At 37.2% G+C, this 72,089-nt stretch overlaps 1 protein-coding gene and 3 long non-coding RNA genes across 6 annotated transcripts; 3 read left to right on the top strand and 1 right to left on the bottom strand.

Moving 5' to 3' along the window:
* Positions 1-10,661: 10,661 nt before the first annotated feature.
* Positions 10,662-20,191, top strand: LOC136843564 (uncharacterized). Its single transcript, XR_010854583.1, has 3 exons — positions 10,662-10,777; positions 17,815-18,657; positions 19,854-20,191. It is a non-coding gene; the product is annotated as an uncharacterized lncRNA (long non-coding RNA).
* Positions 20,192-20,876: 685 nt separating this feature from the next.
* LOC136843184 (uncharacterized) lies at positions 20,877-28,372 on the top strand. Its single transcript, XR_010854474.1, has 4 exons — positions 20,877-21,884; positions 22,788-22,904; positions 23,976-24,063; positions 25,067-28,372. It is a non-coding gene; the product is annotated as an uncharacterized lncRNA (long non-coding RNA).
* A 10,635-nt stretch (positions 28,373-39,007) lies between these two features.
* LOC136843183 (uncharacterized) lies at positions 39,008-64,587 on the bottom strand. 3 transcript variants are annotated; one of them, XR_010854473.1, is made up of 5 exons: positions 64,521-64,567; positions 60,840-61,101; positions 60,056-60,110; positions 54,910-55,222; positions 39,008-43,345 (listed from the first exon to the last, which is right to left on the bottom strand). It is a non-coding gene; the product is annotated as an uncharacterized lncRNA (long non-coding RNA). The 3 variants fall into 3 exon arrangements; XR_010854472.1 differs by lacking the exon at positions 60,056-60,110 and having other exon boundaries at positions 64,529-64,587; XR_010854471.1 differs by lacking the exon at positions 60,056-60,110.
* On the top strand, positions 61,686-70,564 carry LOC136843182 (glycosylphosphatidylinositol-anchored high density lipoprotein-binding protein 1-like). Its single transcript, XM_067111257.1, has 4 exons — positions 61,686-61,842; positions 65,818-65,961; positions 69,417-69,560; positions 70,044-70,564. Exons 1-4 carry the CDS (start codon positions 61,788-61,790, stop codon positions 70,160-70,162), a joined length of 462 nt encoding a protein of 153 aa, XP_066967358.1. The 5' UTR covers positions 61,686-61,787; the 3' UTR covers positions 70,163-70,564.
* Positions 70,565-72,089: the final 1,525 nt, after the last annotated feature.

Raw genomic sequence — 72,089 nt, 5'->3', positions numbered from 1 at the left:
GTGTGTGTACATGTATATATATATATATATATGTGTACATATATATATATATATATATATATATATATATATATATATATATATATATATATATATATATATATATATATATATATATATAAATAATGCCTTTTTATTTAGAGGATATGTTTGCAGAAAGTGTTACTCTTCCCGTTTTCAATAATATTTGTCTGTCAAACTTCCTGGCAATTTGCACTTTGCCTTACTTCATCATTGGGAGCGACCTACTTCAATCAGTTTTCTGTTGAGTTCCTAACTCACAGGATATGCCAACTAAAGTGCGCTAAGATTTAGTAAGACCATAATGTTGTCCCCTACACCAAGATTTCACAGCAAACCTTCTGCTGTTGAATGTTATTGACCACATGAAAAGACCTTCATATACATAATTTATATACATATATATATACATATATAAATATATACATATATATGTATATACTTAACTTTACATAAATAAACACCAAGAAAAAACGACGGATTTCCCTTACACGAAAGAAGTCTCATTCCGCCAATTACTCCGAAGAGTCATTCCAGAATAAATTCAATTTCACAAGCGAGGAAAACATCAGAGACACGAAGACTCAAAAATTGGGAAGAAACTCGAGACGAGGAAAAGGCGACATCTGGAGGATACCCGTCATGCAAATTGCCCTCGTGGAAAAGATTGAAAGATACCCCCGCCCTCAGGAACTGGGTCGTCTGTCTCAAACACAACGCGACTGAGGGTAAATGAGTCATGCGTCGGCGAACAAGGTCACGGCTGTGCAGTAGGACACGCGGGATGGGATCTTTTATGACAGAGAGAGAATTATCTTCTAAAGTAATAAAATAACGGAGCAAGAGGGGGAATTTATTACTCAAATAAAAATACAGACTTATTCTCACTCGTATAATATACACCATAAGCATAAACTACGTGCACAGGTTAGGTATGCTGTGGAAAATTTTTTTGCTCAGTAACCATATGTTACATATATAAGTAATTATTTCAAGTTTTTTCCGACACACGTTCAAATCTGGAAACACTGAAACTACAAAGGATTTATAAATGATGAATATTTTTGGTTTTGGCCTTATGACTGAAACCAAGTTCTGAGTAAAGACAATTGACACATATGAACTGACACAGACACACGAACACACGCACACATTATATATATACTGTGTATATATATATATATATATATATATATATATATATATATATATATATATATATATATATATATATATATATATATATATATATATATATATATATATATAAATGTATAAATATACATATATTTATATATATACATATATATAAATATATGTATATATATGTGTGCGTGTGTGTGAGTATTTGTGTGTGTATATATATTTGAATAAAGTTATAATTATACGAGGTAACCACAGTCCTGTCATGCAACTCTGGAAGCAGCATATCATTTTAAGCTAAAAGAATTTCTCTCTTGTTTTTTGTAAAGACCTTCAAAATAGACAGCATTGGCAAATGGACCCGGAATTCGCCAGAGATACGAAGAAGGGTCATACAAAGTTCCCAAATGAGATGGATTTTTCTCCCGTCCATTTTGATTAGCTCCGTCACAACGAACCTCCCGAAACATTTGCTCTCTTCGCTCTCGTCTCGCTTTCCCCTTTTCGTTATCACCATTCTGCATCACGGCGTCTTTTGCAATAAGTTTTCCTTATTATACCTTGGACTCTCATCTCTCCGTATCCGGTTCATTCAGTGTTCCCACACATCTGCTTTCTCTCGGTCAGTCAACATTGTAAGGACATTTTCGCGTAATTAGCTCTCTCTCTCTCTCTCTCTCTCTCTCTCTCTCTCTCTCTCTCTCTCTCTCTCTCTCTCTGTCTCGCTAATTATTTGCTGACGTGTGTGACTGGGACATGGAAGGGTTCGCGAGATGCATTGTGCATCGGATTGCCACAGGTATTCTTCATTAAGATCAATTTTCTTCTTTTTTCTTTTCTCTTGAGATCCTTGACCGTGTCTGCAGGTACTCTCGGGTAATAATGTTTCCATCTGTATCTCTCGGTCAGTAACTGGAATACTTCATGTTCTTTTCGATGGAATTCCGAAAAACTGAGGTGTTATGTTGTCAAGCTTCCATGAAGAAATTGTCGAATTTCGGAAATTAACCTGTGAAGCAGGACATCTAGGTTAATTGCAGTTACAGCACAGGCTTCATTTTCCTGAGATTACATTTCTTTCCAATTTAGCTTTGAACCATTTGACCATAAGGTTCATCCAAAATTCTCTTGATTAACTGCAACTGACTTACCTGTCTCAGACCAATGCTAGTAATAACCCTTTTGTAATTTAATGCTGAATTTCTTGTAAAATAGATTTACATTTGAGTTCCTCTCTTTTACACTCGAGTAAAGTTATATAATGTGCCCTGCACCTGTGGATTATTGAGTGCAACAAAAATTTTGAGACCTACATCCAGTGGGTCGACATCTTATCACAATCCCTGTAGCAGTGTAATACAGTCAGTGCAGCTGACACGGGGGAACTGTAGGCAATATTAAAGGTTGTTTGCAGCGTCCCTTCGATCCCTGACTGCACCCATTTTGTAGCCTTTTTACTTTACCTCCGGTCTGCTTCTTTTCTTCAATATTGCTGTTCAACCTCCCTGACTCCCTCTTTTTACTGTTTAAAGCACTGAATAGCTAAAAGTACCCAAATGCTTGGCTTTGTAGCTGAATTTTCTTAAATCAGTCAGTTCATAACCTTAGCGGAGACACGTATTCTGACACGACTTGAGGAATCTTTTTTTTTTTTTTTTGCGGAAAGAGAAAGACAGGGAGATAGAGAGAGACTTATCTTTTAGGAAAACATTGTATTGTAACGTATTCATAACCAGGTCACATCGTTTCTAACTTCCCTGATCATACAAACAAGTAAATGGTAAATAATATATAAGAGCATTATGTGATTTTGATATTGTTTTCCCTATTTTTGTTTTCGTACGTCTTATTATGCATATGTTAGTCTTCTTTTGTAAACTTGTATTTTGTGAATTGTTTTTTCATAGAATTTTCTTTAAAGTTTACATAAGAGAAAATAAGAATTGGTACTTTCGGTTAATGTCAGATCTAATTTTTCATTAAATTAAAGTCGTTGGGTGTGGATACACTGCCTGAATTCGAATCCTCTTAGGGATAGATTTATACAGTATATCTTATACAATTCCTCTTGCGTGCAAGTTGTTCCCACGGTAAAGTGATCTCGATATTATTGTGTTATTTGTGGCTTTATGTCTGAATGTATAGAATAGCCACGCGTAAATCTGACAATTTTTTTTTTTTACATACATAAGCATGTGTTACAAACTTAGCACTTATTTACCTTGGCGAGGAATGGTTAATTTCGATTATGTGTACAGAACCTGAATTCGACAGGAATATGAACAAGAGAGTCGAAATCAATTCATATCTGTCTCTTGATGGCTAAATGGAGAATACCACTGTCGCCTATGAATCGAGCCCCCTAGGAGTATAGGTTCGAATCCCCGCAAGGCAGATATATCTATCACATATGCTTCCCTTTGGAATAGGTTAATCCCGAAGATAATTAGTTTGCGGCGAAGAGATTTATTTTCGCCTAATTATTTTTTTGTGGGATTTTAAATAAATATTACTAATTAGACTGCTTTACAGTAGGTAAGTTACCCAGATCACCACTGGTTGCTCGTCTCCTCAAAAAGACTTTGGAAGTCCCTGTTTCTTGCTTAAACATTAAGCCACAAACATCGTTTGGGATAAACTGACGCCCATGGGAAATAATAACAGATAAGTCCATCTGACTCAGCCGACACTCGAATCTGTGCCTAATGGTTTACAGAAGGAGATAGGCAATTCACTTACTCGTTCGTCCGTTGTCTTTCGATTTAGAGACAGTGATAGACAGTCAACTTATCCTTTCGGATCTCTCTCTCTCTCTCTCTCTCTCTCTCTCTCTCTCTCTCTCTCTCTCTCTCTCTCTCTCTCTCTCTCTCTCTGAATATTCGACTCTTCCCAGAAACGAGGTCACAGTTTTCTTAGGGTAAACAAGCCATTGAGCCGTAATAATTCGGGTTAAACAGCCTCATCTGTTCGGGAAAATGTTGCTCTTAATATTCTTATATTTGCCTCTTTTGGACTTGTTTTACATGAATGTAATTGTGCCAGAATTCAGAACGCCATAAATGTGAGTACCAAATATCCCTTCCTGGTGTATTCAAGTCGAATAATGCCTCCAAGAATTATGCAAGCACTGTGAGACTTGAAATTTACACAGGCACAGAAGTGAAATGGCATATTTTTACCAGCAATAACTTTCGCTCGAGAGAAAATATCAGCAGACGAAGAAAGAAATCGCGTTAGAAAATCTCCGGTAATTAGAAGTGAGGAAAGACCTCTGGCAAAGATCTTCGCCTGCATCGCGAGTCTTCGCCCCAAATTTCATTTCCTTCGTATCCTATGAGTTAATTAGTCCCGGGGTCGCCGTCTCTCTTGACAACTCGAGTGATGTTATCGCGAGTTTCGAGATGCTAAGAAAAGTATTTTATTTTTTTTTTTATTTTTAGTCTTCTTTGTTTTTATTTCACATGCGACAGTGAAACTCATGGAACAATGATCCTCGGTCCTGGGGAAAGTTCGCAAAAAAATATACACTTCCAGAATGAGAAATGGTGTCACTCGGCGCAGTATCATATTATCATTTTGTCTTAAATAAAACTTATGAAATACAGTTTGTATACCATCAGACAAGCCATTCAGTTTCAAATCGTAAGAAATATCTCAAGGCGCTTGGTGGACATGGAGTACCTCATGCATTAGAAAATAGAGGCAAACACGCACACTTACACTCAGCTACACACAAACGCATTATATATATATATATATATATATATATATATATATATATATATATATATATATATATATATATATATATATATATATGTGTGTGTGTGTGTGTGTGTGTGTGTGTATGCATGTATGTATGTGTGTGTCTGTTCAGAATTAAGCCGTACCCCTAATACAGTGTAGTTCCAGTGAAGAAAAAACAATACAGTTGACACGGCCACATTCATAATTTAACTGTCTACCCTATGCAGGAAACTTCCGCAGCGTCAACTGCCTCCTGTGTTACACACAGGAAGATCGTCATAATTCTCCATTCACCCTAATGGTTGCTGGATATTAAGGCACTTCCTTTCCAAAACCCTGGATATTTTTAAACCATTTTCTCCTGATATATCCTTCTTACTTTCTTTTTGCCAGAGTTCCTTAAACATTTGCGGCCTCATTTTCTTTCTTTCTCTCTAACTTGTACTTCTATCTATCATGTCCTTTGCTTGAATCAAATAATAAAATCACATACCTCAAGCCTTTTTATCCATCAGTTTGTTCATACACTGTACTCTGTAATATAATAAAAAAAAAACATTGTAAGGGGATTATAGTCCTAACAATCAGGTCCTTTCACAAAACCACTTCCAGAAGAATATCTTCAAAAATGAGCACTAACCACTCCATCGCCTTCTACTTTATCAATCTTTGCTTTGAAATCACATAGCACAAGCACCCTTTCATATTCCCCAAGGTACAGATTCAAACTCTCCTAAAAAGAGCAGCTTTCACACTTTATCATTCCTATTCCTGAACTTACCACGCTCGCTGTCACAAGTTTGTCTAGGGCCGCGCTGTTCCAAGAGTCATCCTGACAATTCTCTAGCTTTACACCTTTCACCTACCCTACACACAACCACTCGTTGCAGTTCCTATTCCTACACACTTCCTTCCCATCTCTGTCAAACGTATTTCCAACACATCCACCTTTCTCTCCTTAAACAGATATCTTCACTTCTCTGCCATTTTTATCATTCAGTACCCCAATGTCTTTTGTATTTTTGCCAAATTTTACACTATCATATATATACATACATATATATATATATATATATATATATATATATATATATATATATATATATATATATATATATACACACACACACACACACACACACACACACACACTAGAGGATCCAAGGGGCGGGCGACCTGGGCACGTTTACTCCCCATGAAAAATAATGACAGAATAATAATATTGAGGATTTAGATAATAATAACAACCAATTTACTAATGTGTCAAGGATTAACAGCAGAATCATGTCTACAAAAATACAGTTTATTCAAGAGTCTAACATAGTAAATGTTTTAGAATGGAATAAAAAAAAGTAGCGGGAAAAAGACAAGCCTATATCTCAGAAATGGCAACCCAAAAATAGGTCCAACTAATATACAACGTAGTGCTGTCAACTTTAACTAATGAAGTCTCTACATCGTAAGAGTCAAAAATGCTTAACATGACCGAAGGCACGGTATGTCAAGTTCCCTTCCATTTATTTGACCTCTAATCAACGCATCTGAGGAAATAAAGGGAAAAACAGAACTTTAAAAAAAAAAAGGCATAGAGAAAAATAAACGTAGGATCTCCCCAACGCTACTGACCCAGAACCAAGTATAAAACAAATGGCTAAAAAAATTCAAGATATGCAATAAAGTTACAAGTGGCATAGAAATAAAAAATGGGGATTAAAAATCAAAAGATATTCAAAGCATGGTTATATATTATGAAAAGAACAGTACAGGTTAAACATAAAAATGATAAAACCCATTCGGGCTTTGTAAATCAAAGTCTCAGCGTACATCACTAGCAGTTTGCAAGCACTTCCACCGGAGTGGGTCTTTTCTTAAAAAATCACCAGACCCGAATGTCTAACCTGTACTCAAAATGGGAAATTTACACTTCCTGTGACCCGCACATCAGAGCGAACTCACGAACGAACCCCCAACCGGAGCTCGACGACTTCCGGTCGTCGGAACATTCCGACATAGCTAGGGCATCATCCAAGGAGCTATGCACTTTTGCCTCCATGGGAAGCGATGCTGACCACGGGCTATTTCAATACTGACTCGCGAACACGTAGGTACTGATTCGAGTTTTCCCCTGCCCAAAATATCTCCGGCTAACCAGAAATGCTGAACTAACCAAAAAAAAAAAACATCAAATATATATATATATCATTATTCCTAATGCTTTTCATATATGTGCGTGTGTGTGTGGGCGATATGAAACTTCGCTAGTGTTGGGGATTTGGTGTTTCTACTCTCTTTTATACGATTCATATTTTTCGAGGCACGGTCACATTAATTTCGCCACAAAAATGTCTTAAATATTTAATTAACTTCAGTAGAACTATTTCTGTATAAAAACGTTCCCGTTAATAAATTCTTTCCGCCGCTCGACTCCACTGCGGGTAAAAAAGGCCAGACTCAAACCAAACTTAATCTTTATTGTTAACGTTTAAAAATGCTGAAAAAGAGATCTGCAGAAAAGCAATATCGTATTCAGTCCATATTAAAAAAAAAAAAAAAAAAAAAAACGTAAAAACAGGATTTTGTCTAATTAACGTTTATTATACCATTCCACCCTGGAAATGATAACCTGTCAAACATAACGTCGAACTAAGACTTATTGAAATCAAAATAAAAATGTTCACTAAGAAATTCAAGACGTCAGTTCCGGCAATCCATATAACGACAGGAGCAGAAGGTGAACGGGAAGCATTTTCCCGAGACATAACCGAGTACCGAAACCTTTCCTTGAATATCTTAAAAATTAACCATAGAATTTTCTTGAAAATAATCTCATCATGTTTCTCACACCCAAAGCACTTTTCAGTTACGAATTTAACCTCACCTAACATAATCTAACCCAGGGGCGTGGCAAAAAAAAAAAAAAAAAAAAACTGGGGCTGGTGCAGTAATAGCATACATCTCAAGAATTTGCGAACGGGAAAATATAATTACCAACATATTTCCATGTCGCCTTATCCTATTTTGGATGTATACACGACTCTTACGATGTTACATCATAAAGAGACATATTTCTCTATTATCTTAGTTTTTATCTTGATAACAAAATAAGACAACTTTATTCCCCCAGTTAACCGATTTTCAAAGTTTGTAAAGGTTTGTATTCCTGACTGCAAGGACTACTGAGTGTAAGCACTGGGATTCTTTTAAGTTTTCTTATGTTTAAACAATTGCAGAGAACAAACTCTGTATGCATGTCTTCAGTCCCTTTTGATAGCGCGTTTAATTAAAGGACAGACTTTCATACATAAGCATATTTCAGCGTTGGTGATAGTGCTCAGGACATACAAATATTTACAAAGGTAAAAACCTAAAAGAATGGTAGACAACTGGTAACGAGACGCTAGAGCAAATGTTCTCATAACCTTCCTAAAGGAAATAAAGATCAACTTTCTTACAAAACAACATTGCAATTAGAGTATAGTCTTATGTCATTGTCTTATGGAATGGGAGAATAATAAATATATGAGGTAGTAAATAAAATGACGCGCAGTGCGGCGAAGTAGGGGGCAGAACGACCAATGACCACTTTACATAAAGATTTATGTTTTACAGAAAAACTGGATATCACTTACTTGCGTGAATTTTATATACGCGAATAATATTGCATTTTGATAAAAAAAAACTTTGTTGCTATTTTACGTTATAATATCACCTCTGAGAGTTTAAAGTTTGTAAATCTGACTGCCAGTGACCCTACGCCACCCCCAGCTAAAAATTAAACTCCTTTATGCTATTTAATTTCTTTTAATTGGAGTTAACTCAATCAAAATTAGTAACACAAATAATTTTACTGAATCTATCGTCATGTGAAGCTAATTTTTTCTTAACGGTATCTACAAATCGGAGTTGAATTTAAAAAAAAATTGCAGTAGTTACACTCGATGGTCGTTGAAAAGCCAGGAAAACCAATATGCCGCATAATGTGCAGTTTACCGAACCGCAAATTCTACTGAAATAATATATAATTGTTACTCTTTGATTCGTTGTAAGAATATTTTATTATTATTCTGATATGACATGCTACAGCTTCTATTTATATTGCCAATCCTGTACCCTTCACGGACAAGAAACGATTCGGGGGATAATTCCAAAATGCTGTACGGAACTGAAGTTACTGAACTGACTATTGAACTCATCTCGGTTGGTCAGACCTAATCCAGGGGTTCATGCTAAGTTTCCTAATCATTTTAACACCTCATCGCCCTTACGACATTGTTAAAGGGTCGTGGTGAGTTGGAAGTCACTGTAAACAGTATTTCGAGTGTTCCAAGTGACAGTGACTCGGGAAAATTTTCCCTCATTCATAAAAATGATTGATTCCCTCTCCCGCTACTACCAAGCTTCGGAGTTTTATACTTACTTCTGCGTCTCATGACTATTATAGCAGCCTTCCTGTGCCCTTTCTGTGTTAGTAGTTATAGTTTCAATATCCAAAAAAATTGCTGCAATATAACTCGAATGATAGGGAAATTTGGTACAGTATATTCATTGTGCGAGTCTACTTGCTCTCAGTAACTTGCGATATGACCATAGGGTATTAAACAACAAATGGTAAGCATTGGGTTGTGCACCTTACATGCACTGGTCGCTTTTGAGTTTAAAAGATACCGTGGTCAGTACAGATTCGCCAGTGTTCCTAAAGCTGAAGACTCTTTCCATCTATTAGTTATATGATTTCCATCGAAAGTACAACTTCTGAAATCAATGAAGTTCTTAGCCTATGGTTTATTCACAGTTTGTCCCCTTTTTTGTAAGTAATGATCACCTTTCAGATGGAGACTTAATTTCTATATTTGAGTTGGAAGCACTGTTGAAAGCATCGCATTTTTAAAAACAGAGTATGATAATAAATATGCATTCATAAGTTTAAAAACTTGAAGAAATAACCTATATTGAAAACATTGTGCGCAATGTGAATTTTTATTGGACGGGAGAGAATATTAGATTGGTATCCAGTAAAACTGTTTTCTTTCTTACAAATTAACGATGAGTTTTCTTTCACTATGGCAGCACGAACTAATGTAAAGGTGACGTGACGCTCGTTTTGTTGGATGTTCTGAAATCCACGAAGATTTTTAAACCTCCTTATTTTTCAATTGAAAACCTTAAATTTACATAGTTTCATTATTATTATACTTTTCAGAAACTACTTTTCAGATATCATAGACTTGAGTTCGATTGCGTCAAATTTATACTTGCCTAATGAGGGGAAATGCAAATGAAAATATCTGACTAATGCAATATGGGTCATTACTAAAGTATAATATGTGTGAAAGTTCTATAAAGTTTTGTCATGAAGCTGCATTCACGAAGTTATATAGGATGACTGAAAATCTTCGGGTTATAAAGTCAATGTGTGTGGGCGGGGGGGGGCGTGTTTGATTACGTATATATCCCGAAAATTTTGACTTCTCATTTTCATTGTCATTTAATTTATCATGTCTATATTCATATATTTAACAGTTAATTCCTCTTACTTAATAATGGAGGTAACGATGATCCCTATGGGTTTAATATAGTTTTAAGAGCCACAAATCAGTCAGTCAATCAATCCCAATAGATGCAGCCTGTCCTCTGGAAATTGTTTTTCGTCTTACCAGCCAACGGGAGAATCTCTTACACGGACACTTTGCCAGATCCTAAGCTTTTAGCCAATAAAAGATGGCGATAGAAATGTTTGCTGTGGTGGAAACCTCTGATTGGCTAGAGCAATTCCTGTCCTGACATTGGTAGCTGCAGTGTAGTTCTAAACATGGAGAGAAGAAGGTGCTTTAAAGAAAGTGCTTGCGAAATGAAAACGCGGACTCTGGTAAGCCAAGGCATTTCAGGTTAAGATATTCTTGATTTTGTAGACGTTGAGTGTTCGAATAACCATTGGTTAGATTCAAAATGCCCAAAGAAAAGAGCCCTGTGGTCACGAAATATGAGATTTTGTCACTTTTCCAAGAATGTTGGGTTATTGTGAAGACCTTTGTAATTTGAGGGCCATTGTCCGGTTTTCAAAAACTGATTCTTCGAATTTTTATGAAAAATCAGCGGCTTTAGAACATGATTGCGGATCGGGTCCTGATAAGGTGTTGCAAGGGGTAAAAGGCCTGTTGTAAACATCTAGACATTGTAAATCTACTCCAGCTGCCACTGGCAGTCGTTTTCGACCGTAAGTAATGTGGAAAGGAGCCAATCGGCTCGATTTCTTTGTGCTCTTAATCCCCAAATTGAAAAGTGTGAGAAGTGCTGTTCGAAGTGGAAATTATTATTTCGGAATAAAATGAAATTCAGTCGGCTGAAATAGGTTGGCGAGACTGGAGATTATAAGGCCCTTAAATGCCAACATCGATGTCTGCAAAGCCATGAAAAAAAATATGGTTTATTTACCGTGCCTCTGTTTAGGTAACATTGGCAGTCAGCAGCCACACACTAAGCAAAAAGCACGAATTCACAACTTAATTCAACCATAATTCCGTAATCGTAATTAAGGCAATAATTACTCAAGTACCTGCTGAGTAATCATCGCAATTTTGCGACATGGTATTTACAGTATAGTAGGGGAGCCACCGCGATCACAGTTAAATTGCTTGGTTACTGAATGGTGAACGACGATTTTAGTGAGACCCACCTCTTATTCCTGTAATCAAATGTTGCCAGGTTTTGAACAGTTTTTAGTCGATTAGAGGTTTTCGTCGAACACTGTGCTGTTTTTCGTCGAACACTGTGCTGTTTTTCCAACGTGGTCATGAAAAATAGGAAAGGGTGCCTACGCTGTCGATTTTTGCAGCATTTTCTCGGCTGTTAGGATCCATGAATGACATTTGATAGGTGTGGGAGATTTACACACAAACGCGATGAATTAATGCATATACGCTTATAGGCCAAACACCCTTTTCGATGACGTACAGTTCTGTATCTGTCATCAGAGACCAAAAGACAGCCCTCTAATTAGTGTTTCGTCTGCCGTTTGCGATCTCGTTTGACAGCTCGAAGCCTCAGCCACACCCATTAGTTATTTCATTAGCTGGGGATTTAAAGCAACGAAAATCCAGGAATCCCTCCATTCATAGATTAGGATTTACCCCCCCTCCTCTCTCTCTCTCTCTCTCTCTCTCTCTCTCTCTCTCTCTCTCTCTCTCTCTCTCTCTCTCTCTCTCTAGGTCTGTGTGTACTGCAGTCGAATGACCTCCAGTGACTTAATTTATGACACCGAGACTAGAGTAGGTTTTCTTGGGGTGTTGCCCCGTCCTCCCACGTAAAAGAACCTGGACCCCTCATGCACACACAACACATACATACACTTACACACGCGCAGAAATCTTGTTTCACCCCTACCGGTAAGGAAATTCTAAGGTCTCCAGCTTTAATGGTATGTTTTGACTACGTTAAATAACTCTCTCTCTCTCTCTCTCTCTCTCTCTCTCTCTCTCTCTCTCTCTCTCTCTCTCTCTCTCTCTCTCTCTCTCTCTCTCTCTCTCTCATTTTTAACTTTCAAAAAAAAGCCAAATGACGCTTTTGGTTTGTCGAAATTTCAGACATTGTTTTGGGACAATTTATGGGCTTGCTGATATTTCATTATCATTTCGCGCGTCCATATATAAAAGAAAAATGTAACGGTAGTGAACATAAATCCAGCTACCAACAAAGTTCACCCCCGTAGTTTAGCATTGACTTAACAGGTGAAGAGCATACAAGAAGAATGCAGATTTAAAAAGGAACTAAAGATTATCCTATTCTGCAGGAAGGAGCTACGATACTGACGAGAAAACACTGAAAGACAATTACAAAATATAAGAAGCACCTTTTGAAAACGTACATGGGCCCGCCAGAGAGAGAATTATTTCTGTGGAGGGCTGTACATAAAACCAGACAAAGTGAAACAAAGAGAAACATTACTTACAGTTACTGTTTATGGTTAAGCAAGTGTTTTATGAATCTTAACTGAGCAATGCATTGAAGGTGAATTAATGGGAGAAGGGTGGGGGAGGCGGATATAAGTGGAGGATAGTAGAACGTGATTCGTCTTATTTGTAATATTTTACAAAAAATGCTCTAATTTTGAAAACTCCATTCAATGTGCGTAGCCCGCAATTTAAACTAAATGATCTTTGGTGATACAGGATACTTAAATTTTGTGACTTTTCAGTTACCCGAGATTGACTCTCCTAATTTTTATGAAAATTCAGAGGCTTTTGAAAGTAGCTTTGGATCGGGTCCATATTAGCTTTTGTCGTAACTCGGGTAGAGTGCTGAAAGACTCTCGACTCTATAAACCAATTCCGACGACCTCTGACAGCCCTTTTCCACCTCCAGCACCGTAGGGGGCTAGCGCCGTCAGTGCACCTCGTGCGGTGCACTGTAGGCGTTAGGTTCTTTGCAGCGTGCCTTCGACTCCTAGTTGCAACCCCTTTCGTTCCTTCTACTGTATATCCTTTCATATTCTCTCGCTTCCATCTTACTACCCACAGTGCAACTGAGAGGTTTTCCTCCTGTTACACCTTTCAAATTTTTACTGTCGATTTCTTTTTCAGTGCTGGATAACCTCATGGGTCCCAGTGCTTGGCCTTTGGCCTAACTTTTGTATTCAATTCAATTTTCCACCTACAGTAATTTGGAAGAGACCCGATATTCTCGGTTTATTGTGTTCTGAATCCCCGAACTGGACAGTGTGATAAATGCAATTTGAAATTGAAATAATTTCGAAATACAATGAAAATCCGTTAATTGCAATTGAATGGCTGGACTTGAGATGATTTGGCCCTTAAATGCCAACTTCGATGTGGAAAAAAGCCAAAAAAAATAGGGATTATTTTGTTTTTCTATTTAAGTAACCGGTAACCAGCGGCCACGAACTTGCTGAAAAAATATCACGGATTCGCAGCTTAATTCATCATTAAATTTTAATCAATGTAATAATTACGTAAACTAGATCATTATAAAGAATTTGCAACAGTGTGTTGAAATTAGGGGCGCAAAGTCGATCGCAGTTGGCTTACTTGCTTGCCAAATGGTGAACGGCGGCCTTTAGTGAGACCCAACTTTTATCCCTGGAATCCTGTAAAGGTGTGGCCTTTAATCACGGTTGTCAGGTTTTGGACAGTTTGTAGCTGATTAAAGGTTTTTGTCGTAACAATCTGACACTTTTCAAACAGGGTCATGAAAAACGAAAGGACACGTTGTGTGGATTTTTGCACCATTTTCTCGGTGCTTAGGATCCATAGATGTTAAGGCCTGCCCACACTAGCGGGCATGCCCGTCGGGCATTTCCAGCTGTTTATATTCTCTCTCGCTTCTGAAGCAGTGTTACCACACAATCGCATTGATCTGGCTCTATACTCGGTCGGTCAGTACTGTGGAACGGGTTTTGGGAACAGTGTTTGCCCGTCGGGCAGTGCCCACTAGTGTGGACAGGGCTTTAGTTGAGAGCTGTGAGAGATTTACACAAACACGACGAATTAATACATTATACACACACATGCACACAAGCCAAACATTCGCTTTTTTGTTGGGGGGGGCGGGCACTTACTCACAGTGCTGAATCTTTTATCAGAAATCAAAAGAAACTTTTCTAATTAGTCTCTAATCTGCCGTTTGTGACCTCGTTACGGCTCGCAGTCTCAGCCACGCCCACCAGTTAATTCATTAGCCGGGGATCTGAAGAAATAATTCTGGGATTCCCTCCATTGTAACCGAGAACCGATTGGGATTTAGTGTGCGTTTGCTCTCTCTCTCTCTCTCTCTCTCTCTCTCTCTCTGTCTGGTGTCCTACAGTAGAATGACCTCTAGTGACCTAATTTCTGACATAGGTGTGCATTGAGACCATATACTAGGTTTTTTGGGGATGATGCTCCGTCCTCCCCGAAAGTAGAACTTTCTCTCTCTCTCTCTCTCTCTCTCTCTCTCTCTCTCTCTCTCTCTCTCTCACACACACACACACACACACACACACACACACACACACCTTGTTTTACCCCTCCTAAGTGAGGAATTACTTCAAGGGTCCCCAGTTTTTATGGTATATTTTTGACAGAATACCAAATATCGACCTCTCGGTTTGTCAGAATCTTAGAAATTGTTTGGGGACAATTTATAGCCTCGTTTATGTCAGTTTCTTTTCACTCGTCCGTATATTACAAAAGAAAAATCTAACGGTAATGGACTTTGACCAGCTACCAACAAGTTCTCCGGCGTCGTTCACGGCGAGACTAAACAGGTAGCCGAAAGTGCGATAGCATGGTTGGTAAATTCTCGCTTGGTATTGGCAAGACTTAGTTCTGGGCCAGTCGGGCAGGTGTTGCTGTTGAAGATTAAGCCAGCACAATGCCGGTACGGGCTCTTGTTTACAGAGCAGCCCGTAGCAGTAGGTGTGTTCTGTAAAGAGATTAAAATGACTGGTTATAAAAGAGAGGAAGAAAAGGACAGGCAGTGTTAGACTCTTTTAAACCTTGCGGTGCCTACCAGCAGGAGGAAAAGTTCGGCAGCAGAAAGTCCTGGTTCAGTTGTAGAGGACCAGGAAGGAAAGTTGTAGATCGAGAGAATGAATGAAAATCTGAGGAGGATACTCCGAAAATTTCACTTGCTTGGGAAACAACGGGAATTTTTTTATGCGAGATTCAAGCTCACGGGATTTTTTTTTATGTGAGATTCAAGGGAGCAGCTGGTATTCAATGGTAAATAGCCTTATTAGGGAGGTACACACTATTTCGAAGCAGTTTAAAGTAACACCACTATGACTGTTGATGCCATTAAAGTTTTAGTTTCTGAAAAGAAAACTATGTGCGGGTTTTGTCTGTCCGTCCGCACTTTTTTTTTTTGTCCGCCCTCAGATCTTAAAAACTGCTGGGGCTAGAGGGCTGCAAATTGGTATGTTGACCATCCACCCTCCAATCATCGTCTGGCAGCAATATAGGCCAGGCCACCACCGGGCCGTAGTTAGGGTTTCATGGGCCGCGGCTCATACAGCATTTTACCGAGACCACCGAAAGTAAGATCTATTTTCGGTGGTCTTGATTATACAATGTAAAGAAAACTGGATTGCGCCGAAGAAACTTCTCGTTTTATATCGATTTTAATATTGAACGTTGAAGTAGATTCAGCGATTATTATTACAATAAAACATTTAACAAAAAAAATCATGAAGTAAGCAACGGATGGTTGAAAGGAAGGTCCATTGCTTATGTCGACTGTATGTAGGTAAACATGTTCCTTAGACGTTCGAAAAGTGCATTGTATTTACAAGTACATCTGATGGAAAATGAGGTATGGGAAATGTTAGTGGAAAATATAGGACAGTTGAACGTGGCTCATTTTAGTTTTAATATTTTACTAGTAATGTTCTAGTTCTGAGAACTGGATTTATTTACACAGCTGGTGGATTAAACTATCTGATTTTCAGTGATCCAGGATATTTAAATATTTTTTTCAGTTACTACCCGAAAGCGCTATGTTGTTAACTGTCCCGGCCCTGATGCCAGTTAGTCTTATCGCAGTGAAGATTTCTAGTAGATTTGGTACCAAAGGGAAAAGGCTTCAAAATGCACGGAGTTGTCACTGCCGTGTGCATTTGTTTCATAATGACGAGCTCCATGATAAACATAGTACGTCATTAGTTAGTCGTTCTGTATTTGGAGACATTTAATCGCTCATCTCTTGTGTAACTTAATTTACTCTACGAATGTAGTTACGTTAGTTTTTGCTGCTATTAAGAGATAAGCTGTTATATAGGCCTGAATTGAGCACACACTTGCTTGCATGACCTGAGTTTAAAGTGGAAAATGCTTTCATATATAAAGCATGGAAGTAGATAGAAGCCGCCATTGACGGCCAGAGGAGCTGGTGAGCGTTCTAAAAAGTACCTTAAATTTTCTTTGGTCCCCATCTCGTAAGTGGCCTCATGTTCGTACATCTCTCGGCCGGCTTGCTCTGGGAGATTCCCCAGCCAAGAAAATATTTTAAGGAAACGTCAGAGTTTGATTGAATGACTGTTTGATCTCTATAACGTAGGAATTTTATTATATCATGAAATGCTTAATTGTATCATAATATCACTGGACGGTCGAAATAATCGCTGCTAAGTCTTAGTTCAGCTTTATGAAATTTAGGTTGTCAAACCAAGCACTGGGGCACTTCCAGCCACTCAGCGCTTAAGCCAGTGAAAAGAGGGAGTGTGAGTGAGTGGGTGGGTGGCCACTGAGACAGAGATCCAGAAAACGAAGATGATGAAGAACAATGGCGTTAAGGTGAAGCAGCAAGAAAACCCCACAGTTGCACTAAGAATTTAATGATTAGAGAGGTTGGATAGCAAGACTGAAGAAAGGAAGCGGGTATGGAAGCAAAGTAAAAGGCTAAAATGTGGGTGTAACTAGGGGTCGAAGGAAGGCTTCAAGCACTTCAGTATTTCCTACAGTTTACCTCCTGAGGTGCACTAACTGCGCTACCCCCCAAAAGGGGTTGGTAAATTTGGCTCACTGTGCTTTAAAAATGTCTTCAAAGTATTTTATGAAGGAAATGAGACTGTCTACCATTCTGTTAGAATTAGTAACTGTGCACGGATCCTGATCTACTGAGTAAATTCAAGATCTTGTTTAATATATGCAAAATGACAACTGAGCAATAACTGTCGTTGTATTAGACGTGAATGAATTGTTCCACGCCATTAGTCAGGAAAGACATTTAGATCCAGTGCTGAGGTGAATGTTAATAATATAGATGAGTTCTTTACAGCTATATAACGATTCGGTATTATCATTTCCCCATAGCTATATATCCCTGCAACTGGATACTTATTCATGTGTAATAATTACTTGTATCGAACTTGTTATTCATAAGTCACTGATGTAGATCATTTTTTCTTTACAGACAAAGTTTCGCTTCAAGGGCTACGCATTTCGATTCAGGCCGTTTCAGTTCATCCATCAAGTCAGTTCGATGCAACCCACGTTCTTTCGTTCGGTCAAGTCATTGGGTTGCTGGTACTAAGGTCACACCATGTAACAAAACACCGCTTCTTTTTTTAAACGCTAATTTCAGACACAGCATGTCGTGAACCAGTAAACCCATGAATGTCTCGCAGGAAAGCGAAATGTGTTGCAATGCCTTTCATTGCAAATGTATTGCTTTGAAATACTCAGAGAAAATGCGCCATTCGATTCTGGAGTAAACATTGCTGTCAGTTTTCAGGAGCCATTTGGCTATGCGTGTTATTTACTTATTTTTTTTTTAGTAATTCGGTGTCACGAAATCAGTAGTGAATTTATTATACTATAGCCTTGGAAATTTAGATTTACATGAGCACGGTAGGTTCATTTATATTAAAGTTACGAAATTGTAGATAAAAAAAGATTAATTAATATTATTAATGAGATTTGTAAAACATTCTAGATAACCTGAATTATGTAAACTAGTTGTAAGAGAAATTGTTGCATATAAGTCGGATGAGTGCCTATAAATATTACGCAAATGCGACGATATAGACAAAAAAATTAATTTTTGGATAAATCATTTTCATGTTTAAATTATTTATGTGGAACCGAACTGGGTTGTACCAAATTGACTTTATAGATGTATTGAAACGACGTCAGTTTCAATCAAAACAACGAGCGGATACCCAGGAACCACTTGAACACCAAAATGGGAAAACTGATGGCTTTGAAGAATGCGGATTTATGCTCTTGACAAGGCGGGAATCGACCATAGAAATCGGTAAGTTTTTATTTCCATCTGGTTAGGTAATCTTGGAAAAGAGGCCATCCATCTATCAATAACTTAAGAGTCGGCACAAGTGTAAAAATATTTACATTTAGTGAATGGTAAAAAAATATGGATTTTTTTTTACTTAATGGTAGACACATGGGGCTTATGTAAAATTCGTCAGAAAATAGCGATGTTAAAAACGAATATTCATTTTTTCATTGATCTAGTTTATAGTAAAATGAAGTATAATGTGTCGACGTTAAAGCTAAGGGATTCGACATAATGTACATAGCATGTGGCATAAATCCTCCAAGCCTTCATGGATTAGGTGGAAATAGTTTGTCCATTTATTTTTCAACATTTCAGCCAAAAGTTTACTTTCTTATATTTCCCGTATAAGAGATACGAAGTCAAATGTTGCTCTCATGATTTGTGTGTTTAATGATTGAAAAAATGAATGCAATAGCCAATTTTGTTGGAAACTTGAAGGCTGTTACTGTTCTGTGCAATTCGTAAGGTTCTAATTTGTTTCAGAATTTTTGTAACTACCTTTTATTCGAAGTAACAAGAATTTACTTAACACTGCAGTACAGAAGTCGTTAACAATCCTAACTGATTAAACCTTCTGATAAGAGTGAAATCATCTGATATGTTTGACAACACTACGCTCAAAATGCCTTGTTTTAAAAGAAGTAAAGTTTAACTAAAACTTGTAGCACTTAGTTGAACTTTGCAAATGACATTCCAGGCTCCCTTTTCAAGCATGTAATTAACATTTATTTGTTACCTGCCGTTATGTATATCAGTTTGACAATATAGTTTGTACTGGGATTTTTCCCATGTTAATTGATGTCTCTTATGTTTCATGCAACACGATATTTCATGCTATATTTCATGCTATGCAATATTTCATGCTATATTTCATGCTACACAATATTTCATGCTATATTTCATGCTATGCTATATTTCATGCTATGCTATATTTCATGCTACACAATATTTCATGCTACACAATATTTCATGCTATGCAATATTTCATACTATATTTCATGCTGTATTTCATGATGCTATGCAATATAATGTCAGGAGGTACGTAGGTGAATTATATCTTGTTCAGCTCATTAAGGGAAGATTTAGACTAGCATAATAGTGTATTTCATACTCAAATAAGTTTCGCTTTCTACAAAGATTTTTTCTCTTTGCAGACTCATTGCTACAGTATTCTCTGAGGAAAACGAAATAAAACTAAATTGACTCAGTCTTCTGATAGTGTATAAAGCAGGTTGAAGATGATATTATTACATGGAATTTTTCGAAAACAGAAAAAACACTAATCATACTAACAGAAGACAGCTGCCAAAATTACCTTTGCTGAAAAATGAACAAGATCACAGATTATAAAAGTAAACAATTCAGTTATCAAGAAAATGAAGATCAAATAAAAGGAAACAAATTTTCCAAGAAAAGGGACAGAAATCAGGTTTGCCAGGCTACAAGTATTGAGTGAAAACTCCCCACCAGATACTGTTCTCGCCCAGGGTTACTGTCTACATGCACAAAGGCCAGACCAGCTTCTGTCAAGGCTTGGCTGGTTAGTGACTCGACAGCCCACTGTAGGAGGCAGACTTCAGTTCTGCTTCGTCTAGTAAATAGAGAAACCATCATGATAGAATCAACCTCAACAGGGTTTTTTTTTTCCTCTGTGTTGTGCTGGCTTGTTCCCCAACCTTCAAGTTTGCTGGATGGTAACCAGGAATACTAGGATTTCCGTTGATACATTCACACACTCTGATCAGACGATGACCCACTTGGTTGCTGATAGTCGAGCATCCACCTCATATTGGGTACCCATCGAGGTTGCAGTAACATCACCTGGATTCACAACATCACAAGGATGGTTATGTAACTTGGTTATGATGGGGGTGCACCCAACATACTAGACAAGCCACACATTCTCCTAGGAAGCCAGGTGACAAATCCAATCATCCCACACCCAGTGATAAAGGACCTCCACTGCTTTCCCTGTTGAGTACACCATACACCCCTCACCCTAGCTATCAAGCAGAACTAACTCCAGAAGACTGGCTGGGTATTGGCATTATGGAAAAGGGCTCTTCCATTGCTGAAAAGCAATTTCTTATTATCACTGGCTGGTACAGGGAAGCTTTTGTTTAGAGTGTACCCAGCGGAGACCCACAGTTTCATTTCCTTGGAATATTGTGGTCGGGGGATCCTACATCGCTGGCTACAGACTTTTCACAACCACTGTAACCCAGGACTATGGATGGGCCGACATGGGTATCACTCTCTCACTCTCTCTTCCCTTAGCCCCCTGAGCACACACCTCCCAGAGTGCAAATAACTCCCTAGAGGTGTTACTTTATGGGCTCGTCAGCCCTATCCACCCAAGAATGACAATGACCACTAGTAGTACAGATCTCACCACCTGTGGATCAAACAACTCTATAGTGTAAAACATATAATAATCAATGCCTCCATATGCAGTGCAACTGTAAGATCCTTGATTCCATCAGCAATTGGTGGAGCTGGCAAGTCATTATTTTGCAGGTGAGCAGATACCTTTAAAGAAATATCTAATAGGCCAGAGCCTTAATTACACACTAGCCATTTACCAGCACATTGTCCATAACTGGAGGTGTGCCAAGCTTAAGCACCCATAAATAAATGCATAGGCTGATGAAGATACCACAGCTACAATTGTGTAAATACCAGAATAGTGTGAGAAAGCCCGCAGGTGCAGTAATTGCAAGTGACGGTGTATATTATATCATTGACCGGTTGTCTTTCGATAAAATTTACAAGGTTTTGGAGAACAATTGTTAGGAAAATCTTTAAATCAGAACATAATTGTTTTAAACAATCAACCAGTAAGGAACTAAACTATGTAAGCAAGACTGTAGACCGTTTTATGATACCAACAACAGAAATTTGTTTTAGTTACAATAGAAAGAATGAAAGGCTAAGGAAATGTGACAAGTTGCCCATTAATTTAATCGTGCACCAAGGACAGGAATGAACAGGTGGTGTAGGACTAGGTAATCTCCTGAAGCAACTAGAAAATATGAAGGAAGAAGATTATACAAGTATTTATGAAATCACCACTAATAAACACTCTATATCTAAATGAGGATTGATACGAGGGTCTCGCGAAATCAAACTCAGAGGAAGATTAACCTGACATCAGGCTTATATCATCAAATCCTGGATTATCATCGGTGAGTCTTGAAGTATTTAGAATGAATTTCTGTTTTAGAATTTTAGGAAACCATACAGAAAGGGTGTAACACTGTAACACTTTATTTTGCTAATAATATGCATACTAAAGTAGAGATTTAAGAAACTATAGTAAACCAAAGGTGGTAGCACTAAATCAAGAATTTAAAGTTGGTAATTACCGTACAGCACAAAATATGATTGTGTTCAATGAATTTTTAAAAGAGCTAAAATGAAAGACTGTGAAGGAAATTTGATTCTGGGCATTGGACTGTTCAGTGAGTGTGAAATAACAGTACATCATTTGCTGTAGTAGAGAATTATTGTTGTTATGAAGCGTTTGGGTATTCCCAGTTGTAGGTACATAATGTGATTTTGTAAGGGAAATTCAATGTTTTCCCCCTCAGGGGGCATGAGGTCTTAAACATAATTATTTAATTTCTTATGAAGTATAATTTGTAGGAAATACAATTTATGTGATACAACTTTTGAAAGGGAAGATTTTATCTTGAATCAGATGATAAAAATTACTAGATTGAATCTTGTTGAAGGAAAAAGCAGCTTAAATACTCTAGGATGAAGTTGTGGTTAACTGTCAGGTTTGGGTATTTGAAAAAACCATTCTGACTATAGAACAGAGATGCAAAAATCCATTAGAAGTACATGTAGTCTAGATAGTACAACTAACTTCAAGAAGCCTTCTAATTGATCTACGCGCATTTAAAAATGAGTCATTTTTATAAAACAAAATGGTAGTATCATTTGGAAGTTTATAAACTTTAGTACCGTACTTGATATATGGGGAAGACATAAACGGATGTATTGGGAAGATATAAATTGTAGAATACGAGGAATTCTGTACGTGTCATACTTTATCAGTATTTAATTCAGCATTTTCCTTTCAGGGGAGAGCTCTGGAGAACGGGTTACCATGAGGAACTGGAAGGAGAGAAGCCCGCATCATGTATACATAGAAGAGTGGACTTGGCCCAGTTTGTCACCTAGGTCCACGACCTGTAAAGGTAAGATATTGATAAAATTAGAAATGTTCTATTACTTTTGAGTGCGTATAAAGTTGAATTTGTTGCGGTATGTAACACCTTTGTTTTCCACGAACAGCAGTTGAAAATTGCAAACTGCTGTGTTGCGCAATACAGCAGACTCAACGAAAGTCAGCTGTGGGGCTTTTAAAAGTATTTGAAACCTGATACAGCAGTGAGCTGCAAAATTATTTTGTAGTAAATTGTACTGGTAAAACTTTTTCGTAAAAATATCAAAAGTAGCGTATCAAGAACTAAATGGATCTGGAAAGAAAATTATGGCGTGCGTTCAATAAAACGTATGAAATATAATAAATAAATCATAAATGTGAAAAAATATTTTGCACAGGGAAGAAGATCGTAACTGAAGGATCGTGGTAAGTTCGGTCCAGCTTTGTGGAGGAGAATGTGATCTATAAACTAAGAATTTTTTTGGTTTTTGGTACAGTTTGTTGATATGTAGGATGATATTCTCGTAGTTTTCCTAGGTATTTGATTCATGTTCAGATGTGATAAAATTAGAGGTGGGTATTTTTATGAGACTGGGTATACCTAAAGTGGTGCACTAAAATCTTAATAGAAGGGAAGATTTCGTTTGTGTAACTGAATGCTGAATGAACACAGATCCTTATGGTATCAACTAAAGTTTTTGGTTTCATCTCCATAGGGCGAAATAGCTATATAGGAATATCCAGTGCGCAGCTCACGTTGAATGACACAGCTGATGAAGAATTTTCCTGGATGTTAATCATTTAGGACCTTAGTCTCAAATCAAAAGCTTGCCAAATTAATTTACACCGAAGGACCAAACTTTTTTTTTTTTTATTTAACTATCACTAATGCAGAGATTGAATGGAATTTTAGAAAGGTGTTTTTGATAGATTCCCACAAACTTTAGCAGCAGCAAAGATATTTATGCCCCACTTTATAACAAAGACCTGTGAACGGGGTACTTTTGACTACTTTGTAGGTAATTATGTCCTTAGTTTTGCACCATGTAGCCAAAATACCTCAACTTTCCATGATTTAAGTGACTTTTTCTCATTCCTTCAGGTTATCCAAAGCTTGCAAGTTCTTTAGGGAAAGAAATGACGAATTTTGAAGAAATGGTCTACAGATGTTGTGTAAAACTTTAACAAAGGTAAGAGTTTACTGAACATGATTGTGCTTCTTGGTGATTTGGTGGGGAAGGAAATAGTTGTTCTGATGGAGCCGACCTCTCAGAATTATAATTTACAATTTAGGTCTTGGGCTTAGGACAGAAAGGAAATAAAGAATGAAAATGAAATTTAAGTTTTTGACAACCAATGCCAGTAACTCTTAGAATATTCTTTTAGCTCTTCGAGTATTCTTAAAAGGTTAATTTCAGTAGCAAAATGAGAGATGGAAACAGGTCGTTTTAGTATCCGTAGGATTCAATAAAAAACTTCGCAATATGAAATTTTGAATTCTGTAAGACCAGTTTAATTTTCTCTGCCAGTCCCTAGTGATAATGGGTCAGTTCTCGATTTTATTTTAATTCTCTTTATGAGTACTATGAGAAATTCAGTTGGTTAGAATAGTAAATGGCTCTTTCCTACAAATAACCGAGACAACTAGAGGAATACTTGGATGGTTTAACACAAATTAAAGAGAGTTGGGACATTGTTATTGCTGATAAAGCTACCAGATTACGTGAAAATGTAGATTTGGTTTTACAGATGTTATAGCCAGGCCCAGGTAATAATAATAATAATAATAATAATAATAATAATAATAATAATAATAATAATAATAATAATAATAATAATAATAATATGGATAGGGAACTTTTCACTGTGATATGCTAATTGAAACTTACACTAAGAAGCCTCTCACTTGGGGAGGGTGGGGGGGGGGGGGAGAAATTTGCATTGCCTTTCAATTTTAAACTAATATTTACTGTAGCTATGACCAAATAAAATTTTATTTCATTAAGATGTCTCTAATAAAAGACTACAGACAGGTCTGAAAAAAACCTGTTCCATCTGTGCCCCTTTCAGTAAACGAGGCCAAGGTATAGGATGCTTGGGTCCTGGATATAACGAATTGCATTTTATCTTGTTACATCATAAGCCAAAAGATCTCGGCGTGACATGTCATTAACTTCTTCCTCATCTCCACAGGAAAGTGTCAACAACTTACAAGAATAAATTGGACAAGTTTGAACAGACTCAGCCTCGCTTTGCAATTCCCCAAGCGTTTGCTAAGAAAGAAGAACTCCACAAGACAACTGCTTTTTTATTTCTTAAATTTGTATAGAGGACCAGAATATACTGTTAGCTGTTACTGGTGATCATTTGACGTAACAATAGGTTACTTCCATCAACTTTGTGTTGATTTTCAGTATCCAATAGGTCGTTATTCAATATATACTTGTCGGGTTATGAAGGTCATTGTGCGATTATTAGTAGGTTAGTCTTATTATTTTCAGCCATTTTCATAAAGTTCATCAGTGATCAGTAGCAAAAACTCAGTTCTTAAGAAGGGATGTTTTACTGATTTTATTGAATATAGTTGTTGGCGGTCAGTATGGTAAGTACTATAGCAAAATCCACCGCTCTTAGCAGCTAAGCCCCACCCACTGCTTACGTCACGACCATTCCATGAAGCTGACTGGTTGGCAATGGTTTCGAAAAGTTGGTTAATCTGTGGTTCTTTTCATCTTCATTAATTTTGCAGTGGTTGTTTTACCGAACTAAAATAAGTTAGGCTGATTATCAAAAGGAAACGTTATATTATCCCCTGAAATAAAATCATAATACGCATTTCCCTAAAAATTGTTAAAAAAAAAAGTCAGAAGTGTTCCACGATGCTACGTTTTTCGTAAATGAGGATCACCTGACCACGGAGGTGAGACAGGGAATGTCTTCGTTCGAATCGGTGCACTTGAGTTACAGGACAATGATAATTACTATCTGATACTGTCAAGCATGTTCACCATTCTAAAATTAAACACAAGGACGTTCTCAGAGCTATGCAGACTGGTATTTCATATTGATTTTAGGAAACTTTATTACATTTTAAAAGTCATAAAATCGGTTCCATTGCAGTCGTTTACACATTCGGTGGGATGACATGCAGTGACGGCACTCTATAAAACCAGAATATGCCTCTTTAACTTGAAGTTACAGTATGATAAACTATACGAGTCTTGCTGGATATAACCTGCTAAGAACTTTTTTAAGGACATTATCTCCTTGCGAAATAACAGGATCATAAAAAAGACGTAGACCTATAATGTTTTATGTCCTTTCGAAATAACTGGATCATAAAAAAAAGGCGTAGACCCATAATGTCCTATGTCATTTTGTTGGTTTACGCAGCTTACGACGTTTGGATTATCTTATATTCAGCCCTCTTATTGTGGTTCCTGTGGTGGTTCTTATTTTTGTTGCTGCTGTTATGGTGCTTGTAGTGTCTTCGAAAATTTTTCATATGGTCAACATTGTAGTATTAACATAGACCTATTCATAAATTACTAGTGTACAGAATTATCTGTCTACTATTGTTAAATTGTCATTTGTTTTAATTAAAAGTAATCGAGACCTTTATGAATATAGTCTACGCTAGAACATTCTCCTAACAACAGAGAGAGAGAAAGAGAGAAATTTACTGACTCTCGTGTATCCTTTTGCCCAACAGGGTAACCTACAAGAATGCCCCTAAAATCAAATGATTCATGGGATACTCACAGACTGGTTTGGATCATCTCACATAACTTTTTTAGCTATCAATTATTTTTTTCTTATTTCGTAATGTATCTTATGATACCTTCCTACCATAGCCTTCATTTTCATAGAAATGCTATAGCAGTCATATTTACTCTTCACAGTAATATAATTTATCTTTTTTGTAAATATATTTTCAATATAATTCATTGAGAGCAGTTCGATAGTTGTGTGTAAGGCAGAGACTGTCCTATGACCACAAATTTTTCTTTTATTCCCTGTGGTATAAGTGGCGTTACATTTACTATGGCCATCGACGCACATACACGTGTGTGTATATGCACGTGCCTATACATTATATATCGCTGGGTCGGAGCTACTATATTAATTAAAAGCTGCTCTATTTCGAACAGATACGAAACTATTTACAATAAGGAATTGACGAGTAGGCCTGTGCCTTGCCATTGCCTTAAAATATAAGAAATTGACGTGTAGGTCTATGTCCTGTCATTTCCTCAAAATATAAGAGTTTGATATGTAGGGCTATGCCCTGTCATTGCCTCAAAATATAAGAGTTTGATATGTAGGGCTATGCCCTGTCATTGCCTCAAAATATAAGAGTTTGGTATGTAGGCCTAATCTCACAATGCTATTAACATTTGACGTGCAGGATCGCTTATGTAGGCCAACACCAATTTTTAAAAAATGCCAGATGCTTGTGTATTTAGGCTGCGCATGATAAAAAAAAAGATGCGTCAGACATAATGATCCAGTATCCTCATAATGATATATGAATTAGGACATCTATTCTCGTTGATATCAATTGCAGACTTAACAACTCCGGGAACTCAAATCTGTGGTGTCATCATTCATGCACTGAGCTCAACATTACCGAATGGAGTCAAATCCGTACTGGTAATCAAATGGACTGTTAATTAGTGTGACGTCATTCCCATTTCAAGAGCTAGCCAATCACTGGCTTGCAGTGGGCGGGGCTTAGCTGCAAAGAGAGCAGGATTTTGCTGTAGTTGTGGAGACTAAAACCTGTGAGATATCAACTTTATAGAATAGATAGTTTCAGTTACAGTAGAATTAATTTTTTATAGTTTTTGTCATGTTGTGTAGATAGTCTTAAACTAGCTTCTGTCATAGGAGGGCCTTGAGTTAAGCTTCTCTTATACTCCTCATAGCCTTCATAAATATTTTTTCTTGATTGAATTACTTAAGATTTCCTGTGGAATTAAATTTGCAATAGTTGTGAGGTGTGGCGTTATTGCAATATGTGAGCGATGGTACTTAGACTTTAAAACTTAGGTTTTCGGAAGGTTTGTTTAATACAGGGTAGAAATATATCAGAATTTAGTTTTTTAGTTCAGTATCAAATATAATGACTGGAGAACTAGGCATAATTTTCAAGCTCTTAAACAATACTCTGAATTTTGTACAAAACTTGCCATGAAAATAATACCTCTTGCTTTACATTAAATAAAATATTTAAAAGTTAATATTGTAAGTACTTCGGTTATCTTGTTAAGAGCATTGTTGTCATGGCATATCTGCATATTTCAGGACACTGCTGACTTGTGAAGGTTCCAAATTGAAAGTATTACTTTGATGGTAGTTTGGTATGGTTGTCAAATATATTATAGATAAATGATTTAATTGGTTTAATAAGGAAACTCTAATTCACAGCATTACTTGAAAGGGAATTTGGCACTACTAACAACGGTATTTTAGTTAATTTAACCAGTCACTCCTCAGATTGAAAGCGTTACTGAGGATAATTTAGGGTTTTATTGAAAAAAATTTTCAAATGAATCAGTAAGTAAACTCAAAATTCAAAGCTTTACTTTAAATGGGACTGCTTATTGCTAACAATGTCGTCTTAGTTATTTGAATAAGTTAACTCAAAACTGTTCTTTTAAGGGGAGTTAGACACCAGATAATTAAGGAATGGGTTTGTTCGTGTTAATGTTATATTGATACAGTAGGTAAACTTTCTGGAAGCACTGAATGCATCTTGAACGTCAGTAATATTTTAAGCACTCAATATTTTAGCCTGTAAATTCATTTTTAGCGGATTTACTAGGTATCATGCAAGTTGCTATTCATTTAACTACTATTTTAGTCTGTTTTGCGAGACAAGTAAGTGGTACGTATCTTTTTCCCTGTAGGGTTCTCTCAGAGGGATTGACTTTCCATAAAACATGTAATTTAGAGTAAGGTTAGGTTAAAGAAGTTGAACATCTGAGTTTAAAACGTAAAAGGAAAATACTCGTTAGTCAGGGATTTTTGTTAATGCATATGCTTTCCTCAGTAATAATTATCAGAAATAAAATTTTAATTGAAGGTTCTGCCCCATCTAAATCAATAATTCTTACAGTGTCTGCAGATACATTTTAACTAGTTATATCTTAGGTGCTTGTGGTTTTGTTGACGTTAATGCTTTGAGAATTAACTTGTATTAGTTGTGAGTTACAGATTTTGTATACTTTAAAATTCCTAAAGAAGTGTCTTCAAATATTGTGCAGACTTTAAAATACCCAAAGCAGCAGTGTCTTGATGTATACAATTTTTTTAGGTTAAGGTGTATCTTTTTTTTTAACTTGTTTCAAACATTTCCCGTTGAATTTCAGTACTGTAATTTGATCAAATCTAGACTATTAGCTTTTAGCTTCATAACTTGAACATGTGAATACTGAAATGGGAAAAGTATTGTAATGTCAAATTGTATTGACTTTATTGTACAAGGGTTTCTGTATTTCAGCTTTTTACTCAGTTCTCATCAAGTCTTAGCCCTCATTTAGCTAGAAAAGGTAATTAGTGCCTTAGTCACTTTTTAGTACAACAAAAAATCAAGAAAATTACACAAATATCCATTGTCTCCTTATTTGTGGTACATCATGTGGACATTGCAATCTAGGTTTGATAATCTCTGAATTTGGCAGAACTATGAGGTAACAATATTTTTTTCAATGTTATTAGCCATAGTTAGTTAGTTATAAATGATTTGTTTAACCAGACCTCTGAAGGGTTCGTCTCGTGCTGGGATATTAGCTATAGAAACCGTGCACAGAAATATTTTTCTACATTGATATAAATAACCTAGACATGGTTCCTAATTCTTCCTCTCAGCCTTCCATTTTCACTAGACTTGCTTTTTTGGCAGCTTGAAATCATACACTACACTACACATTCAAGGGTATTTCATACATGGAGACAATTTTACAAATTTTCACCTCAATCTGGAAGCTACAGAACTGCTCACTTTTTGCACTGTAGCAGCAGTACTGTTCACCTGAACACCTGGCAGACGAAAACCTGCGTTTTTCATTGTAATAAAGCCCTCAATCTTTGTTGATAAAGTTAAGAATCTCTCTCTCTCTCTCTCTCTCTCTCTCTCTCTCTCTCTCTCTCTCTCTCTCTCTCTCTCTCTCTCTCTCATTATTTTACCGTAACAGTTCTGCACATTTTGTGCTTTGCCAAAGTCTTCACATGGTTTTCTGAAGTGTCATTGCGCACACTTTTCTGAAGCTGTCTTGTACGCCTTACATATTTTAAAGCATCATTCTCTGTTGGTGAAGTCTTGGACATTTGACACACTTTGCTGAGTGCCCCCTATGCACACTACATATCCTCAAGGTGCTTTTGCTGTTACTTCCAGACACAGGGATTAAATACTTCACTCTTCACATTCTCACACTTAATGCTTACTCCAAAAACACTCACCCTTTAAACACTTCAGAGTAGTCTGGTGTACCATGATCAAGATATTCCGGTCTCAGATTGCTAGGGTATGGTACTGAGGTCAGTCTTTGGGTGCAAATATATTTACGTTTGTCACTAAATTCTTAAGTGAATTCTGGAGTTGTTTCTATGATAAATTATCAGTTTGTTATGCAATGTGATTTAGTTAGGAGTTTCGTCTTATCTAAACTTTTGAGAAGGAAGGCTATTTTCTACTGAGAACTAGAGTAGTGTCTAAATCCTGATCTATAAATCTGAACAGTTTAAAGACAACAACAAACTGTAGCTCGTTATTGAAAGACGTAAGCTGAAGTACAGAAGCCCTCATTTACACCTCATGTATAAAGAGAAAACTGGAAAGACTTAAAATAAAGGACTCCCTGGGGTCAGCATTGCAATGCCCCGGAGGAGGGAGTGTCCTCAGCAGGAGGTACAAACCAGTCGGTAACCAGCCTAGAAGTCGGCTCGAAGGGCTGTTTTCTGAGCTGACAGCTGATTGTCAAGATGGGGAAAGCTTTGTATACTTCCCATGTGCTCTCTTATATGTCTCCCAATTTTCTATGCCGCTATTGAGGGATGTTAGACCCCGTCAAATGTCAAAGAAAACATTATGTACAGGTAGTCCAAGAAAGGGGTGGTTAGGTTGCTACTGAGACAAACCTTGGCTTAGTTCTTTCTTATGGTTGTATTGGTACGTAAGAAATTGCTTGCTTAGCATGTAGTCTCATGATCTGGTGTCATGAATCTGCAGATTTTTACAGCCAGAATTTACTATCAAACGATGAGTAATAGCCAAAAAAATCCGTGGTTCCTTTTTTTCTGTGAATAACATGTGAGAAAACCTATGATTGTTCTACTTTTCGACATTCTGTTTTCGGTTTTCTTTGAGATATGCAGGATTTCCTCCTACGTCTCATTGGAGAATTTGAGTCTTCTATGTATTTAATCTCGTAGAAAACGGGGAACAATCAATCCAAAGACACGTGATTATGATATATATGTTTTCGAATGCGTTAACTTGTTTAGTTGGCCTTGTAGCTGACGCAGTGCTTTGCTTGGAGCTGTGTATAAACTAACTTGTTAACATTTGTGGATATGGGTATTTGATCTGTCTTCAGAGATATTCACATACAAGATTGGCTTTACTTTTTTATGGATAATTGACTGAAACTAATTTGTCTAGTTAAATGTGAAAATATGTAAGATGACTTCAATTTTCCGATTATTTTTCTAAGAGAAATTCTCATTTGGTTGAAATTTTTATTTTGAATTGTCACATTTTACTTAAAATTTAATCAGTATATTCATGTGTTTAAAATACATTTTTCTGGCCAATTCATGCAATTTTGGTAATTAACTTGTAGTTCATCATTTGCTAAGATTAGAAATTTGGGCAGAATTCATTTTTGCTGTTTGATTTGATTGAATGTCACACTGATTTTTTTAGGTAGTTTACTTTAAAATGTTTCACTAGGTTATTTTTAATTACTGAATATCATTTATATACTGCCAGATGTCTTTAAAGATCTGAAGTGAGTCTAATTGGGGGATCCAGAAAGTTAAAAGTTATCCTTTGGTCAAATGTATGGCAATACTTTTAATTATATTTCTGACACATACCGTAGTTTCAAAAGGGGGTACCAGCTTGGGGCTTAAACACCTCTTCGTCTTTAGTCTTGCATTTCATTCATGTATTTGACATAAAGAAGGGATAAATACCGCAAATGCCATCTTTTAAGGCTGTGTGAGAAATCTTGCAAGTCCATGTTATCGTCAGGAATTAGACTAAATCGGGTTGGTGTTAATCCTGGTGGAATTTTGATGGAAATCTTGGAACTAAAATTGGGAGCAACAACACTATTTGGCGTCTTTCAACGAGGTAGTGTGTTATAATGTGGCCTTTGATGTATGGGAAAAGTTATCATCATCACATACCTTACCAATGGTGGGATTTTTATTTTGTGTGAGGTAATATCTAGACTTCACTGAATGCAAAAGATGAATTTTAAAACGACAGTTTTCCTGTCATTTATTGAGATGGGGAAACTGTCCTCAGTTATAGGTTACCTTTCCATTGAAAGGCATAAGTGAAGTGAAAGTAGCCTCATGAAAAGCTTGGTAAGATTTACATGAATTATATGCTATGGAGAAGCTAGTCATCTTTCTTTTCAGAAGTTATGGAAACCTTTCATGCCAACTTTCGAGATGCTTGCGACAGTTTGATAGTTAAATGACTGTTCACAGGTTTCATCTAAAAGTTTGTAGACAATGGAAGTACTGGTTTACTGAGCTTTCGTGTTGGCTGGTATAACTGGAGATACATGTCCCTGATTTGAGGTGGTTTTGAGGCATCTTCGTTTCTGAGAGAATATGTGACACGAGATTTCCTTTTATTGCTTTGTGGATATTTAGATGTTTTGATATAGCCTTTTCATCGCTTCAGAATTATCGTAGCAGGTCTGTCGTTATGGTAAATTGAGAAGTCGCTAGAATGTCATCTGATTTTACAGTTAATATAGCTGATCTTCGTAGCTTGATTAAAGACACTGGTCAGGATGTAAGTTAAAAATGTTAATGATTTTTACGCTGAAGTGCAAGTTACATTGAAAGATGCCGCTGGGTTAGTGTTAGAGTTTTTTTAAGTTTTGATCTAGGGCTTAATTATAAAGCTTTAAGTTGACAATATGTATATAATAATGTCATTCAGAAGGCCTAATGACGATATGTAGTTAAGGATTACAGACGCCTTTTTAATCTAGTGGTCTGGTAGTCAGATGTTCTATGGTGACAATTGGGATGATAGTCGGATTTTAAGTGGTGGCAGTGAAGCTGATGGTCGGTAACTCCCAGGTGACAGTAGCTTTAATATTCAAGAATTTGTTGGTGGCAGTGGTGTTTGGTTTTCAGGAATTTGTTTGTGACAATGGCTTTGGTATTCAGGACTTTGTTGGTGACAGTGGTGTTTGGTTGTCTGGAATTTGTTGGTGACAGAGGCTTTGGTATTCAGGAATTTGTTGGTGACAGTGGCTTTGATATTATGGAATTTGCTGGTGACAGTGGTCTTTGGTATTCAACAATTTGTTAGTGACAGTCATGTTTGGTGTTCAGGAATTTGTTGGTAACAGTGGTGTTTGGTTTTCAGGAATTTGTTGGTGACAATCGCATTTGGTGTTCAGGAATTTGTTGGTGACAGTGAGGTATGGTTTTCAGGAATTTACTGGTGATAGTGGTTTTAGTATTCAGGAATTTGCTGGTGACAGTGGTGTTTGGTATTCAGCAATTTGTTGGTGACATTTGTGTTTGGAGTTCAGGAATTTGTTGGTGACAGTGGTGTTTGGTTTTCAGGAATTTGTTAGTGACAGTGATGTTTGGTTTTCAGGAATTTGTTGGTAAGAGTGGTGTTTGGTGTTCAGGAATTTGTTGGTGACAGTGGTGTTTGGTTTTCAGGAATTTGTTGGGGACATTTGTGTTTGGTTTTCTGGAATTTGTTGGTGACAGTGGTGTTTGGTTTTCAGGAATTTGTTGGTGACAGTGGTGTTTGGTTTTCAGGAATTTGTTAGTGACAGTGGTGATTGGTGTTCAGGAATTTGTTGATGTCAATTGTGTTTGGTTTTCAGGAATTTGTTGGTGACAGTGGTGTTTGGTTTTCAGGAATTTGTTGGTGACAACTGAGTTTGGTGTTCAGGAATTTGTTGGTGACAGTGGTGTTTGGTTTTCAGGAATTTGCTGGTGACAGTGGCTTTGGTATTCAGGAATGTGCTGGCGACAGTAGTGTTTGGTATTCAACAATTTGCTGGTGAGAATGGTATTTGGTTTTCAGGAATTTGTTGGTGACAGAGGTGTTTGGTTTTCAGTAATTTGTTGGGACAGTGGCTTTGGTATTACAGAATTTGCTGGTAACAGTGGTTTTTGGTATTCAACAATTTGTTGGTGACAATCGTGTTTGGTGCTTAGGAATTTGTTAGTGACAGTGGTGTTTGGTATTCAACATTTTGTTGGTGACAATTGTGTTTGGTGTTCAGGAATTTGTTGGTGATAGTGATGTTTGGTTTTCAGGAATTTGTTGGTGACAACTGTGTTTGGCACTCAGGAATTTGTTAGTGACAGTGGTGTTTGTGTGTTTGGTATTCAAAAATTTGTCCGTGACAATTGTGTTTGGTGTTCAGGAATTTGTTGGTGACAGTGGTGTTTGGTATTCAACAGTTTGATGGTGACAATCGTGTTTGGTGTTTAGGAATTTTTTGGTGACAGTAGTGTTTGGTTTTCAGGAATTTGTTAGTTACAGTGGCTTTGGTATTCAGGAATTTGCTGGTAACAGTGGTGTTTGGCATTCCACAATTTGTTGGTGACAGTCGCGTTTGGTGCTCAGGAATTTGTTGGTGACAGTGGTGTTTGGTTTTCAGAATCATTTAGTGGCAGGGAAGTTAAGGCTCGAGGCCTTGCTTCTGACAAATCGGACTGTGTTTTGGTTCACGATAGTAGAGTCAGGGTTCATCATCATTAGTACAGAATATTTTTGCTGGTGTTCGAAACAAGCCCAAGATTCAGAAAAAAATTGGTTTAAGCTCAATTAGGATTCGGGAAGTATTTGTTCCTTTATTCTTACTTGCATTTGATATATTAAGTCTTTTAGGTGATGATGGTTTTGATTTTACCTTTGGTCAGTGACACTTGCACCTTTCAAGGTCCGAAGTTTGGGGGAGCTTCTTTTGATATTTTGCTTTCAGGAAGTTTTTTACGACCCTCTCTCTTTTAGGGAGTTTGTTTTTTATAATGCTTTTACTTTTATAAAGTCCGTTAATTTGTGAAACTTGATCCGAGAAAATCTAACTCTTCTTGATACTTTGCCTTTAAAGGTCTGCTTTTTATATTTCTGCACTCAGGAGGTTTGTTGTTGTGTAATAGTATGAAGTATACTAGAGTGTGATTTCCTCCTCAAAGTAATTCTAATCGTTTGTGACATATTTTCATTTACGACGTTTCTGTGATTCTTTTGCCTTTATGTAGTCGTTAGTTTGTAGTTGTGTTGCCCTAAGGAAGTCTACCAGATTCGATATATTGACTTTAAAGATTTTTGGGTTTGTGAGCTTTTGCTGAAAAATTTTATATTAAAAAGTCTGTTTGTTTGTGAATTTTTATGGAAGTCTTCTAGTTACTATTCTGACTAGAAATTCAGTTTTTTGCCATGAAAATCTCGTTTGTTTGTATTTTTAGGGACAAAGTCTGTTAGTTTGAAAGTTTTGGGTTAGAAGTCTGTTAATTCACGATTTGACTAGAAAATATGTTAATTCGTGATTTTCTTGGTTAGAAAGTCTGAGAGTTCATGAAATTTTTGGAGAGTTGGAAAGTTCTTTGCTTGCTTTTTCCTAGAAAGTTTGATATTTTTACATTTTTCTGTTAAGTCTTCTGGTCTCGGATAATTTACTAACAATGTCTATTAGTCTATGATTCGTGAGTTGCTGGCTTAATATATCTTAAATATCGTCAGTTCATGAGTTTTAGGCTTAAAAGTCGGACTAAAAAGTTTTAGTTTGAAACAGCTTCTGCCCAGGAAGGGTGTTTGTTTGGAAGGTTTTTCCTCAAGATTATGTATCTTTGGGAGCGGTTTTTTTTTTTTTTTTTTTTTTTTTTTTTTTTTACAAAAAAGTGTGTCAAAGGAGTGGGTCCAGAAAACGGTGGTGATGAAAGTTTTTCCCCAGTTTTGTTAGTTTTTGAAAGGATTTTGGCCTAGGAAATGTGTGGTAAGAGTTTTTTTGCCGACAGTTGTTGCTAGTTCAGTAGAGTTTTTTCCCCCCAAAGTGTGTTAGTTTGGGCGAGGTTTTTGTGAAGAAAATCTGTTGATTCAGGTCAAGTTTTGGTTTTGCTAGGAAATATTCGTATTACTAGTGATTTTTTTTAACTACAAGATATATTGGTTTGCAAGTTTTCTACCTAGAAAGAACCAATTTGACTTTTCTTTGATGGAGGAAGTCTTTTTAGTGAATTTTTTGCAAAGAAGTTTTTGTTTGTCGAGAAGGTGGAGTTTATTTCCCTCCAGAGTTAACCAGTTTTGGGGAGCCAATTTTGCCCAAAAAGCTGAGATTTGCCTAAAAAGTGTTAGGGATATTTTTATACTGGAATGTACTTGTTCATCAATGTTTATCCTATTAAAGTTTTTTTAAAGAACTAATTCAGAGTATGGTACTTGCCTTCAAAGTTTGTAAATTATGGAGAATGTTTTTGCTCAAGAGTGTCAGGTACAGAAGGAGGAATGTCGCCTGGGGAGAGATTTTGCCTAGACATTATGTCAAATAATAATCACAAGAATAAAGGGTTGGTAATCTTCTGGGAATTTTGGGTATAAAGGATAACAATGTCGTCAAAATTAGCATTCAAGGTCGAGATCTAGTGTGCCCTAAAAGCTGACAAAAAATAGTCATTGAAACTTGAATTGTTTTTGAGTAGTTTGGTATTAGAATTTTAAAGGCACGTTTCTAGGTACAGTTTCTAAATTGAGAGTAGGAAACTTTCCCTGACGTTTTTCCTTAGCAGTATACTTTCGTTGAAAGTAACTGTAGCAATATTAATCCTTACGTAATAATATGAAAAGGTAACGTCCTTTATTTTGTAGTCTTGTGCTGATGGTCAATGCAAATCCGCAGTTTTTGAGCCTTGTATCCCTGCTCTAGTATATGAAACAGTATTTATTGCAGTATTCATGTCCAATATTAAAACAGCAGTTTTCATGTGTAGGTAGTTTTTAGTCACTAGCTTTGTTCTCGTAAGAGATTAAAGTAGGAATTTTTGTCATGTATTTGGTGGGCAATATGAGACGGCTCCTTTTAGTCATTCAGTATTGTTCTGGTGAGCAACACAAAACCGTTCTCCTTAGTCCGTAGCCATGTAAAACTGTTGGCTAAAAGATTCGAAAAGATATCATAACTTCAAAACACCCCCAAAGAGTGTTCTGATCAGGTTCCGGACATTTATCCCTAATTACCTGGCAATGAGGTGAATTTTTGCGAGATCTCACACTGAACTTAAATTGGCCTGGTGGTCCACGTGTACGGTGAAGGTTGACGTTAGTCCGACCTGCTGTCCTGCTGGGGGAGGAAGAACGGGTCAGGAGGATAGTAGCTTTGCACGGCTCTGACCATTTACCCGACTCAATCACTTACACTGAATGGTGTTGAGCCGTAAGACGATTTATTAGGCATTTGGGTCACTTGTCTGCTTTTGAAGGGACTGTGTGTGTCTTGGTATATTAATCGTTTTGCTGTAACAAAGACTGCAGGATGACACGTAATGTTAAATAGAATAAATTTTATCAGCTTTTGTTTGTTTATTTTTGAAATTCCTGTAATTCGTTTGTTCAGAAAGACATCTGGAAGTATAAATGTTCTGTACTTTACAAATCATGTAGACAAAAATATCACGTAAAATGAAAGAGTGCCAAATTAAGTACAGAGCTTTTAAAAGTTTATAATCTAAAAAGTTAATGAATTTGCAGTTACTCACAGAAATGTAGTTTTGAATAGCTAAATATCTAGGTGCATGTAATGTTAAGAAGCTTAACTTTAAAAACAAAAAGCAAATAAAATCATTTAAATTATCTAGAAGATCGTAACATATTAGCAAAAATGTAAAGTAAGAAAATATACAATTGAAATACGAGAGTGCAGCAGAAACGTTGTTTTGCAGCAAAATTTTTACAAATAAAAGTACAGCAAAGTTAATGTGTATACAAAGCTATAATATTGCCATCAGAAATAGTTCTTTCGGTCGACTCCGTAATGAAAAGAACGAAGTAAATTTTCTTTGTGAATATCTCTGAAAATAACGGTAAATTAGCCATATCCAGCAGTGCTTACAAGTGATTATCTATGCTCTTAAGTCAAGAACTCTGTCAGGTACAGAGTCAATTATCAAATGGCTAATAGCAGCTCGAAATGTATTTATCATAGTATGTGACTTTTTCTTAATTGGTCCTCGGTTTTCTGTGAGAGATAAATAGGAGACCCATTTTCTATAAGAAGATATGAGAGGCACCTCTTTCGTTTCGAAATCTCAAAGAAAACTAGAGGGAGGTCGCCGAAATTTGTATGCACAACCCGTAGGCTTTCTTACGTGTTATCCATAGAGAAACTTTGCTAAGATTTTTTTTGGCCATTACGCATCAGGACAAAATTCTGCGGGTAGAAGTCTGCAGATTTTCACGCCATGTTTCATTAGACAACAAGTGGGCGAAGCATTTGCTTACATACGAAATCACAGCCATAAGAGTGAGGGTCATGCAAGGCTTGTTTCAAGAGTAACCGTAACCTGGCCCCTTTAGACGTCCTGTACATAAGTTTTCTTTGACATTTGAAGAGGTCTTACATTCCTCAGTAGCGACATAGAGAATGGGATACATTTAGGGAAGTACAAGGGAAGTATATACGGCTTCTCCCATCTCGGCAATCAGCTGTCAGCTCAGAGAACAGCCCTTTGAGTCGGCTTCTAGGTTGGTGACCGATTGGTTTGTACCTCCTGCTGAGGACACTCCCTCCTTCGGGGCATTGCAATGCTGCCTCCTTGGGGTAAAAAAAATTTCAAAGTTTTTTTTATTGTTACGAATAACCACCCTCAACTTTGAAAATATATTTTTTGGATTTAAATAAAAGTGTGTCCGATTATTTGATAGTTTATTTTCTTTCTAAATTCTCCATAGTTTGCTTATACATAAATATTTCCACCATCATGTGAGTACACAATCTTTACTCGAGCGAAAACACTGGAAGTTATGCATGAAGAGATATGACGTCACAGATTTTCGTCTTAAAAAAAAACCTAAAACTTACGAATACAGCAAATATGGAAAATGGTCTATTAAAAAGTTGCAAAAAAAGGCACGCTTAAACTGAATGCCATACGTAATTAAAGAACACTTCGGCCCTATAGAAGTATCATGATGTGGCCTTCTTATAGAGCCAAAAGTTTCTCTAACTGGGTATCATATTCAGTTTGAGGTTGCCTTTCTTGTAACTTTCTAATTGACCATTATCTGTATTTACTGTATTCGTAAGTTTTAGGTTGTCTTTTAAGGTATTTACATCAGGTACCTTTTCTCAACAGCTTTCAGAACGAATCTAGAAATTCGTCAGTCTCTGCCTAATTTGTTTACAAAGCTGATGATATACACTACACTCCCATCAACAAATGGGTAAGTTGCCTTCTGAACTACCAAGAGAATTAAACAAGTACATCATGATACTTGATTGCAGCTATGAAAGTTGTGAACACTTGAAGAAAGGGGTTTCCGACACGTTCAGTTAATAATAGAGTGTTGGCAGCAGACAAGATCGGAAGGGGACTGCAAAGCAACGAGATGGACTGAGGAAAGCGAGACAAGCCTTGAGCGATGGTTATACTCTCTCTTTCACAGAAGGTTATTGGTGTGACATTAAAGGTATATTGGAGACTTAATGAAGGCACTATGTGATCAATCAGCCGGAACGAAGTTTTTCAAAACTGTAAAAATGTCTAGCTATGATAATTACTCTCCACTGAGATAAAAAAAAATACAATTTTTGGGAATAAACTGATGAGATGAACGAGAAAAGCCATTAAATTGGTAATCGAAAACGTGTCAAATGAGAGAGGAAGATGAGGAGACTGGAAACATGGGGTCACAAATTCCATAACTGCTAACACTTCGAGACAAAACTACTTGGCAACGGGGACAAAAAAACATGTCGAAATAACTTCCACTAGGTCACTGGTGAACCATATTGCAAAGAATAAGTCAATGATTACTTGATTACAGAATCACCTGTACACCAAAATGGTGCATATGACATCAACCTAATCACCGGTAATGAAAAATGACATATAAAAACTAACTAGCAATACATTATCGGTTTTGTGTAATTGCACAGGATTGAATATCAACAAACATCACGGCCAAATACATATACTGTACAATGCATACATGTCACAAAACACATTTTCAAATATTTCTCTTGTATGTACAAACCGCTGCATTTATATGGCATAAATCAATCATGCTTACTCATTTTCTCTACTCATACCGGAACCTGTTGACTTGTGGAAAAGCTATTGTTATTTCTAGGCAGATAGTCCAAGTTTTGTCTTTCATTTTGTCCACTTTTAGCAGATGGCCGCATTTTTTGTACACACATGGTACACCAATTCCAGGGTACGTTGCTTAATGTACTGTCAAGGCAGAATGACTACAAAGAATATTGAAAATAAAATGCTGGACTTCCGTAGGAATGAGAGATGACCCTTCAACGGGAGTGTGAGTCACCCTTCCTGCAGCACCATTCTAAATAAAGCTTCACTCTCAAGTTGACGACACAATCTTGTTCCCATGATAGAGGAGAGAGAAGAACCTCTACATAAATCAGATGAAGTACAAACAGTGGTCTCAAGGAAACCAATTATCTACCTGAGCAGGAAGGTGACCGGGTTAAAAGGTGGTCTCCAGTCGGGGTGATGACACCATCCGGCGAGAACAGCTGATGCAACAGGTAAGTAACGGGAATAAAGGGAGAGAGAGAAGCAGAGGGTTGCGCAGAAATAGTAGTAGAGACAACAGGAACATGTTCTTCAAAATCTGTAACATGCTTCAGGAAAGTAAACTTAGGCAGTAACCTCATTCTTATGGAAAAAAGTAACCTCATTCTATTGAGAAAAAATAAGTCTTCTAAATAAAGGAGAAAAGGAATAGCGAGTTCGAATAAAACCTGACTAACCCATGAGAAGTACGTAAGTTCATAAATGGCTCACAAACATTCATCGGCGTTTATGTCTGACTGACATTTACAAGTACAAAAATGTATGACCCTGCTACATGTTTAGCAACAAGACTTCACTCGGAACTGATGAAGAGCAGGAAAGAAACATGTACGATAATTGGGTTACTAGAAAAACAAGGTTCTCCAACAGGATATCGCAGGACCCACTGAGGATGAAAATATATTACAGACATGAAAGGTGATAAAATATTTTGAGTGAAAACTGTGAAGTATTCATGACTCTTCACTGGAAGCAATCATCCAAAAAACAAAATGGATAACATGGGAACTAAAAAATGGAAGATAACGCGAAAAACACACAAAAGTGAGTGACAGTTTGACAGAAGATTGAGAACAATGCGAGGGCCAAAGTAATGGGAGTCTTATGTTCTTTAAGGTTTGTACTATGTATATGAGTTGTCCCTTTGTTTTTAACTGTTTAGCAACTTGAACTTTACTATTAAAACGCAATAAACTACTGTAGTTTCTAGGCGATTTGCCTTTAAGATATACAAAAAAACGCCACCAAATGCTAGAGATGGATAAAATTAAATAGAAAGCTTAGACTGCCTAAAAGTTAACAATAAACTTTTCATAAAATAACTGGTTCTGGTATGAAGAGAGAGAGAGAGAGAGAGAGAGAGAGAGAGAGAGAGAGAGAGAGAGAGAGAGAGAGAGAGAGAGAGAGAGAGAGAGAAAGTAAACATGATTTGCATATCACATATCATCAAAACACAAAACACATTTTATTTTTTAAAAAGTATTTAACATTTTGCATTTGCAATCGCAATGAATGATCCAAGCAATTTCAATCACATAACCTTAAAAGTAACAGATATAAAATGGGAATCATTTTACCACATTCCCCAACGTCTTTTTGCTGTGGAAAGCGTCAAGGTTATCTTCAATAATTACGTGGAATGGACGAAATGGAAATAACAAATACCGAAGATATCACTAGATAAGCGTCCACAAATACATATAAAAGTACAGAAGTATAAACAAGTAAGATACAGGAAGAAAATGGCAAGGCACTTTAAAGCAGCATTACAGAAGTGAAGCTGGGACCAGAAGAATGACAGAGGGAGCTCAAACTAATTTTATGTAGAGGTTAGAGAAACCTAATACACTAAGTAAAATACATGGAGGAGGAGGGCGACTGCTGAAACACGGTACCGAAGTATGGGTATAGTGGTATAGTATACTGTTGGTGGTGGAAGAAAGGTTAAAATCCCTGTTTAAAATTAACAATTACATAAGGAGAATCATGCAGAAAAAGGAAATTACCTGTCAGTATACATCGAGAAAGCACTAAACGGAGTACCCAAACACTCAATTTGACGGGGCATTACAAAGGTGAAGGGTACAGGAAAGAATTACCGAGCCCAGCAAACCAATAATCCCAGCCATGAAGGAAGTTAAACAGAAATAAAGAAGGGGGTTCCTAGGAGCTTCTGTATGCACATGACTTGGTGTTAGAAGCCGAATCAAAAAAAGGGGTTTAATATTGTTTAAAAGAAGAAAGACTGGCATGGAGAGCTGAGAAATGAAAACCAAAACAAGCAATACTAAGTTTATGGTGGAAACTCTTCGGACTTCTAACCTCATGTGCAGAAAATGACATAAAAAGTAAAATACAAAATGCAAAACATAGACTGGGAATTATTCTAAAGTAACCATCCATAGGTTACACAGACTGATGATGACCTTAGAATGGACCTGGAGTAAAACCAAGATTCTCTTCGGTGGCCCTTTGACCACACATGCCTTGCTCCTTGGCTCATACCCTTTACCAGTTCAATTTGTCCCTTCTTTCTTAGTAGCCTTATTTCTTTTCCCTGATCAGTTTACAATCCTCATTCTAGAACAAATCCTGAAGCGAAGTCCAAACGGAGTCCAGTGAATCTAGTTATGTAACTCATTGGTCTCATTCAGGTACTTTACAATAATGACCATCGATTTATGGATATCTCTGAATCATATCTCTTCAGGGGAATGGCAAGTTTGTATGTGTGGATAACCTATTCGCCAAATCCACTATATTTCTCCGTATTGCAGTGCCCTTTCGTTTTTCCATGCTGTTCAATCCACAGCCTTGGTCAAGGTCATATTTCAGTGAAGTTTTTGTTCTAGGCTTTAGTGAGCCACGTAATCATTCTTGAAAGCTCATATAACTTGAAGGTCGCTGATGACAAATACGAACAGTAACCTGTAATGAAATAAATAATTATCAATTCGCTGTTGTAATTTGGACATTTTTTTTTTTCATACAACAAAATCATGCAATCACCCAAAAACAGACTTGCCTTATAGTTCTTGTTCTGCCCTGATTTTTTTTTTTTCTCTTAACCTAAATCTTTTCGAATATGAACAAACTAAGGCAGATTTCCTATACATATGCAGTGTACATGAAATGAATTAAAGACAACCCTACACCAAAGATGATTAGGTTTACAATATGTCCACTTACAGAATACACAAACCTTTTGTTTTACCTCGGCCTAATCCCCAAAAAGGAGCAGTTAGCTGCATGCTTTGACAGGAGAATGAACCTATTACAGCCATATAATTTCCCAAATGTGAAGGTGAGCCTCGATCAGTAATCTCATACTCAAAGTTTGGTTTAGGCTGCCTGTGCAGTTTATGAGTCCAGTGTTTCATGACACTGCTTAATTTTCTTCGTTTGGGAGAATAGCTTAAAAGACAGCATATACCTAGTAATTACAAGAATGTACACAGGCACGGAACCACCTTCCATCAACTCTGATACAGAGCCTTCTTCATTATCTATTACAGATGAAATGTACATTTTATGCATGGTCTGTGGGCTATAAGAATTCAATGCCTCCCATACAATGATAAAGAATAACCTTTGTGTTAGCACTGAATAGAATATAGAATTTAGGCCAAAGGCCAAGCGCTGGGACCTATGAGGTCATTCAGAGCTGAACGGAAAATTAAAAGTAAGGTGGTTTGAAATTTGTAACAGGAGGAAAACCTCGAAGTTGCACTATGAATCAACTGTTAGGAGAGGTGGAAAGTAAGATAGAAGAAAGAGAATATGAAAGGAAGTATAGTAAAGTAAATGAAAGTTAGAGGCCGAAGGGACGCTGCAAAGATCCTAAAGTAATGCCTACAGTGCACTGCATAAGGTGCACTGATGACACTACCCGCTTCAGGGTTGTGTTAGCATAAGCATTGCTGGAGATACCAACAGAATCTATTAAACAGATAAATGAATGACACTTCTTAAAGGTGTACTGAGTCACAAAGTGTTGGGTAATATCAAAGGCTGCTGCCACTTCTCACACCCTAACCAAAGTCTTACGTAAAAGTGATGCTTGTATGGTATGCCTTCTTTCCCCTGCTGAGAGCACCAGCTATCAAGTTGTACCTTCCAAGGGAGAACCTTAAAACTAAACCATATCCTGCTGACAATTGTAATATATTGTTGGCCCTGAACACAGGTCCTCGTTTACTCATAGCTATTTTGTCGACATTAGCCCCTTTCTATAAGTATACTTGTGTACAAATACTTGTAATTTTGAGACATTATTTATACCGTGCACTCATCACTACTTCAACCCGTTTTGGAAATGTTTCTCCTGTTCTTATTTGTCCGTTATATAAGTGAGTGTTGCTTTACTATACCTTACATTGTCAACCCGACATTTCCCTGTTAAGATGTGTGACAGAAGCAGCATGATTTGTGCTTAGAATGGAAAATCAAAACAGTCTTTTTGAGAGAAGAACGCCTTGTTTTAAGGCCTAAATCCTGGACGACAATTTAAAGAAGCAGAATCTTGAGAGAGATTTGAAATGAAAAAGAAGAATAAAGTAAAATATGCCTAAGAAGAAAAAATTTCAGAAATAATGACCAAACAGATCAATCTACGTGTTCAGAGAGAGTGAAATGGAACATGAAACAAAACAGAACTAGTTGTGGAAATGGTGCTGCTCTAGTTTGCTTTCAGTCATGAAAAGGAGAATAACAAGCCCCAACAAATTAAGGTTCTTGATAGCATTATAAACCTAACAATACTTAATAGTTTACCAGAATTAGAATTTTAGGAACACTACAAAAGGAATAGGATGAATGAAGATCAGTTTTCATAGGTAACCTAAAGCATCCAAGCAAACAATCATTCATACCCAGGATTCCATCGCTGTTCCCTCTTCCCACTGGGACAACTTAGCACTCATTCTTACTACAGTCAAAACCAAAGTCAGTTACAACGCCAGAATCTGACAACAAAAGGGAGATTGAATGTTATAGCTTCCACAACAATACTGAAAAAAGTCCAGCTATGCAGAGATGACTTTCATCCGTAAGGCAAATGAAAAAAGTGGGTAGTAACAATCAGGCACCTGGGTGGTGACACAACCCCTCATTTACCTCTTGTTACCTAACTACTTTGTTATAACAGGTAAATTATGTTCATATAACAAGATTTTTGCATTCTTGTAAAAACAATATCAGTCTACAAGCAAACCACAACTGTGCAGAATGGAAGGAACATGAAATTATCCAGGAAGATATAGAGACTTTGAAACTTGAGAATGTCGATTCCAGAAGCAAAATTGACAACACAACCAAGGAAGACAAGAATGTCTCGCATTGAGTGAAGTTCTCAAAGATGAGAAATGTAAAAGCAAACTTCATGGAGCACATAATGGAGCTTTGAAAGATACAAATGATGAATTTCGAGATGTACATAAAAAGCTAAAAGAAGAATTGGCAAGAAAAGACCAACAAATTTTAAAAATGGAACAAGCTCTTGATGAAGAGCAGTATTGGGATAAGATTTTTCAGTCAGAGATACTGACTTTAAAATACTGCATTTCTATACCAAGAGACGTCAATGAGAGGCTTCAGGAGTACTAGAAGCAATCAAAATAAAATGAGTGAAACAGAGGAAAAAGCAAGTGAAGAAGAAAATAGCATAATTAAGAGTGGAGCAAGTAGTCTGGAAACAGGTCCTCGATGGACAAAAAAAGAACGAGAAAATGGAACACATTCTACAAAGTCTTCAAAGGAAAATGCGCATCAAAAGGCAATTGACAATTGTCAAGCTATGGGAGACGGCAAGAGGAGGATGTATGGTTGAAAGCCCCCTTACACTGACCTTACACATGAAGACCTTGGAGAGTCAGGTGATGACAACAGAGGACTACTCTTATAGAGGCATTCATGACTAATATAAGAAGAGATAAAATGGCATCCTCTCCACTAGATGAATGCAAAGGGCCTGATGAGCAAGAAGTTGAAAGTACAAGTGACCAGGGCATTAGACTATGAGTGAACACACACATTGCTAAACAGGACATACTCTGAGAAGAATGTGCTAACATGGCATGGTCTGATTGGTATTACCATATACTGTACTGATGAAAAGATTTACTGTGGGTAAACAGTGAAAGTGAAGATCAATGCAGCCATAGTGATTCATCATAGACAGACTGTGAATGCTGAGTAGTCTGTGAATATGAATATCCAGAGAGTGAAACTGATAAGGAAAAATACACCAAATTACAACAAAAATCTGATACTGAAAACAGGAAAAGGGGACCCCCCCCAAAAAAAAAAAATTAAATCTGTTTAAAATGCAGGCAAAGAAAGTCCAAGCACATAAATTTAAGGGGGATACTTTGGAGTATGTTCTTGTGCCAAAAGAACAGAAGTTTATTGAAAGAGACATACTTATCCATAACTTCCTCCTCCTCCCCTACCCATCTTCCTCCTCCTCATCTTTCATCCCTTCCTCCTCTAATCTCAGCCACCACTGGCAAAAGTTACACCACTACTAGCCACAGGATCAACCTCATATGCTGCAATTGTTAACCTTGCGAGATGCAATCCCACAATGAATATTACAGCACAGCAATCTCAATGAGGAGAGTTCTTTACACCAAAGGACAGAGCAGCCGTTGACCTTCTGAAAGCCAACTATGAATTCAAAGTGTTAAACCCCAATGAAAAGCTAAAAAGGCTATCATTTGCTTGTACCCAGTTAAGCTCCCTCTGGAGCCTCAAAAAATCATCCCTTATATTGTTGATGCACAGAGATATGTAACAAAATATAAAACACGGTTAATAGTGTTACAGCCATTTTCATAGGATCAATTCCAACCCAAGTATGGCTTAGAATAAGGTGCATACAGTGGGGTATATAGCAGAGCCTCCCAGGTAATTCATTGTCCATGTCATGACCAAGACTGGTACAGAGGACCAACAATTTGCACAAGCTGCAGTTAATAAAGAAGACAAGACCAAGGACATCTGGAAAGTAAAGAAAGGGGAACCTACTATTCATAAATATACCAACTGTTCAGAACTATTTAATGCTTGGTTCATACAATGCAGTGCAAGACTGGCGCCCACTGCACAGTAAAAATCAAGAGACAAACCTATCAACACCAATACCAGCACCTGTACCAGTACCGGTACTTTGGAAACCGATACACCAACCAAAAACATGGCTACAACCAGAGAACCCATGAAAGCAGCACCAGTTTCGAGTCAAGAGAAAGAGACAAAGACCTTGCAGCCAATATCAGCACCTCCTCCTCATCCTCCTCACTTAAGGCCCTCACCTCAGACCTTAGAATCACCCTGTAATTGTAGCTGCCTTAATCTTTGGCACTGACTTTGACTGAACTGGGTATCCACTTATCTGTTCACATAATATAGTTCAACATCCTGCTGACTACCCAAACAACTTTTCTAACTGACTGGCTAAAAGCTGAATCATATGTATGGCCTGCTGTAATTATATATTAGGGCAAGGAGTTGGTTGCACACATGGCAGGTCATCAGCATAACTTATATGGCTGAATATGGAGTAGCACTCTTCATAAACTGGGAGGAGCAACACTCAGCTGTTTCAAGAAAATATTCTCTAAAGGTTTATGGTCACTATAGATCACTATAGATAACTAATGGCTTACCAAATACATATGGGACTTCTCTAACCCAAAACAGCCGCTAGAGTTCTCTTTCAAATAGGCTTAACACACTGAAGCAATGCAGCACTTACACCTGGCAAATGACCTCCAGCTTTTTTGGATCAAAGTAAGTTAATGTCATATCTCCATGAATTGCTATTTTTAGGGCCCTAAAAGATTGTTGATGTTCACTTTCCCAGTCCCAGACTGCATTGTGGTTAAGCAACTATCTTAAATTACTAATCTTATCAGGCAAATTTAGAATAAAACATCTCACAAACTGAATAAGCCCTATAAACACTACAATTCTGACCTATTTAGATGCAGGACAGTTACAAATATCATCATATTTCTTAACACCAGGCTTCATTCCATCTTCTGACCATAAAAACTCAAAAAACTCTATAGAATCTTTTAAAATATCACATTTATCAAACCCAATACTCTTCTGCAGCATTCAAGAGTCTCTTTAATGCCTCATAATGAATTTTCAACAGTTTTACCATAGACTACATCATCAGCTACTCCAATAATACTCTAATGAGTTATTTTAAAGCAATCTATATATTCCTGCAATACGTCCTGCAAAACACACAGACCAAAAGGTAGCCTAAAAAATCTAAATTTCCAAGCTGGGCTTTGGAAAGTACATGAATGATTACTTTCATCCTTTAATTCACCACTCCTATACCTGCGTTTGGCATTCAATTTTGAAAACACTGTAGCACCAGCAATAATCATGATTTATATCCCAAAGGGTAGGCATATTATGTCAAGTGCACTTTAATAGCCTTTTTCAAATTTATTGAGATTCAAACATACCCTAAGCTAACCTGAAGATTTCCTTGGAAACAGCAATAGACTTAACCCAGTCACAATTGCTCATCTGAACACAGCTAATACTCCCAGTTTCTCCATTTCAATCAATTTATTAAAAAGTTCTTTTAACTGGATGAGACTGAAGGAGATTCAGCAGGTCCAGCATCATCCAATAACTCAATTTTATATTTGTTTGGAAAATGACCTAGTATTCCTTCAAAACATTTGGGATACACTTCACTCAACTCTCTCTTTTATCTCTTAATACATACACTATTACATAATGGTACAACTGTTGCATTTTGCTACAGCATTTAATTACAGGTATTTAGTTTCTGGATTACACTCATTCACAAGAGAAATTTGTTTACTCTTTACAACCATGACAATTCATAGTTAAACTGCAAGATAGGATAGAAGGATCATCAATATCCTATACATAAAACCAGGCATCCATCCATGTAGTTATCAAATTGTACTGGAACACATCAAATGATCAATAAAAGTACAGGTAACAGCTGTAAGCCTTACTGAATTTTTTACCATTCTACAGTAGAACACAATTTTTTTTAATTGGATACATGTTTGAATCATTTCACTAGTAAAATGTTTCCATTTGCATCAGTATTGTCCTTGACTGCAAGAATAGCATAACGTAAAGCATCCTTCGGTTTGACATTCAGTTTTTCCATAACTGATTATCGTTTGACTTTGCCAAGCTCATCAGCAGATAAGATAATTTCACCACAATCTAAAACACCATTACGTATCATCTAAATTAATGTTGCGCACCTTCTGACTTACCTGACTTTTCTCATTTTGTTGTCTCTTTACATAACTCTTTTTGTTGTTTTTATTTATGGTCTTATCCCACGAGTTTGACTTTTCATGATCTGGCATAATTCCTTGTGATTTACACATTTTTGCATAATGATCCGCCCGCTGGTAAATTATGCATTTTTTTCCATAAGCCAGGCTCTGCTTTGGTGGGTGGGCTCTGCCACAGAATTTACACCACCAGTTTTCACCTGTTTTCACTGCACCAACTGATGTATGGCCATGCACATAACTAATAAGAATTTGCGGTGGATCTAAGCCGGTTGTCCACGGTGAGCTAGGCTATGGTAGTTGACGTTTTTCTATAGAGCTTAACCTGCTGAACAAGAATTCAAGGTGATATTTTGGTGGCCAAATGCAATTGTGCTGAAATTTACCTTAGAAATGTAGCCGATGGTAAGGGGGACCCGTTGGGAATCAGGGTTTTGGTGGGGTAAATAACTTGGGAAAAGGTTTGGGCACCTTATTGTTGTGTTTCCTGTTACATATGTCATTTGTAACACAAAAAACAAAAGAAAAAAAAGGGCGAATAAATGGACAGTGGGAGCCGTTCCAAAGGCACTTTCCATGCGTTACTAGTACTGCTGATTCTATGGTCCTATCACGCATGCGTTGATTTACAGGGGGGCTTTCAGTTCACCCAATGCCCCCAACTTAGATAGTAGTTGGTGGGTTTTTTGGGGGTTGGGTGTACTCAACCAATCACATTGTAATATTACCCTAACATTACGTTTCACCAGGGTGGAGAATTTGGGGGATACATGCACTCAGTTGTGTATTACTTTTTCTCAGCTATTTTATGACCATTTCCTATTCGTTGTGGCTTGTGCCTGTAACCTTCTTCTAATACTTTTCCGTTCACAAATATACTGACATCTCCTCGCAACATGATTTTACCTTAAATAACTTACAAAACTACCTTACATTTATCAGCAGACAACTGAAGCATGTATATGGAGCAGGAGGAGAAGGGTCTTAAAAGGACGTTTCGCTACCACTTTCTCTCAGTGAGTTAACAGAAACCTTTCTTTTTACATTTTTTGTAAGCCCTGTGGCTGGCGCGCGCAATGAAGCATTACCTCCTGCCAGGACATACAAGCTTGCCAAGAATATTTACAAAGCAGATAAGATGCGAAGCGTCATTCTGCCACTCCCAACACTGGAAGCAGAAATACACTTTTACTGCACCCCCCGCCATCCTTCCTATCCTGTTCTGCACGGTCCACCGGCAGACCGGCCTCCCACAGTTCACTCACTCATCAACGTAGCACAATGGCTGACTGCAACCCTGTAACCTCTCGCTCCTCTGAGCTGGTTGATTGCAACCCTGGAACCTCTAGCGACTCCGAGCCAGTTACTAAGGGGAATTTGCCTCATACCTGAGTTAATGCTATTTGAGCTACAACGATTTCTCGGTGTACTGTATTGCTCGGGCAATCATGAACGGCTCATACAATTTTGCCAGGATCACGGTCTTTTGCACAAAAAGGCCTTTTGCCCTCACTGTGGCAAGGAGTGTAGGCTTGACCTGCAAAAGAAGGCATTCAGGTAAGTTAGTTACACCTTACTTGTTGATTTTTATAACTAACCGCAATGCAGTTTTCAAACCTAAAGTTGGCTAAACAATTCCTTAAACAGTTATACTATTAGCTATGTATGTTCACTATATTTTCATGTTTTGAGGGTTGTAATAAGTCATTTGCTTCCTTCCCTTACTTTCAGGTGCGACAGGTCATATGCCCCAAGCCCAGAAGAAGGCGAAGAAGAGGTGCAACTACTACCTGTCGCTGTTTACGGGCACATGGTTTTTTGGGTCCCTCATGGATGTTGAGACTGTCCTGTTCTTCTTACACATATATTATAGTGATTTCTTTAATTACAGGATTGTGAGGACAGAACTAGGTTTAAGTGACATAGCTATTAATGACTGGCCCAGCTAATCCAGGGAAGTAAGTTTTTTTAGTTTTTTTTTCAGTGGATGGTTTTATTAACAACTTTTATTTACTTCCCTAACCGAATTTTTCATTTCAGGTCCTACTACATTGGTGCATCCAGCAGAAGAAAGAAGTAGGTGGTCCCGGTACAATTGTCGAGATTGACGAAGCGAAGTTTGGCAAGTGGAATTAAAATGTAGGCAAGGTTGTTGATGGCTAGTGGGTTTTTGGTGATGTCAGCAGGCCGACCAGAGAGTTTTTCGTGGTGCCTGTTGGCAACAGGAGCAGCGTGACTTTGCTTGCCGTTATCAAGGATTACATTGTACCGGGGACCAGCTGTTTCTGATTGCTGGAAAGCTTATGATTGCCTGAAGGACGAAGGCTACGTTCACTTAACCATCAACCACTCCATGAACTTTGTGGACCCAGTAACCGGTGCCCATACAAACACTACTGAGAGGAGGTGGAGCGAACTTCATGAGACAACACCTAGGTACGGCCGTAGGAAGTACAACTTTGTCAGGTACTTGGCCGTAGCTTACTTCAAAATTCATTTTGAAGACCCGAAGACAAGGCTGCACATGTTCGTACAGGCAGCGGCTGAGTTGTACCCTCCACCCCTTTAAGGTAAGGTTCCTAAACTATCCTTTATTATTGGTTAGGGTAAGTCTAAGCTGGCTGTCCGCGGTGAACTAGCCTACGGCAATTGATGTTTTCCTATGTTATTTTACCTGCTGAACAAGAATTTAAAACAATATTTTGTCCGTCGGCCGTAACTAAAATGTAATTGACCCTTGAAAACTATACGTCTGTACCAGTGGGTCGCACACAGCTCAAGGGTATATTACAGTTTAGCAGCAGCCAACTGGCAAAATATTACCTTAAACTCTTGTAAAGCAAGTAAAATAACATAGAAAAACGTCAATTGCCATGGTCCAGCTCCAATGCACACTATTCTAAGCTTTCATAAACGGGAAACAAAACATTACCATTTTTGCTTTCGACTTGGGTGGCCTCTAAAGGTCGCCGTGGCAGAACGGCACTGTGCTCCTTATCTGCACTTTTTAAGATTCCTGGCAAGCTTGTATGTTCTGGCAAGAGGTAATTACTTTAAATTCTTGTTCAGCAAGTAAAATAACACAGGAAAAGGTCAACTGCCAGTCTCTACCAGCTATCGCTAAGCGCAAAAAACCGAAAGCTAGCGCATGCATGTTAAGGCTTAGAATCAGCAGTACTAGTAATGAATGAAAAGTGCCTTTGGAACGGCTCCCACTATCCGTTTATTCGCCCTTCTTTTTGCACTTGTTTTTTGTTTTCCAAATGTCATATATAACAGGAAATACATCAATAAGGTACCCAAACCTTTTCCAAAGTTATTTACCCCACCAAAAACCCCAAATTCCCAATGGGTCCCCCTTACTGTTAGCTATTCTCAAGGTTATTCTAAGTAAGCTCTCAGTGGTGAGCTAGCCTATGGCAGTTGATGTTTTCCTATGTTATTTTACCTGCTGAACAGGAATTTAAAATAATATTTTGTCGGTTGGCTGTAACTAAAATGTAATTGACCCTTGAAAACTGCACGTCTGTACCAGTAGGCAGAGAGAACCGCCAGTGGGTCGCACACAGCTCAAGGTTAAATTACAGTTTAGCAGCAGCCGACTGGCAATATTGCCTTAAACTCTTGTAAACATAGAAAAACGTCAATTGCCATGGTCTAGCTCCACTGCACACTATTCGAAACTTCGTAAACGGGAAACAAAAATTACCATTTCTGCTTTCAACTTGGGTGGCCTCTATAGGTCGCCGTGGCAAACGAAGAACAGCTGCGCGCGCCTTATCTGCATTTTTAAAGATTACTGCAAGCTCGTATGTTCTGGCAAGAGGTAATTACTTTAAATTCTTGTTCAGCAAGTAAAATAACATAGGAAAACGTCAATTGCCAGTCTCTCGCAGTTCTCACTAATCGCAGAAAACCGGCAACTGGCCACTGGTGATTGGTGAACCAAAAGCTAGCGCATGCATGTTAAGGCTTAGAATCAGTAGTACTAGTGATAAATGAAAAGTGCCTTTGGAACGGCTCCCAATATCCATTTATTCGCCCTTCTTTTTACGCTTGTTTTTCGTGTTCCAAATGACAGTAGAACTATAGGGTAGCTCCGTGTTGTCGAAGGCACTATAACTTACCTTTTTCTACAGTTTTTTGGTTGCTAATTATGAATTTACCTTTCATTTTTGGGGCTCGAGTCTAATTAACCTGTAATTAACCCCCGAAGTCCATCTAACAAGGGGTTTCCATACGCGATCTTCACAAGACAGAGCACGGGTACATCTGTTTCTGTACGGTTCATATCCCGTCCGGCAAGTGCAATAACTTAATATATGGGTACCCAACCCCCCTGGGCCAGTACTAAACATGGCGAAGGGACATTCCTTTTGGCTGACAACAAACAGATGCACCGCCAGTATCAGAACCCCTATAAGTGTAGAATAAACCAGTTGAAAAGGTAAAAACAGGCGCGGAGCTAATATATAGAATTACCCAAATGACACACACAACAGGAAATACAACAATAAGGTACCGAAACCTTTTCCCAAGTTATTTACCCCACCAAAAAACCCAAATTCCCAACGGGTCTCCCTTACTGTTAGCTATTCTCGAAAGGGTTTTACCACACCAGTTCTAAGATAATTTACAGCTTAATTACAGCCGAGCGACAAAATATTACTTTAAATTCTTGTTCAGCAGGTAAAGTTCTATAGAAAAACGTCAACTGCCATAGCGTAGCTCACCGCGGATAGCCAGCTTAAATCTACCCTTTTGGTACTTTTTTTTACAAAAGAACTAGGGGAATCATACCATTATGATAAATGCACCAGTTTGGTCTGCTGCTTCCAAATTAAAGGTTGGAAGCAAGACTGGTGTATCCTTAAAATCAGACATTTCAAATATCCATTAGTAAGTACTGCTAAAATAACTTAGTACAAATTACTCTAACCAGTTAGGTTACTCATATGGCAAAATTACGGTATACATTTAATCCACAACCAGAATAGTCAAACTTCTTCAAAGAGTAAACAGCGAGTCATTCGACAACTGTAGATGGAAATACTATGACATTTCTTGTAGATGAAGTTTCCCTGTGGGACTCTGGCGCTTCCCCTTACTTTACCGGCAATTCAACCATTATATTATCGGCGCCGACGAATATGTCCCTTAAATTTTTCGCTAGAAACTTACTTCAGTGAATGATACCAGGTCTGTGTATGCTTTGGCGGCAGTCTTCATCCTATGGGGTCGGGAATGCTGCTACTATGGATCTCGAATTCACGATTCATCCAGCGGGGTACGGTAGCCATTGCTCTAAAAGACGTCGGTTAACTCTGACTCTTGACAGGGACGAATGTTTATTATTCACGAGCGAACGAAAGAGCAGGCGAGTCGCCAGCATACAAACTTCCAGTTAGCCCTTGTAACGGCTCTATTTTACACGACATACAACTGAGAATGCAGGGTGACCTGTTACGGTGAAGATCCATGGGTCGAAGGAGGGCTGAAAGAGAGTGGAGAAGGCAGGCATTAGGATCCATAAGGTGGGAAGAAAAGAGTATCTCAGAAAAAAAGACAAAATGTGAGAGGGAGACTATGCCTAGCTATAACATAGAAAGTTTACGTCCTTTGTCCTCGTCCGTTGACTAGTCTTTGCCTTTTCCTCTTGAGAAAACTGGAAAAGTGCCATCGTGAATATCCACTATTATTTACGCTCTTATTTTGCTAACCATACTCTAATTCGGAATATTCTCTCTCTCTCTCTCTCTCTCTCTCTCTCTCTCTCTCTCTCTCTCTCTCTCTCTCTCTCTAAGTTCTGTTTGTTGAGATGGCGGGATCAAGTGAAAAAGGTAATGAAAAGTGACAGATTTCGATCTAAAGAACGCGAAATATAATTAGAAAGAAATAAGTTAGTGCTTCTGTACAAAACAAGGGGGTGGGGGGGGCGATTACTATCTCTGGCGCTGTGTAACAATCCGTAAGTTAATTCCTTCGACCACGCCAGCGGTTGCCTTTGTTAACTTCTTTTTTTTTTTGTTCAAAGGACCAAAACATATATACATAATCTTAGTTTAAAGCTTGATCAAAAAAACATGAGGTAATATTATTCCTTCACTTAGTACATCGTTAAAGTTGAAAAAAGGTTGGTAGTTCTGAAGTCAAGGACCGCAAAGTGTAAGCACTGCGATTCTTTTAAGTTTTCTCATGATTACTTACTTACAAAAAACAAAGACACTGTGTTTGTTATCAGCCCATTTGATGATACTTTTAGTAAAGGCGCAAAATTTCATATGCAAACATATTTCGACGTTGGCATTATTAGTCACGACATTTAATTGTTTACAAAGCTGATAGCCTAAAAGCACTATACACCAGTGGCAATTATACGAATACTAATATTCTCGCAGCATTTAAAAATAGTATCATTCCTCCAAAACTGTATTTTAATAGAAGTACAAATTCATAAAAGTTAATGAAACAAATCTGTTGCCGAAGTGAAAAACAGTGCCTAATCACCACTGTATGTAAAGCCTTTTTTTTTTTTTTTAAGGAAAAACTGGGTATTAGCAACTTATACGAACGGGGAGAAATTACTTTTCCTCACATGAATAATACTCTACTTCGATAATGACTAACTCTGGCGCTGCTTCATGTTTTGAATTTTATCTCAGAGAGCCTGCCATTCTGACCGCCAAATATGCCCGAGTCAAGAGTCAGACTTAAAATTTCAGGCTTGTCGGCCCTTGGTTATTCTTTGATGATATGAAATTGCTATTTCATTGTAATAGATACATCACCTTGGTTGCTTTACTTGGCTGAAATGGAGTTTCTGTCACTTGCAATCAGATTCTGTAGTGTGGCGATATTTTCGCCATATACAGTACTCTGTTCTGTGTAAAACTGACTTGCTAATTAATGGTTACTTGGCTTGTTCAAGAAGAATATTTATTTAAATGATAATAACATCTGAACACAATAGGAAACAGCAGCAGTTCTGAAAAAGTGTAATGAAAAGGATACCATGAAAATTTAGTTTGAATATCATGAAAAATTTACGTGAAGAGCACATCTATGGATTATGACAACTATAACATATTTCATCTCCGTTAGCCGGGAACATATACCCTAGGCAGAATTAGAGGTTCTGACAAGCTTGGGGCATGTTTAGAACAGGGTTCTGTGGAAGGTCACTGAAAAAGGGCAAATATCTGGTGGGAGACCAGGTTCATCTGGGTTTATGTTTTTTATCTGACCTCCAGATGAGCAGAACTGAATTTGAAAGAAATCATTAGTGAAATAAAAAAAAAATGGTGAAAACAAAAGAAGGGAAAGCTCTACAATACATATTTAAAGGAAAGGAAAAGCTGTAGCCCATGTGAAAAACGAAACATAAAGAAAGAAATACAGTATGCGTGCAAAAAAAAAAAAATAAATTGTTAGTAATGGGTTCTTATACTAAGTACTTACAAGTTGGATAGCGTTAGATTAGATCTGAGACAGATAATGAAATTATAAGCGAAAGATAAGAAATCAGTGGACGCACTCCCCGTTTACATATATAAATGACGAAATATTCCGTAAAAAAAACCTCAAACGTCACTCATTAGTGTTTAATTATATTCTGTTAATATTGATTTTCAAGTCATTCTTTCCCGCTCTGTCTATCTATCTATCTATCTATCTATCTATCTATCTATATATATATATATATATATATATATATATATATATATATATATATATATATATATACATATACACATATATATATATGTATGTATGTATATATATACACATATGTGGAGAGAGAGAGAGAGAGAGAGAGAGAGAGAGAGAGAGAGAGAGAGAGAGAGAGAGAGAGAGAGAGAGAGCACAGCATTTTTAAAGATAATAATCTGGAATTATAAAACAAGACAATAAAATCCTGTACCTAACAAAAGACTCTCTAATGCATTAGTTTAAAGCTTCAGATACACGAAGGGTCATTATGTTGACTTGCAATTGCATTGTATCTTTGTATTTATTTATAGTTTAAAAGTAGGCTTAGCTAATTTACCGCAATATGAAAGCAAATGACCGACAATGTTAAACATTCAAGTAAGTGATAAGTCTTTATCTCTGATGATACTTGGATTATAAAAGTCTCTGTTTAATGATAACATAGCATTGTGGCGTTGTTAGATAAGCTTACCAACTATGAAATCACAAATATTTAGATTGAAAACCTCTCCGAAACTGGAGTATTGGATTCTTACATTCCGGGAATAGAATTGAAAATAGGTATCAGAGACAAATCTAGTAAGTCCCAAACGTTCAAGAAAAGAAAAAAGATATAACTTCTTCGAAAATTGGTAATGACATAAGCCTTTTTTTCCAGACTTAAAACACACTAACTGTGTAAGCAAATCTTGAATAACTGGAAATTCGCACCGGGTAAGTTCCTCGAAGTATTTTTGAGATGAGAATAATAGATAATAAGAAAAACTATTGAACACAAAGTCCCTGCAGACAAAAGATAAGATAAAAATACAAGAAGACTCTTTCGGCTGAAACAAAAGATACGAAGAATGTGGTGGTATGAAAGATGAAAGGGTAGTTCTAGTTGTCAGTAGAGATTATAAGTGTTAATCACCCCTATTTCCTTCACGTGCATGTAAAGGAACTATGATTCCTCCTCTCACTTATTCTTTTGGGACATTTCCTCATTCAAACATGCCTTATACAGCTTGACAAACTACTTGACAAAATTCTTCTACCTACTGGACTTCTACAACTCACTTTAGGTAGTGTCGTCTCTCGGTTCCTTTCTCTAGTTCAGTCAGTATCTTGGATATCTTCCTTATATTATCAAGAGTCAATGCCACAAGTAATCCTATTTTGCACAATTTAGACCTTCCGCCCATCTATCCTCTGCATTCAGTAGTCCTTCAAAATTCACATTGTACTGACCTTCCTTAGACAGCATTTTTCAATTTGCGACTTTTATCATAAGACGCATATGACCATTAACATTCTTCTGTGCTTTTCCCTAAGGAATGGTTTTTTTTTTCTCAAATATATACCTCTAAATATTTACCGTACCCACCCTTAATCACTGATACTGTCCTTGACTACCTTCCCCCCCACCCCCTCATGTACACTGCACATGAGCATCTCCTTTGCTCTGCAGCTGCACTTCTCACTGTCTCCATTTTCCCTTGAACACCATCCAGTCTCATCATTTCACTATTACTTCTTTCGTTATTTCTTCCTGCCTTATTGTATCCACACATACTACATGAGAATTCTTCAACCTCATCTTCAGCTTTGCATACTTCTTATACGATCTTTCCACCCAACCCTAACCAGTTTTTTCATGCATGTTCATCTGAGCCCTTAATCTTGCTTACTTCTCATCAAACTCAACTAAAATTGCTATATGTTAGTTCTACCTTTGGTAGCCAACCACTCCTTGTGTCATCATTACATCCATTGCGGGGTTGGTTTACAATGATATTTAGGAGTATATTTAGCAAATTATGATTTTCATTACTAACCAAGGTGCAACCATGGCTGGAATCATTCTGCTTTCCCAAGAGCCCCAGAGAGGAATGCAGTCCAGTCTAGACTTGGCGTTTAAGAGAGCTAAGAATAAACTGTGCAAGAGAACTAAGAAAGAAAAAGAAATAAGTTAAATAACACTAAATAAGATACAACAAAGGAAATTAAGTAAGACAAAAACAAATAAACCACGAAGTGAAATTCAAGTCAGCCTGACCAACATAAAGCATTAGAGCCAAATCTGAACTTCAACTACAGGACTGGGAAAATCATTCTGCAGTTTTTGTCACACCGGAAATAAAACTTATTGAACACTTTGGTTTACTGAACCTTATATAAGAAAGAGCATAACTGTTAGAATTAACTGCATATTTAATAGCATGCTGTGCATGATAAAGTCTTTGAAGACCTGAATGCAAATGTTGACCAGATTTATGAAATATTTCGTACATTAACAATGTGCTATTAGGATAAAGGTAACAAAGGTTAATCAGTCTAAAATCGAGTTAGATGCTGAAGACTAACAGGAGGAAAAGTTTCAAAACCACGACAAAATAAAAGAAATAAAGCATTTGCTCAAGTCAGACAAGTCTCCAAAAGTCTTGAAATATTTTCCCAGTACACCAACTTTGTGTATAATTGAAGGAGAGAGACGGCTACTTTTCTCAAACATGAATTTGCATTAGAGAATGAAACCTTGAATTTTATAACTGACAAGTAATTTAAGAAACACTGTCAATGAAACGAAACACTGTTAATGAAAAGATCTGTCCGGGAGAAATCAAGTATCACAAACCTGATAATAATCGTACTTTTGAGTTCTTTCAGGGTTGACATCCGTCCCTCATAATCTGAAACAATTTAATTCTTGATAAATCTCTGCTAAGAGATTCCGCTACTTTAGGTATGTACTCGGAAGAGTTCAGTGCAAAGAGAGTTGCATCATCTGTATAATCAGTAAGCTTGTTTTCAAGGACAAACCATGTATTGTACATATATAATAAAACTAACGGGCCAAGAATACTACCCTGGGGAATACCAGGGGTTGCATTCCTGTAATCACTATAGTACCTCTCAATAACTGCTCTTTGAAATTTATTATTCACAATAGCCGCTGCTGTAGTGCCATCAATGCACCTCACGTGGCACACTATAGGCACTGTTACAGGGTGGTTGCAGGGTCCCTTCGGCCACTAGTTGAACCAACTTTTTAGCCTTTTACTTCAAATCCATTTTTGCTTTCTCCCCTCAGTCTTGTTGTCCAACCTGTCTGGGGTTTTGTCCAAGTTCCTACGTTAAAATTAAAGCCTTCTGTTGCTAAATCTCGATCTTACTGTCCAATCACTCCCTTCCCTCTTTTCAATGTCTTAACTAAGATGGAAAAACGTCTGCAGACCCAATTCAACGTCTTTCACGTACCAGATCCAAATAAAGTGAAATGAGATGAACAGCGCTGATTGGCCGAAAATGCCCCAGTGTTTGACGAAGGTCAACCCTAACAAAATTAAAAGTATGATTGTTAGTGAACACTGTTTGAAAATATGCCATTCATTCCAACTTTGGGTTCAGTAAAAACTCACCTCCTCTTCCTAACCATTTGCATACACTGCCGTATTCCTTCCTTCAACACTTTTTCTACCGTCATCGCCAGAACCTGGGAATTGGTGATGCTCTTATTTCAGTTTCCAGTACAGATATCCATGGATCCTGGTCATGGGGTGTGTACGATTGTTCTTGACTTTAGAGTTTAGTGCTGTTTTTATCGTGTTAATCAATAGGTCCTTAAACAGAAGGTCCACCAACTCCCATCTGTTTTCACTGGTAACGCCAGTATGGGCGAAACTGTAAAAGAGAGAAATGAAAGATTTCAACAGAAAGCGACGTTATCAAAAGAATTCTTCACCGAGTTAGACAATTATTGATAATTATACGGCATGGTAACACCAGAGTATAAATTGAAATCATATCTCTTTCTCTTTCTCATAAAGTATGGTTATGCTCAATACTATTCTGCATCAAATCGTCAGGTTTGTTACTTGACTAATGAGTAGTAAAACAAGCGATTTTAAATGCGTGAGAAAAATGTGTTTCCGGCTCTGCATCACTGTAAACCATATTTGGTTTATTGGTCCTCTCCCACCTCACCCCCAACATGGTATCGTCGCTTTCCTGTGCTTTATCTTGCAAGCGCACATGCACCCGTATGTCTTAAACGCAAAGCACAATACTTTTTTGTCAAGTTGAACTGTTCTCTATCACGGTCATTGAGTCAGGTTTGACTTCCCTTCAAGGATCTCAAAGAACCTGAAAAGTACTGAAATAGTATTCATTTGACCCACATTCATTCCCCTGAAATGCTGAATGCCTGTAAAGAATTTACATATGACGAGGAAAAACATGAGTGATAAGCTCAACAGGTTTCATGAGAGATTAGATAACTGGCCATCCATCATCATACACTTCCCTTTGGCTCAGTGAATGATTAGGAACTGTCTGTTGAAAACCAAAATCGATTTCAGGGAGCCACCATGAAGAGAATTCTATTGTTCCTAACAACAGCATTCTTTGCTCCATACGCGGCAGGTAATGTTCGGTTCTTGTGTTAGAGATTTATTTATAAAATTGCAGATACACGCAATTTCGGTTATTTGTTTCTGGAAGCTCACTGTTGAACGACTACTGTAGTCACAAGTTTATCAGATCTAATCAGTGATATTTACTCTTATACTGAACTGAAAATTGCTATATTCTTTGTGTGAAACCCTAGAAGTCACGTGACTGTGATTGTTTTCGAAGTCATATTGAAAACCATGCATAGGATAGCTGGACGAGTGATTCTACTCTACAAGCATCTCTGTAGCTTAGTCCGTAACATAATGTACTGCTCTAGTTATAGTGGAAACCCAGCTAATTTTTTACATAAAACATCTTACTTTTGAGAAACATCTAATGAAACTTTCAGTAAATGCCACGCAAAAATTAGGTATTGTTCGTAAGGCTTCATATATTGATAACTGATAAAACCAGTACAACCTGTTTTAGGTCATTTGTTCTTCCTTTACTAGAATACTGTTCTCCAGTGTGGATGTCTACTTCTGCCAGGGATTTATCTCTTTTAGATAGACTGGTCTGTGGTGGTAGGTTTCTGTTTCCTGATATTAGCAGTTATGACTAGGACCATCAACGGATGGTCTCTTGTTTGTCAATTTTTCATAAGTTGTATTTCAGCAGAGATCTTTCACATTCACAATTGATTTCTGATCCGCTTTCCTTGCTGAGAGCAACAAGATTCGTTGAACAGTAGCACCAATATGCAGTAAATGTGCCTCACTGTCGAACTTCTCAGTTCCAGAAGACTTTTATTCCTCTCACCATTGGACTTCTTTCGAATGAACACCATATTCTTTGGAAGCTTGATGTTCTAATCAATGGCCTCTGTGGGCTTGTTCCTTATGAACAGGGTTCATCTTCTGAATAATAATAATTAACTAATAGCACATAAGAAATAGTTGTTAATTTCGTCACAATTCTGTGCTACTAACCCAGTGGCATGACTTATTTTCCCTTGTCAACAAGAAATTCTTGGCTGAATAGTGACCAAGGTCATGTCTCTCATGTTCTTACATTGCTCCAGTTTTGGAAAATCACCAGATTTCAGAGGCTGTCCTGCAACGTTATTGCATGTACCGGATTGTGTTTTCCCTTCATGTTTCTGTAAACACAAGATTTGTTGTCCACAAAGTAATCAGAGAAAGTCTATTGAGCAAGTTTTTGTACATAATCTATGCCATTATTAGGGAAAGGATGAAGACAGACATCGACAATTGGCTCACTGTGGCTGAGTAGATCATTATCTTTGTAGATAATGATCTATAATTTACCAAGAACCACTGTGGTAAATTATAGATTCCAGAACAACCCAGTGATATAGCTGTACTAACTATTAGACTATGGGTTCTGTAATGGTATAAGTCCATCAGACCATAATTTGAAACATAAAAAAGTTAATCATGAAGTGGTGTCCTCTGATGGAGAGATATTGCCTGAAGGAAACTCGTCCCTTGAAGAGTTCCAAGCTGCCAAGATTCATCAGTCTCAAATTTTTGATTGAGGATTTACCTTTGGAAATTCTCTCTAAGGACATATTAAGCAAATCTTGAATATCCCAAAGAACATTTACATGAAAAAGTCCATATTAGTGAAGTTGATGAACGATTGATCTTTGTAATGTCAGGGGTAGCAGTAATGATGTCTGTCTTCTTAGAATCCATCAAGCTTTTAGTTCCTTGATCGGAACATCTGTTTTTACTGAAAATTATGGGCTGGTTAGTGGAATGTAGGTCATTCTCCATTTTGTCTGACGTACCTGTTTATCTTTTTTTTATGACAAATAATATCAACGGGACTTTCTAGTGAAAAAAATAAGTTCGTCGGTTAGGTGTCATGAATGAGAAAGAAGGCAGTTTTGCATGGGTTGATAGGGAAATCCATATTAGTCTGTATGAATGACATCTTAGTTGCCACGTGACATAAATAAGCCTAAAAAGCATCTTAATCACACAGCTGTGACTTGTAATCATGTCCTGCAGTCCAACCAACAAGGATATAGGATATAGGGATAAACTAGATCATCAGATAATAAACAGCGTTCATATTAGTCATAAATGTCCATAGCAGATGGACCTTCAATATGACAGGCTGGGTGGTTGCCAAATACAATGTGTATGTAACATACACGGTTTCTGCAATAGGTATGGCAGCTTGAATACAACATTCAAATAAAAAAACGATTCTCCAGTGTCCTTCGCTTCATTATAAGATTTCGTATTGTAAAAATTATTTCAGTCGCAACAGAAACAAGGTAATAACCAAACAGAAGCGAGGAAATGAATCAGTGGCTATAGTCACTGCTTTATTTCCACGCATTCAACCTTTTTCTCAAACAGACAACCAGTAATAACAATAGTAGATGTGTGTTCCTCCACAGATGCCAAATCAGAATATTTTTAGAAAGCAATAATAAAAATACAAAAAAACAATTATTTATGCCTCAACACTTGTTTGAAACACGAGTATTTAGTGTCAACAAAAAGATAAGTAAAGTAAGTGGAAGATGGAGAAAATAAAAAACAGTCCCAGGACAGATGTGTGTGTGTAGCCTAGAAACAAGTTGAGGAAATTTGGTAAACGAACCTGATTTTAAAGGCTAGCTTAGTATTATTTTCCCAACCAGATGAACGATTTAGGCTTGGCTTACATACCAACTCACCATTTGTTCCCAGTCCACCCTGTATCTGGCAAGATACTTGTCCTGCTCACAGATATCACTATTTGAGGAGGAAAACTTCTTGGTTATCACTAAGAACACAGCAAAGATGATGATAAGAGGTTCTGATGAGATGACATGGTTATAAATAACCACACAAAGTTTCAGTAGAATTAGGTGCAAGGCTGTTGGTAAGAAAAGGATTCGTAAATGGAGTGTACAATTGTTGATGTTCATAGATGATATTTCATTGTTTGGAGATAATGAAAAGAAAATGAAGGATCTAGTTAAAAATTGTGTTCGCATGATGAGAATGTTCAGAGTAGATGTGAACAAGAGTAATTTCTTGAAAGTAAATATCAGCAAGGAAGGTAGAGAAATGAATGCCAGTATATGATTGAAGAACAAAAGTAACTGATTTGTATTAGTGTCGTTATCTGGCAGAAAATGTAATGGACAGTGTAAGATAAAAGGAGAGGTGAGTCACAGGATAAACGACTGAAGCAAGAAAGGCAGCAGGTTGTGTGCAAAAGACTGGGAAGAAACTGGAATCGTCTATGAATGCCAAGGTGGTAATATGAAAAGGTACTCGTGAGCCTGTTCTCTTCTTTATGGAAGTAAAGTCTGGCTGTCGAATTTAAATAAAAAAAAAAACCTTGAAGCTATTGAGGTGAAGAGTTATATGAGCAGCATAAGCGGAACTGATAGTGTGAGAAAATTATCTAAATAGGTAGTAGTGGAAAAATGGTGTAGGTGAAAGAATGGGAGAGCATTATAATATGATTCGATAATGTGGACAGAACTGACAGTGAGAGTTCGGTAAGAGTGTATTGTTCAGAATCAGGGAAAGGATGAGAGGCAGGCCTACACAGGGTTGGACAGATGGTCTGGAAAGGGAGGGACTTTTGTGTAGGTGTATGGAATAGGTAATGCTATGGAAGTTTTGCTATACAAGGGATTCATTCATGATCCAGCAAGTGAAATATTAAATGGGCAGCTACGTTTTTTTCCAAGAATCACTCCTATTAAAAGAAAAAAGATAGGAAAAACAGAAGCATTCCATGAATTGTCTCTTGTTTCTTTGATATTAATATAGTCCTAGATGAGTGTTGTCCTTAGTAAACCAAAACAACGTAGAAAGGGATAGCAAAAATTAAGCAAATTACTGTCCTACGAGGTAGATGCTACTTTTGAAGAAGTGGTGTTAAAAGGTGATAACAAGATTTTTTTGCTATCTTTTAAGGACTTTTCCTTTTCTATTTTTTTTATCTCAATTTTTATCTTTTTTTCAGCTTATATAATGTGCTATACTTGCGTCAGTACACCAGAAGATAGCACCTGCTTAAATGATCCAGAAAAGGTTCAAATCGGTTCACCGGTTACAAACTGCTCTATGGAATGCTGTACTATCACACGTCTAGAGTTCATTGAAGACGGTAAGTGCTGACATTATCTTATAAGAAAATGACCTAAAATTCGATCATTCTATTAAGTTATTGGGAAATTACATCATGTCTTAGTTTTCACAGAAGCCATTTTACTTATTTTCTTCTTTTTTGATATAATCTTGCAGTGGAAATTCTCTGTAGCATCAGTCAAAGCTTTGCTGAGTGGAACAGTCTTTGTCTTGTGACACCTCTTCAGTAGTACTAAAATTTTAGATATGATAATAAGTATATAGAATATATTGTTCCTAACTGTGCCGGTGCAAAAAATGTGCAGGTGCTACATGCAAGTACATGTTGTGTCAAATTTTTAACATGATTCTCAAGGTACCATTAAAACATTCCATTGCTCCATTTGAAAAGGTAGATGCAAGTGGACAAATGTAAAGGGGTCTGAATCCAAAGGAATTCATCAGATATCACTGAAGTAACATATTACCACAAACCAAAAAATACACAAGGTTTTATCATTCCTAAACAGGACTTTGATGAAAGCTGTACCACTGAGACGTATATACTGTAGTATGCATTATCCTAGGAGGTACTGTGGTAGTAATGTATATCAAGAGGACAGACTAAAGTCCACTTGAGGAAGAGTCAGTAAACCAAATGACATATGCCACCAGATGACAGAAAGGGACTGTGTTCAAATGAAAACATTCCAAGGTAATACACAGTATATCTGCAAATAACTAATGCCCACCTATTGGATTTTGGTTTGCCAGTGATATAATAGTATACACAAGAGGCACTGGGAGCGCAAATCCAGGTTTCCTCTCATCACCCAACTGTTAACTGGTACAATTGCTTATAAAGAAACAGTTCCCAGTTTTCTCAGTCACCTGATGCTTATTCTTGTCCCACGGAAATCAATTACCAATCAGTCATGATGTCAGCCAGAATTTTCTCCCACTGAAAAACCACTTGATGTAAGATGATAATTCATAAGGTTCTTATTTTGTAATCTTTTCTTTTGTAATTAAGACTGAATAAGTCCATTTTTCATGTACCATGTACCGCTTGGTGGTGTAATAAACAATATTCAGTTTACTAGAAATACTGCAGCTTTCTTGGACTTCAGTACAGTATGCATTAGTTGCTTGCTGGACACTGGCTCGAAGAACACTAAAGTCCACCAGAAAAGACTTCTTTTGTGCTTTCGGGGAGTTCCTTTGAACCGAATCCTCCTTTTTAACACCTTTACTGATTGCATTTCTCTCCATATCACATGGTGGTGACTTCTCCATCCCACAAGGCATCTCATAATGAGTACAAATTCTTCTGGGAGTGCACGTAGTGTAACATTTGGCAAAGCTTCTGAAGGTTATTGCTGAACTTTCGAGTATATTACTAACAAATTTTCTGGAACACTCTTTTTGGTAGGCAGCATCATATATTAGATTGTCTTCTGAATCAACGCATGCAGTTAATCGAAGTTCCTTTCAAAACTGACACTATGTTGTACAGCATTGTAAAACATTTTTCTTACAACTTGGATAGAAAAGGCGTACAATGAATGATTTAGCAAGTGCATTTTCAATAATATGTTAGACCTTATACAAGAGGAATAGGCAGTTCTTAACGAGACAGTCTCGCTAAAGTTTTGTACAGGTATTTTATCTTCTGGTGCTTTCATGCGTCTTCGTTGGAGTCGTTCCAGCATTCCCTTGTAGCACTAGAGCTGATGTTTTACAATACACTTAATTAGGTCTTCGCCAGTGTCACCATTCAGATATTTACAATGTCTTTATGGTTTTTATTCAATGTACTTGTTTCGAATTCTTACGAAAAAAGGATTTTTTTTTAGGTAAGTATGAGTATTGAGTCTGACGCACTACATAAACAATAAAGTTTATGTGAATCGTAAGTCTCCTTTTACTGAAAGGGGCTCATCAGCTTCATGAAAATCTTCCATGTTCCTTAACCTCTTCCCTCAGCAGACATTTCACTCCCAAAAACAAAGGACAACCTACGGTGTATCTGCTACAGGGTTAAATGAAACTTCATGTAGGTAACAAGAAATTAAAATAATAAATACCTCACGTAAAACCTTCACTTATCAATTAATTGGCTATTTTGCTAAAATGACGAAAAAATGCAATTGCATTTGGGTTAAAATTCATAATAAAAAATATATCAGTTCAAATATCTTTACAGCCCATTATTTCAATGACCACGCATTGTATTCAAACCTTGCATAAAAAAAGTGGTTGTACATAGATTTACCGTTATAATCTTCTAAATTACAAACAAATGGGAATATTACTAGAAAATTGTAAAAAATAACATATACAGTTAAATTTCAAAGATTATGGAAGGCGTTCCACCTTAACGAAGCAATCACAGATATAATAAACAGCATCTACTGTAGTGTCCTCTTCAGTTCTATTCATATACAGGTAGTTCGTGATTAAATAAAACCATCCCCAACATTTTACCAAGAATTCTGCATCGGAATGACATATATTTCCTAATATATATATATATATATATATATATATATATATATATATATATATATATATATATATATATATATATATATATATATATATATATATATATATGTATGTATGCATGTATATGCAATGTGTATATATGTTACAGGCAGATATGAAATGCACTTAGGGACATTTGAGCCCCAGGGACTAGTACTAGACACGGCGAAATACATTTATATATATAGTATTAAACACGGCGAAACATATACTGTTTCGCCGTGTTTTCGTCCCTGAGATCAAAATGTCCTAGTGCATCTCGCTATCTGCCTGAAATATGCAGTTCTTGAAATATGGTTTATCTGTAACATATACATGCGCACACACACACATACACACACATATGTATGTATATATATATATATATATATATATATATATAATGTGTGTATATATGTATGTATGCATGTATATGCAATGTGTATATATGTTACAGGCAGATAGTGAAATGCACTTAGGGACATTTGAGCCCCCAGGGACTAGTACTAGACACGGCGAAATACATTTGACTCCCCAGGCCCAGGGGCTAGTATTAAACACGGCGAAACAGTGTAGGTAAGTCACTGTTTCGCCGTGTTTAGTACTAGTCCCTGGGAGATCAAAATGTCCCTAAGTGCATCTCGCTATCTGCCTGAAATTTCAGGCAGTTCGCGAAATGCCTGGTTTCGTTACCTGCCGGTAACATATACATACAAACACACACACACACGCACACACATACACATATATATATATATATATATATATATATATATATATATATATATATATATATATATATATATACATACATGTGTTTGGGTTTATGTTTGTTTGTGCGTGTTGGTATGTACGTGCATGTGTGTAGCCTCTTAAATTTTTGTAGTTAAATAAACAGTATACTGTATTTTTAGCGAGGCATACGTGAGCACAGACCTTTTCATCTGCAGTTTTCCTTTTCTTTTCAAGGAACCCTGTCGTCCTTTTCCCGGGGCTGCCAGAATGACTGCGAGAAGGACGGCATTTACAAGTACCCTGACTCGACGTTCTTAACCTACAAAACTTACTGCAGGAGCCCCAGGTGTAATGAAGGCGACGGCACCGAAGATCCAGGTGATCAGAAATATTTTCATTCTTGTTACGTTTAGTTTGAATTCTCCCACTTTTGTGATAACCGACAATTTGAATCTTATTTCTACCCTTTTCCCTCATAAACTGACCCCGACAGATGTCAAATTTAACATCTATTTGTTTATTCATTAAATAATTATGTCGCTTTTTTTATCGAGAGTAGAATTATGAGAAAAATCGGATAGCTTTCCATGTTCCTAAAGTATTTTGGTGAAGAACAAACCAAGCAGGGTACCACAGGTGATTAGCAAATTACGAGAATCGTCACATAATCTTTGCCAAAAGTGAGCTTCAGTATTTGCAGTGACACGTTTTGCCGTTTTGGTCATAAGTGTATAGAGACAATAAAATGGCTCATTTCTCTCTCTCTCTCTCTCTCTCTCTCTCTCTCTCTCTCTCTCTCTCTCTCTCTCTCTCTCTCTAGAAAAAAAAATCCATAACTGCTATATCTAATTCTGCTTACAGATGGGAAAGGGGACGGGTCAAATGAAATCCACGGCATCAAAGGCAAATCAGGTGGCATAGCAGTTGCTGCTTCTTTCTCGACGCTGCTGCTTTTCCTGGGTCTCCTGATTCTCCCGTGACCCAGTAAATGAAAAGAAGAAGTTTCCTAGTCATCCTTTTTCTGTTCCATATATAACTTTCACTTACAAATAATGTATTCCACGGTAAACTTTAAGCAGTTACTCTTGTTTGTCTGAATTTCTGGACCTTTACGAGCACATATACTTGCATGCCGGACAATCATTCATATACACACACATACATACATACACACACATAAATATAAATAAATATATACATATATATATAATCTTAAATGGACCATCACTTTTGTTTTCTCGATGGATAATTACCATGACAGTACATAATTTTATGTTAACAGGAGATGGGTCGATAATGTCTATCTATCTATGTATCAGTATTATTGATCAGTGAACGAAAATTTGAAATGTTTTCCCTTATTATTAAATTTAGAGCTTACAGTGTATCAAATATTCTTTATAAATAATCCTATACGCTGTTAATAGTTGTCTAGAAAAATCCTTGGAAGTGAAATCTTTCGCACTAACCTTAACTTTGCCTCACTACATTGCCAAGGCTTCAGTATATCACTCCTCTTTCTAAGGGAGGGAGTCTTTATATGTATGTATGTATGTATGTATGTATGTATGTATGTATGTATGTATGTATGTATGTATGTATGTATGTATGTATGTGTGTGTGTATATATATATATATATATATATATATATATATATATATATATATATATATATATATATATATATATATATATATGTATGTGTGTGTGTGTGTTTAAGAGTAAGGGAAGATGATGGAGCAGATGGCTTGGAGGATAATCCGCTGCTGGCTATTTCAAAATTTTGCAATGAAAGAACGGCTTATGTTCCCAGATTAGACTGCATAGTGACTAGTTTGGTGTAAGATTGGTCCTAAGACAAGTTTGTGTTGGTGTAAAATTATTAGGTAAGAAAAAACCTGTGATTTTGGGTAGTGAAGAAGAAGTACGGAGACCAATGAATGAGTTCAAAAGTTACAATAAGAGGCAGAAAGTGAAGACAGAATGTGAGCAAGAGTGTTTCTGTGAGGTGGATAGGAGTTACGAAGATGAAGCAATACTCGTCGCTTTGTATTGCTGGGGAATGGAAGCAGTTGATTGTGGTAATATATAAAATGTGAGGGCAGGAGGAAAGGAGAGGGAGTCGCGGAATATGTGAAGCCAGGAAGAAAACCGCGCTTATGCAAAAGATTTAGAACCCAAGAGGAGTTTCTATGGTGGTAAAAGTTGGAAAGTATGTGAGGGATTGTTGAACTAACTTTTCTTTATGGAAGTGAAGCTGGGATGCTGAAAACTAAAGCTGGAGAAAGTAGAAGAGACAGTGAAAGTACGGAAACAGAGAAATATGATGTAATATAATGGTCAACATAGGTGAAGAAATGGATCAGTTTTAAGGTGGCCTGGTTATATGGTGAGACGGGGGATAAGAAGTCGGTGAAGTGTGTATAATTTTTAAGTGTGTTGAGGAAGAATACAGTCTTGGAACGAAAAGACTTGATATCAAGAAAGTAACAGAGCAAGTATAAGATGGAGGTAAGTTCTGTAGAATGTTTATGGGGTATCAAGAAAGAAATGGTGAACCCTTTGTGAAGGCCCCACATATTAAGGGACACTGAGAAACTGAGGATGACCCTCAGTGTAAGCGTAATGAAGTGGCTAATGTTGCAGAAATTTTATGTACAAGGACGGGCCCTTGATATAGTTTTCCAGAAATTAAAGGGAGAGTGACCATTTCTCTTGTTCTGCCTCTGGAACCAGTCTTCCATTGGGGAAACCACTTGTTGTAAACAAATTTCTAAGGTAATGAATACCTCAAGAGCTAAAGGTTACATACCTCAAGAGCTAAAGGTTACTTTTGAATCATATTATTATGGATGGTTGTCCATCGTTTATTATGCATTATTCAGTGAACCTGTCAGATGCATACC

Source organism: Macrobrachium rosenbergii, chromosome 11 (assembly GCF_040412425.1).
Source record: "Macrobrachium rosenbergii isolate ZJJX-2024 chromosome 11, ASM4041242v1, whole genome shotgun sequence".
In the NCBI taxonomy this organism is placed as follows: Eukaryota; Metazoa; Arthropoda; class Malacostraca; order Decapoda; family Palaemonidae; genus Macrobrachium; species Macrobrachium rosenbergii.
This window is presented reverse-complemented; position numbering and strand designations above follow the sequence as displayed.

Excerpts from the sequence above, each read along its gene's own strand:
- LOC136843182 (XM_067111257.1), top strand. The coding sequence starts at position 61,788 with ATGAAGAGAATTCTATTGTTCCTAACAACAGCATTCTTTGCTCCATAC. Across the intron at positions 65,962-69,416 it reads TCTAGAGTTCATTGAAGACG|GAACCCTGTCGTCCTTTTCC; the intron begins GTAAGTGCTGAC and ends TTTCTTTTCAAG. Across the intron at positions 69,561-70,043 it reads CGACGGCACCGAAGATCCAG|ATGGGAAAGGGGACGGGTCA; the intron begins GTGATCAGAAAT and ends TTCTGCTTACAG.